This window comes from Bos grunniens, chromosome 3 (assembly GCF_055505025.1).
Source record: "Bos grunniens cultivar Pamir isolate PY7600 chromosome 3, Bosgru_T2T1.0, whole genome shotgun sequence".
Lineage (NCBI taxonomy): Eukaryota > Metazoa > Chordata > Mammalia > Artiodactyla > Bovidae > Bos > Bos grunniens.
In genome coordinates, this window is record NC_141167.1 from 68,385,168 (window position 1) to 68,457,256 (window position 72,089).

The 72,089-nt window shown below is 41.0% G+C and overlaps 2 long non-coding RNA genes and 1 other non-coding gene across 3 annotated transcripts; 1 reads left to right on the top strand and 2 right to left on the bottom strand.

The window, feature by feature from the left end:
• Positions 1–27,059: 27,059 nt before the first annotated feature.
• TRNAW-CCA (transfer RNA tryptophan (anticodon CCA)) lies at positions 27,060–27,131 on the bottom strand. The gene has a single exon. It is a non-coding gene; the product is annotated as a tRNA-Trp (tRNA).
• A 24,633-nt stretch (positions 27,132–51,764) lies between these two features.
• LOC147375780 (uncharacterized) lies at positions 51,765–53,364 on the bottom strand. The gene is made up of 2 exons (XR_015161588.1): positions 53,228–53,364; positions 51,765–51,942 (listed from the first exon to the last, which is right to left on the bottom strand). It is a non-coding gene; the product is annotated as an uncharacterized LOC147375780 (long non-coding RNA).
• Positions 53,365–53,539: 175 nt separating this feature from the next.
• On the top strand, positions 53,540–55,211 carry LOC147375781 (uncharacterized). Its single transcript, XR_015161587.1, has 2 exons — positions 53,540–53,783; positions 54,883–55,211. It is a non-coding gene; the product is annotated as an uncharacterized LOC147375781 (long non-coding RNA).
• The last annotated feature ends 16,878 nt before the right edge of the window (positions 55,212–72,089 follow it).

A 72,089-nucleotide genomic window follows, 5' to 3' on the forward strand; every position in this document is an offset into this window, starting at 1 on the left:
CCCCAGACAGCTTGCTGCTGCTACTGCTAAGTCACTTCGGTCGTGTCCGACTCTGTGTGACCCCATAGACGGCAGCCCACCAGGCTCCCCCGTCCCTGGGATTCTCCAGGCAAGAACACTGGAGTGGGTTGCCATTTCCTTCTCCAATGCATGAAAGTGAAAAGTGAAAGTGAAGTCGGTCAGTCGTGCCCGACCCTCAGCGACCCCATGGACTGCAGCCTACCAGGCTCCTCCATCCATGGGATTTTCCAGGCAAGAGTACTGGAGTGGGGTGCCATTGCCTTCTCCGCCCAGACAGCTTAGGTTCCCACCAATGCAATGAGCAAGTAAGATTACAGACGTGGAGGTGGTGGGTGGTGAGCAAAAGCAAGATAAGAGGCAGAAGGCAGAAAGTTGTTATTCTAGATGGGGGTTGGTGTTCTAGCTGGGGGTTTCCACCTCATACCAACACACTAACCCTGACTGGCTGAGACTTCAGCATCACCTACCTGCTTCTTGAGCATCGCAACTGGGGTGACTGCTAGGCTCTTTGCATAAAAGCTGCTATGCAAAATTACACTCCCAGACTTTGCCTGACTTTCAGAATAAAGTTAAGATCTTTAAAAGTTAAGTCTCTGAAATCTGGGGCAGTCCTGCCATGACCGAGATCTGGAAAGGCAGAAGAGACGATCACATGGGGTCAAGCCCCTCTGTGACTCCACCCTCACCACACACTATGTTGGGCCCTTCTTACTCGCCCTTTGCCTCATCTCTGGCTGCCCCCAACCTAACATGTGCTCCCTCTCACTTGCCCTGAGAGGTGAACCAGTTCCACCATGGCAGGCTGATAAAGCACTGGCTTTATAGGCTTGGGAATCTATGCAATCAAAGCACCCCGAATTTAGAAAAGTTCCACCCTTGATTTAATGCTCTGTTGCTATTTTCTTGAAATTCTTAATAAATTTTGGACACGGAGCCCCACGTTTTCATTTTGCAAAGGGCCCCGGTTATCACAGAGGTCAATCCTGCCAACACCATCAGGTTTCCTGACATCCTGGGTCCCAGAGCTGGGAGGAAGCTTAGAAGCCATTGTCTAGTTCCATCCTTGCAGCTGACAAAGAGAGAGAAGGAGAGCCACCACTGGGGTGACTGGCCTGAGGTCACCCAGGAAGTCAGAGGCAGAGACATAGCTGGGACCATCACTGCTAGCTGAGTGCTCATTCTCTTATACCGTGATCCTAAAGCCACCTCCCAAGCATGGAAGCAGGTCTTTGTCAGGGTTGGGCATGACAGCTGTGGTGTCTCTCTCAGACACCTTTTCCCCTCCTTAGCTTGGGCCACAGAAACAGGGACAGTGACAACAACCTTCTTTCTGCCCTACCAATCAGTACTCCTACATTGCCTACATAAAGCACTTCTTAAAAGCTTGAAGAAAACAACACATAATGGAGAGCTCTGGCCTAAGACAAGAGTTTCAACCACAGCATCAAAACAAAATTTTGTTTCAGTCAAAAAAAAGAGATGCCCCAAGGAGATGATGATTAGTACGAATTAAATTAGCTGTGCTTGTGAATGATTCGTACCCATACTTGGATAGTCATACCTGTCAGTGTAATTGACTTTCAGAGAATCTCATTTCGCTGGGATGATGATGTACTTTCTCGAGTAAGAACTGTGCCTGCTACTGAGTATACCCTTGGGAGGGTATCCCACATGTGATGTCATCTGCTGTGGGAAGAAGAGTGGTTGAGAACCGAGGGAATGCTAGGTATTTACTCCTCTCCATTCTCCAAGATTTATGCTAAACCAGATCAGGAGAAAGGCACCTATTAATGTTTCATCTCTGAAGTTGGATTGCCTACACAAAATTGAAGGCGTACCTCATTTTATTGTGCTTGGGTTTACTGTGTTTTTTACAGATTGAAGGTTTATGGCAACCCTGTATTAAGCAAGTCTACCAATATCATTTTTCCAACAGCATTTGCTCACTTCGTGTCTCTGTGTCATGTTTTGATAATTCTTGCAAAATTTCAAACCCTCTGCCAATAAAAAGATTATGATTCCCTGAAGGCTCAGATGATGGTTAGTGTTTTTTTTAAGCAATAAATTATTTTTAGTCTTTATTGAATTAGTTACAATATTGTTTCTGTTTTATGTTTTGGTTTTTTGGCAGTGAGGCATGTGGAATCTTAGCTGTCCAATCAAGGATCAAACCCACACCCCATCCATTAGAAAGGGAAGATGTTTAACAACTGGACCGCTGGGGAACTCCCCTAAAGTATTTTTAAATTAAGGTATATACAGTTTTTTTTAGACAAGTCCATTGCACACTTAACAGACCTACCAGGGGTCCCACCCACCTGGGCCATGGAAGGTAATCAAAGCTTCATCTGCCACTCCTCATGGTTCCCCATTGCTTGCATTACCACCTGAACCATCCCCTCTTTCCCCTCAGTCCATGGAAAAATTGTCTTCCATGAAACTGGTCCCTGTTGCCAAAAAGACTGGGGACCTCTGGACTACACTATGTAAGGAAAGTGTTAGTCACTCAGTCATGTCCAACTTTGTGACCCCATGGGCTATAGCCCACCAGGCTCCTTTGTCCGTGGAATTCTCCAGACAAGAATACTAGAGTGGGTAGCCATTTCCTCCTCCGGGAAATGATCCCAACCCAGGGGTCGAACCTGGGTCTCCTGCATTGCAGGCAGATTCTTTACCATCTGAGCCACCAGGGAAGCCCACACTATAGTATAACTATAACTTTTAAATGTGCTGGGAAACCAAAAAATTCATGTGACTCACATTATTGCAATATTCGCTTTATTGCAGTGATCTGGAACTGAACATACCTGCAACATGCCTGATGTATACCTGTTTAATTTTACAGTATTCCAGGTTACTTACTGAGAGCTGATTCAACACACCTACAGCACTACTGAGACATCTTTGCACACTGCATGGCATTGCTTTCAAAAACATTAAGTACGTTCAAGGTCCTTCATATTAAGATCCACTCAAACTTGAGACCTATGGTAAAGTTTCTTTCTTCTGGTGAAGTGGCAAACATAGGGGACTGCTTAATCCATTGCATTTCCTTCACTGATTGCTTTGGTTGCTAGGAAGCAAGGATGCTCAGAACTAGATTCTTTTGTTTTCAACTGCTCACTCCTTTATATTTTAATAAATGTTTTCCTTCTTGGCTTTTTGTTTTAATAAATTTAAAAGCTACAGAGACATGCAAAGAAGAATATAATAAGCACTTATATTCCCAATTCTTACAATTAACCGCTGTTAATATTTTCTGGTGGGTTTCCCTGGTGGCTCAGCAGTAAAGAATCTGCCTGCCAATGCAGGAGATGTGGGTTCGATTCCTGGGTTGGGAAGATTCCCTGGAGAAGGAAATGGCAACTCACTTTAGTATTCTTGCCTAGGAAATTCAACGGACAGAGGGAGCCTGGCAGGCAACAGTCCATGGGGTTGCAAAAAGAGTCAGACACGACTTAGTGACTAAACAACAACAACAAACAACAATATTTTCTTGTATTTATTTTCAGTAATTATTTTAAAGGACATTACCACTTAGCTAATGTCCCATTCTGTTATATCATAAAGTATACTATACAAAGCTAATATCCCACCACCTTTGGCCCACTCTCCTTCAGTGGCTCACAGCAAATCACTGAAATAAATCTGTTGTACATTTTGGAGTCCATTTTCTATACTTTTGTGCACAAGTATGTGCATTTGTGGCTTCCCAGGTGGCGCTAGTGGTAAAGAACCTGCCTGCCAACGGAGATAGACATAAACAGATGCGAGTTCAATCCCTGAGTTGGGAAGATCCCCTGGAGGAGGACATGACAATCCACTCCAGTATTCTTGCCTAGAGAATCCCATGGACAGAGAAGCCTGCTGCTGCTGCTAAGTCACTTCAGTTGTGTCCAACTCTGTGTGACCCCATAGACGGCAGCCCACCAGGCTCCCCCGTCCCTGGGATTCTCCAGGCAAGAACACTGGAGTGGGTTGCCATTTCCTTCTCCAATGCATGAAAGTGAAAAGTGAAAGTGAAGTTGCTCAGTCGTGTCCAACCCTCAGCGACCCCATGGACTGCAGCCTACGAGGCTCCTGCATCTATGGGATTTTCCAGGCAAGAGTACTGGAGTGGGGTGCCATTGCCTTCTCCGACAGAGAAGTCTGGAGGGCTGCAAAGGGTTGGACACAACTGAAGCATCTTAGCAGCAGCAGCATGTGCATTTATAAAAAATATTTTTATGTGGTTTAAACATTTACACAAATAGTATGCTATACATGGAGTTATGCTTTTTGCATTTAATATTGTCTGAGATCTGATCATGATGCATATAGATTTAGCTCATTCCTTCAACTGTTGTAATCTATCATATGAATATGCCATATTTTATTTATTCCTTTACTCAATAAGGAACATTTGGGTTATTTCTGACATTTTCCTGTTTCAAACAATGATATTATGAACACCCTTTAATATGTTCTTTGCTACACACATACAAGGATTTCTCCAGGGTGTGGATGTGTACACATATATAAATGTACCTGTATAAGAATTTTTTCCAGAGTATAGAGTGATGAGCAAACCAACAAGCAAAGGGGTTTCTGAGTTACTGTCTCTCTTTAAGATGCCATCATATTGCCAATGCCATCACCATTATCAATGCCATCACCATTATCAATGCCATCAATATTGTCAATGCCACCACCATTATCAATTCCATTACCATTGTCAGTTCTATAACAGCCATGTTTCCTTTGAAACTTAAAAACCACAATAGAAGACTAAGGCCTGTTGTGCTATGTGCTTAGATGCTCAGTCATGCCTGCCTCTTTGAGACCCCGTGGACTGTAGCCTGCCGAGCTCCTCTGTCCATAAGATTCTCCCAGTAAGAATACTGGAGTAGGATGCCATTTCCTCCTCCAGTGGGTCTTCCTGATCCAGGGGTTGAACCTACATCTCTTATGTCTCCTACACTGGCAGGCATATTCTTTACGACTAGTGCCACCTGGGAAGCCATGGATGCCTAGCTAATGTTCCATGGGTACAAGGTAAGATAAGTGGAATGGTGTCCAAAATAAGTGTACATATGCCACACTATAAATTGCTGTCACCAAGTTAGAAAGTCTGAGAGAAGAAGCCAGACAACTCTCCTTTTAGGAATTTTTAGGTGCTTCTTCTTTGAAACACCAAGTATTTCTCAGGACTCTACTGCCATGTGAATGCTATTACCCAAATTTTTTCCTAACCATAGCTCAGTTTTTAAGCTATTTTTGAAAGTGACTGTTGCTATATAAAACCATAGTTATAGGAAAATGCAATCTGTTGATCTCTTCGTGGTAGAGTCTATATATCATTTACACTTCACTTCTCTGTGGGTGGAAAAGCTTTTTTCATGGTTTATTTAGCAGGAAGTCATTTTGATCAGCAAGATGAGTAATACTTTACAGCTGTTTGCAATTACTGCCTCTGCTCTGCCAGGAGTTTTAACTACTATACAAACTGAAACACCAAATGAGTTGAGGCAAGATGGGAAGAAGAGAAATGCATATTTCATAGGTTCATTCATGTCATGAGAAATTACCCATCACTTGTTTTTTCATTGTAGGTTTCCAAATTCAGAGTCACATTTAAAGGTAATTTTTAATCACATTTATAATTCTGAAGGTTTTTTTTTTTTTAATCAATAAAGTACAATCCATAACACTAGGTTTCCTAGACTATTGGGAAGTTGCCATAGCTTAAATTCTCTATATGTTTAGTTTAGCAGGAAAGCTAGTTTAGCAGGAAACAAAACAAAACAGTCTTTCACTTGCATATCTACCTCTTTGAAACACTCATTGGGAAAATACAATGACTGAAACATTTCAATTACCAAGTGAATAAAGTGACAAAGACTCTCCCCTTCTTACCTAAAATAAAACTGATATAACAAATTTACATCATGGGGAAATTAGGAGCTCTTTGTAAATCATTAATTAGATTGATGAGTAGCCAGTTTATGGAGCATGAGAGCTAGGAGCTAGAGTAGCCAATTTGTGCAGCATGAGAGCTGGGAGCTAGAGCAAGGGTACCCAAGCTTTGGGATCTTATACCTGATGATCTGAGGTGGAGCTGATGTCATAATAATAGAAATAAAGTGTACAATAAATGTAATGTGCTTGACTCATCCTGAAACCATCTCCCTCATCCCCCTACTCCTGGTCCATGGAAAAATTCACTTCAAATCCTGACTGTCACTGTCTATTTGTGTGACTTTGGGCAAGTTTCTTAATGTGCAAAGTGTGCATAATAATAATATAATCTATTTCATGGAGTTATTGTGAGAATTAAAAGGAGACTGTCCTGGCTTCCCTAGTGGCTCAGTGGTAAAGAATTCACCTGCCAGTGCAAGAGACATGGGTTTGATCCCTGGTCAGGGAAGACCCCACAAGTTGTGTGGCAACTAAGCCTGTGTGCCACAACTATTGAGTCTGTGCTCTAGAGCTGGGAGTCACAACTACTGAAGCCCATGCCCTAAAGGCTATGCTGTACGACAAGAGAAGCCACCGTAGTGAGAAGCCTGTGCAACACAATTAGAGAGTAGCCCCTGCTCTCCAAAACTAGAGAAAAGCCCACATAGCAACCAAGACCCAGCATAGCCAAAGCAAATAAATAAAATTTTTTTAAAAAGGAGATGATCGATACAGTGTTCGGTGCAGGGAAGTTCTCCATCAGTGGTAACAAAGATCTTTCTAGAAATGATTCTTCATGGTTTTAGAGACCATGTTCCTTATTTGCCTCCCTACTGGTCTAACTTGCTAACCTGGACACATACACAAAAGTTGTCTTAACTAACCACCCTCTTTCCCAAACACAGAAATAGATACATAAATTCAGATGAGGGAAAGAGCCCAGGGGAAATGTCTTGGCATTACTGGGATTGTTCTGATTGTCTTTGATTGGGTCACGTGCCTATCCTGAACCAAAGTGTTCCCACTCTCTGATTGGCAAGATCTGGGTCCCATGCCCACCTCTGGGGACAGAGGAAGAATCAGCTTACTTAACTGGTTCACTTGGGCTGAACTCAGGTGGATCTCTAGCAAACTCTGGGTGCTGTTTCCAGGAAAAAAAGGAATAGAATAGAATGACCAAAAAGATCAAATCACCACTCCAGGCATTTTTCTTCCCTGGGCAATTGACCAGAGGGTACATGGGATAAACTGATCTAGATTATAATGATTTATCGAAAAATGCCATGCCTATTCAAATTGCCTTATTCAAGTTGACAATAATTTATAAAACTTGAGTATATTCAAAAGTCAGCACTGTAGTGAAAGGGTAGTGCAATGTATTATTAATACATATAAATAATTAATAACTAATCTTAGGGATACCCTGCTCTTCGCTTAGCATAAGATCTTAGATGAGAGATGAGCAATTGATCAAAAGTTCAGAGGGTCACAGGCATTCTTGTGATGCAGCAAGCTCTGGAGAACTGCTGTGAATATTCCAGGAATTTTCTGTGGGTATCAATAAAGCAAGATTTTGGTTCCCAAACGCTGACCCGAGTTCTAGTTTGGCGAACTTTGTATTTTCTATTCATATTTAGCTTCCAGTATTTTCAAATGGAGGTTAATGCAAGCGGATGACCCTAAAAATAAGAATGGGAAAGATAATTTTCTTACTACATGCCTTGTGACACATATGTAATACGAACACAGGGATGACAATGCCAATAATGTAAGGTTCTCTTAATTTACAAGATTAGAGGAAGAACATGTAAAGAGATCAGGATCTCATGACATATTTAACTTGCTCTGACATAGGTATCACAGGGAACTCAGAAGAATTCAGACCTGACTGACCTGAGCACCTGCCACCTGCCGAGCCCTGTGCCATTTCTTTCCCAAGCATGGTATCATCTCATCCTTGCTAGCGTTCTGGGAGATGGCGGGGCAATCGTCTCCTTCTTCTAAAAATGAGGACACTGAGGTCAGAAAGATCAAGACCACAGAACTTCTTAGTGTTGGGAAATGGACCCACGTCTTCCAACTCCAACTCTTCCCACTAGATCCCTCTCTTTCCAAGACAAACTGTACTTTAAATCCAGCTTGATTTTTTTCCCAATTATTATAGACAACGAGGTGTTGTTTTTTTTTTTAATTTTTGAAAAATACAAGCATGGCTTTACTTAAGTGGAGTAAAAATGCCAAGCAGACACCTTTCTCCTTCCCAGGAAGGCAGGCCACGAAGGCAGAGCGACTTCAGAATTTGGTAAACGGCAACTTCTCCAAAGTTGGTGCTTGTGACCAATGTTTGCGACTAGAAACTAAGTATTTTGCCTACACGTTTCAGGAGAGTAAATTAGGAGTTAAGCTAGAAAGAACTGGTAAACAGCTTGGGCACAGGACTTGGACAATCACGCCAAGCAGAAGGAAGAGCGGTGAAGACTGGGACGAGGTGTGGAGCACTTGAGAGGAGGTCAGCCGCCCAGGACTCAGGGTGGGAGGAAGGGTGACAAGGGCCAGGCCACATTCATCTGTGTTAATAAACAAACTTCAACTGAATACATTTTAAAAGCATTGTTGGCTTGAACCAGACAGCATCCAATCCAGCAGACAGATAACTCTGAGGAGTTATCTGTAATTCCTCAGATAACTCTGAGGAGCTGTACAAAATGAAAGACAGACAGAAGAGAGCAGGAACCAGAAAGTTATTCTAGGAAAAAAAGTGGATTGACTAATGCAAGGTTCCTTTGGAGGACACCAGGGTTCTAGCAGGCAGATTACCTAACTAGTGCTGATCAGGCAATTCCTGATGGTTTAAGATTTCAATTCTAGGGGAGCCAAAACTATAATTCAGTCTAGGGTGGTGATATGGAGCTCAATTTTGGGCTTGTTGTCTTGCTTCTAACACCTAAGAAATTAGAATTCTTATTGCAATTTTTCTCTTAATTTGATCTCTCTCCGAAAGACCGTGATCAACTGGTTTGCAAAATGAGAACTTTGTGTCACCCAACTGAATTTTCCTGGGGAAGAGATTTTCCAGATTTCTAAAAAAGGGGAGTTTGCTCATAAAATAACTGGTCTCCCCTCTACTGTCAGCATCCCTGACACGGAAACACACAAGGGATAACAACATCTAGAATTTTCTGTGCAGGCTGTTTCTAGAACAAGGCCATGGAGGTTGTAGGTGGCCTGTTATTCACCTGGGAGGACACCCCAATTCATTCATTCACTCATTCCGCAGGGCTGCCTGGCTCTGCTCGAGCTGCCAGGTGGGGCTGTCATAGCCCCTCCCCCCGATGTCGAGCTGCTTTATAATCACCAAGCAGTGGCACCTCACACTGTCCCATTAGAGAGGCGTGTTCAGCCTGCTTGTTGGGCATGTTGATGCAAGCTTGGAAAGGAAAACATAATTCACTTTTGCCAGTGACAGAAATGTTAACACTTACTTGAAATAGCTGATAATCTGACACAGGAGAGTTAAAGGATTACTGTATTTCATTTGGCTAATAAGAAAAGCTGTTTAAAAGCTACATTAAAAAGACTTAATGTATGGTGACTGAGCATTGCTTTAATGTATTCTGTGTTATCAACTATTAGAATGCTTTCCTTTTCTTATGTTATCATAGATTTCTGCCCTGTTTCTCTGGGAAGAGATAAGAAGAAGCAACATCCATTCACAGAGATTGTCCAAAGACACATTCATTCAGTAAACATTTCTTGAGCACCTACTGTGTTCCCAGTACCATGTGATAGTGGGGAATCAAGGACAAAAAAGATGTGGTCCGTGACCTCTACACAGAGGCATGTTTTTGGAAAGGATTGATTGGAGAAGGCTATAGACAAAGGACAAAGGAAAAATGTTCGAGCTTTAGTTGATATCTGAAATATTCTTATTCAACTCTCATTTAATAGATGAGGAAACCAAGGTCTAGAAAGCTACTTGCTGAGAGGATATATGCTAATTAGTGGGAAATCGGACTCCAGGCTCCCAATCTCATGCTTCTCTCACTTTGATGCTAGCGCACAATTTCCTGCAGTCCCATCCTTCCTGTGGTAAGGATGAGTGCTCCACCCTTACAATCTCCCTCATGATGGCATATTTGTTACTCCCCAAGAACTCTACCTTCATCAAGGGGAGCAAACTTGACAGTGATTTCCATGGGCTGCAACCAGTGATCAGACATGCCTGATGGACCATATTGAGGGAGTTATTATACAGGACTGAACTTTGTAACCATACAGTGCAGTTTAGACTCGAGGGTCCTACTGACCAGACCAGCACACACTCTCAGGGGAAAAGAGGAAGAAAAGAGCCGCCCTCCTCAGTGGTTCTGGATAGCTATGATTTCCAGGCTCCTCTGCCTTCCTTCACTCCCCTCCCCCAACATCTTTCAGTCTGTGGCCCACTTTCTTCGGAGGCCAGCTCTTGGTATCTCTGTGAGACACAAAAATGCTGACGTCTGGAAAGTGTACACACCGGGTAGGAAGGCTTCTGAAGAAGTGCGGCCCTTTAACTTCTGTAACATCACAGTGAACTGGAGAGTGGCGAGACCAGCACCTTCTCATTTTTCTGGTGGGACCATCAGAATAGGTGCAAATAAGGCATAGCTTTAGCTAGAGGTAAGAATTATGATGAAACCCAGGCAGCTGGACTCCCAAGCTGTCCTTTCTCACTGGATTCTCATCCCAGATCCCATACTCTGTATGGTTGCTGATTTACCATGAGTGACAAAATCACTCTTGCAGAAGGAGTTCAGACATACTAATAAGACTTCTTCCCTGTCATTGACAGGAAACTCAACTTTGTTAATTTAGACCTAACAGGGAAAATCCCATTGAATTAGAGGACACTAAAACATAAAGCATAGCTATATTTCAAGGAAGAACAATGAAGTCCAATAGAGTAGAGACCATGCCTATTTTGTTCATTACCATACTCCCAGCCACTAGCACATTCCTCATACACAATGAGTGCTGAATATTGTCAAATGCATGGAACAGTGAGTCAATGAAAAGTAGTGACAACTATTTCTACTCTCAGATGTATATAGTCAGGGCTGGATACATAAACTCTGGGACTAGGGCAAAATTAAAACAAGAGGCCACTGTTAAAACAGCAGGAAAAATGCTGTTAGAAATTTAAAATATAAAGTTGTTTTTTCTCTTGTGCAGTCTTTTTCAGTATGTCATAATGCTTAAAAAAATTTTTTTTTTTTAATTTTTGGCCATGCTGGGTCTTTGCTGCCATGCATGATCTTTCTCTAGTTGTGGTGAGTGGGGGATATGCTCTAGTTGTGGTGTGTGAGCTTCTCCTTGTGTTGTCTTCTCTTGTTTTGGAGTACCAATTCTAGCGCCTTTGGGCTCCAGTAATTGTGGCTCACAGCCTCTAGAGTACTGACTCTAGTTGTGGCACATTGGCTTGGTTTCCTGGTGGCATGTGGAATCTTCCCAGACCAGGGATCAGACCCGTGACCTCTGCTTTGGCAGGTGGATTCTTAACCACTGGACCACCAGGAAAGTCCATAATGCTTTTTATTTGGTATTTAATGTCATTCTGAGAAAATAAAAAAATTAAAATTATTAGCACAAATCTGTTAATGATTATATTGTTCAATGCCCACTTTAAATGCAAATATAAGTGCCTTTACTATGTTTGCAGAATCACCTAGATTACTCAAATTGTATTTCATAGTTTGTACATGTTTATGTATTTTTGTTCTTACTGGAAGAGTGGAAACCCTGCACAAGATTAACTTTTTTTTTCACTTCTTGATATGTGTACATTTCACTAATACTTTCTATCTACAGCTTACTGATAAGCAAGAAAGAACTGAAAGCAAAAGGAATTATGGCTTGCCATCTTTTCCTTTCATTCTATGTCATCATTTTCAGCAGAAGTGATTGGGGAGTAAGAAAAGATATAATAGGGTTTCTGGGTCGTTTGTATTTTTCAGAATGCCATTACCTTCTTTCTGAACGTGAAACAAGTTTGGGTTCCACTCAATCAGAGCTAGAACACACTTCTCATGTGCTTGCTTTGAATCTCACTGAACTCCCACACATCATGGGTCCCCCAGAATTCTGTGCTCATGGGGCATCATGTGTGCCACATGCAAATAGAGTGGTGTAGAAAGGAGAACAAACTCTTTCATTCATGCTTATGCTCCATTGTTTCATCAGACTTGACTTCCAAAACACAAGATCAAAGATAAAATTATCCAGAATTTCAATATAGTGACAGTAGAGGATTAAGCCATGCACAGTGTAACTGCATAGGATCACATGCTTCCGAAGCCAGCTCTGCAAGCTGATGGCCAGGGGCACCAGGTAGAGTTCTAATCCACTCATCCTAATATTCAGCAGAGGCCCATTGGACATTAGCAACAGCCTTTGCCAAAGACTCTAAGAATAATATAGCTTAAGCAACAATGTTTGTACAATATACATTTATTTACTGCCAGTGATGGAACAGAATTGGGCCTTCTCCTGGCTTATTTGTATAAAGTTTTTAATATAACTTTATTTTCTTCATTGTTTGGTTAGTACAAAACTAAGTTCCAAACAACTTGCATAGTTATTATAAATTCCAGATGAGTTGAGTCTGGCTAAATGACATTTTTCTACTTAAGCTGAATCATCTCAACTGTGGGCCTTCAGATTTGAAAAGTTAATGTGGTGATAGGATTTGCTTTTGAGGAAAGGAAGGTCTTAATGGAGAATATAAAATTAAGACAAAGGTCAGAAATATTTGTGTAAAAGCTCTTAACTTGGCATTAAAAAAAAAAAAAAAACTGCCATAAACACCATAGTCCATCATTTAACCTCCCCCACCACCCCCAAATTAGTAATGATGTGTGGTACATTTATTTTGCCTTTCGACATTTTGCTTGTCTTTTCATGATCTGTCTTACCCAATATTTCGATAGGATGACTGTCGATTTGCTCTGCTTCCTCAAAGGTAACATGCATGCTAACAAGCATTTTTAAGTGATTCTCATCCTCCAGCCAAACGTTCACACTTTTCTCATTTTGCGGCTGGGAGTTCTCTTTTCTGATGTCAGCTCCAGTCTGTGCAGTCGAGTCAGAGTAACCGCCGGAGATGGAAAAGGTACCCGAGAGCCTCAACTGTGCTCTGGCAGGGAGAGGTAGTCAGCATTCGTCTCTCCCCGCCGGGCTTCGGGGTTAGATTGCTCAGGTCTGCACGTGTTAACTTCGCTCCTGGCTTCTTGCAGCCGGTTGCTCCGCCCACCTCCTCAGAGACAGGTAGAGTTCTGAGGCGGGAGCCATTTATCTTTCCCAAGGCTGCAGTGCAAAATCGTGTCCTTCTTCTTTGCCATCTGTTTTAACTCCCTTTTCCATTCCCGAGTCGGACACGACTGAGCAACTTCATTTCACTGCATTTCCGAACCCCGGTTCTCTCTTTTTAAAATTACTCCCAACAGGACTGGCCTCCATTCATGTGTACTGGAACCAAGCTGCTAAAAAGGTGTAGAGGCGTACATTTGTGTACCACTGAATTTTTCTTAAGGGAAATTTGTGATTACTGGGAATAACTGTATTCTCCTCCTTTGTTTGGAAGGAGCATGTGTTTGGATCAAATAAAGTTTCACATTTTAACTCTGCTCCCTTAGTGGCAAAAAGACTGACCTTGGGTAAATGTACACAACCGCTCTGAGCCTGGATTTCCCAATTCCTCCCAAATGGAAATAACAGTATCTACGTTGCAGGTTCCAGGACATGTTGTTGAATTCAAAAGGCAGATTGTGAAAAGCACAAACAGCATGATGTCACATATGTAAATGTGTGTGTATAAAGGCAAGGGTGTGGAAGGATTTTTCGATAGTTTGTTGATAGTAGCTGCCTTTGGGAGACATTTGCTTTTACCCTTTTGTCTTCCTGTAATGTCTGAATTTTTATTATTAATAATTACTATTTTAGCCAAGGAAATAGGAAAAATGTTTCAACCTTAAATATGATTGTATAACTTTGAAAAACTAAATTATATGTATATATATTTACATACATACACACATGGAGACACATATATATGGATGTGTGTATACACTTCTATATCAATACATGTGTGTGTGTGTGTGTATATATATATATATATATATATATATATATATATATACCACTTCCCTGGTGGCTCAGACGGTATAGAATTTGCCTGCAAAGTGGATGACCCTGGTTTGATCCCGGGGTCAGGAGAAGGAAATGGCAACCCACCCAGTACTCTTGCCTGGAGAATTCCATGGACTGAGGAGCCTATAGTCCATAGAATCATAAAGAGTCAAACACAACTGAGCAACTAATACACACACACACATACACACATATACCCTGATATAAATAGCTGCAATTTATTTAATTTCTGCTAAATGCCAGGCATTGTTCTATGCTCTTTGTGCTTGTTGTTTAATCCTTACAACATTTTAAAAGGTTTTTAAATGCTATTTCTCTTATCCTAGAAAGATGCCTCATTAATACTGGGTGCCTGGGAAATGCTGGCTTTCCTTCTTCTGTATGATTGCTTGGGCTTTTTTTTTTTTATCACCAGATACAGAAGCAATAGTCGCTATGATTTCAGGGCTTTTGGGCACTGAATATTGCATTAAATATTTTGGGGAAGGGTAATGAAATATTCCAGGCAAATATTTCACATATAATTTTAGGGAAAATGGCTTTTCTACTTTAATGTACACTTTAACTTTGATATCTCTCTAAAGATTTAGCTTTCTGTTTTTCTAATGACTGCTCTAGTAGGCTTTGTAACAAGAACAAAATATGAAACTTGCTTAAAACTGACTCACATTATCAATTGTTATCTTTTGCTATATAAATATTAACTAGGTTGTTTTCTTTTTAAAAGAGACAAGGTGGCAAGTACTTAAAACATAACGGAATAGACTGGGGACACAGAAATAATTTACTTTCTTCTAAAATGTGTCTTTTGCACTCTTCTAAGCATTAATTATCTAACTTTCAGACCCTGCAGATCAATAATTATTCATGACTGGGGCCCATCAGCAGCTAGTAAAGTGCTCTGTGCAATTTTCAGGTCACTTTTGTAGTTGGAGGGTTGCCATTCTGTCACATAGAAACCCTTTTCTGCAGAGCGTGAGTGAGTGCTCCTCCACTGTGCTCCACAGGGGAGAGGCAATTCCAAGAAGGGCAGAGAGGGAAATGGAAAAGGGGAGTTTCAACCTTTCTGGATGAGAATGTGCATTTATTCTTTCAAAAAATGGACCTTTGAAAAAAATATTTACAAAGAAAGAAAGTGTGTACAGTGGCTCCCAACTGGGGAAGGCGGCTGAAGGGTCCTGGGTTACGGGGGCAGATGTAATGGGAGGTAAGATTTCCTCTGCCGCTGAAGGGCAGAGCCGACCTAAAATGCCAGTGCAACTTTTACATTTCTCTGACATGCCTATTTCCAACAATCCAAGCACTGAATTGCTCTAAACTTAAAGTGGCTTGCTTTATAAGACAAGGCAAGAGCCCAAAGGGAGATGTCACAATTCTTATGGCTGTTGAATTGTTCTGTATTGATTACATCTAAAAGCTATTTGGCGGCTCTTCCCTTTTGGAGGCCCATATCTGTCCTTCAGTCTCTCACATCCTCAGATGACCCAGTGACCAACAAGACAGAAACTCTCTGGACGTCTTAATTAAACTTCATTGTCATATCATGGCCCTCAGTCAGGGACACCACTGAAAGGATTCTGACAAGGTGGGGAGATGAGCTGAATGATCTCTATTGCCAAGGTCTCTTACACTTCAGTGGTCTCTGATATTTTGATAAAGATGCAAACCCCCTTCTTTCATATGTGTGATTTAATTAATAAATGTTGATGATGTATATATTTAGGAAAAGAAGGAAATGGCAACCCATTCCAGTACTCTTGCCTGGAGAATCCCATGGAGGGAGGAGCCTGGTGTGCTACAGTCCGTGGGGTCGCAAAGAGTAGGACACGACTGGGCGAATTCACTTTCACTTTCACTTTCCTCAGAAATACAAAAGAAGCCCAATTTGTATATCTGAATGCACAGAAAAGAACACAGATACACACGCACATGTTGCACCTGAAGTCTTGAAATTGGGGCTTGACAAAGAATTTTCACTTCTATGTTGCAAATGTGAAATCTAATCTACAAATAAATTCTAAATGTGAGGGCTGGCACTGCTTTAGAAACCAACAGACTGGATAAAAAGGTTGTATGGTGGGACCTACAGTTAATTTTTCATCTCTGTTGAGAATTTTCCATTGGCTTTTCACTGTTGTTTCAGGAAGAGGCCAGCTCCAAGTCAGGAGCACAGAGAAGTGGAGACTAAGAGAGAAGGCCACTCAGTAGAATCAAAAGCACAGAGTATTACTTTAAAAATTGCTTTGAGGCATGACATAAATATAGTGAAGTACCTAATCTTAAATGTCAGCTCAATACAATTTCATATGTGTGTACATGCTCAAGGTCCCACCCAATTCAAGACACAGAATATTCTAAGACCCACAGACTTAGACTCTGGCTTTTTCTGACCCTTTGGACTGTAGCCTATCAGGCTCCTCTGTCCATGGGATTCTCCAGGCAAGATTAATGGAGTGGGTAGCCATTTCCTCTTCCAGGGGATCTTCCCCACCCAGGGATCGCACTCCCATCTCCTGTGCCTCCTGCATTGCAGGCATATTCTTTACTGCTGAGCCATCGGGGAAGTCACTGGGATATGGGAAGAAGTATTTATGTCCCTTTTCTAAAGGCTTTGTCCCACCATCTGTAGAATGAGAAGTAATAATAATGTCCATCTAACAGGGTTTTGCCAGTTTTAAATGCTTTGTGTAAAGTACTAACACAGTAGCTTAGATATCAATAATTATTAACTCAGAAACTCTCTACATTTAATATAAGCAAATGCCTCCTTTTGAGTAGAACATTTAGAACAGAACTTTATCACAGTAATGCAACACCAAGGGAGAGTGTTAAACTGGATTGTTGGGCATGTTTATGAGAGTGAAAAAAGAATTGCATTGGCAGGCCAGTATCGGCCACTCATTTAATCAATTCATTTACTTTTCACAGCCAAAACACAGCCATTAAAAGGGTTTACTTAGATGCTTCCCTCTGTCTATATTGATTCCTTTTCAGTGAAAATATTGATAAGTTTATATAGATCGGGATCTTAAAGTTACTTAATTATTGATTGGAAACAGTTGCTCAGGCTGAGCAGGTGGGTTTTTACTTTGTTTAACAAATAGAAGAAACAAGAGAGTTTCTGTAGGATAAAGCTAGCACCAGAGCCCCTTGTCAGCTCTAAGCCTCAGCCTTGCGAGCTGCGGCATCTGTATCCCAAGGTGATTGTCCACATGCTTGATGTTTATCAGCGACTGAGAGTAAATTACAGAAAGCAGTACCACCTAGAGTGATTAGACGCTGGGCTAGGCTGAAAAATGAATATGGATTTGAAGTCATTTTTTTGAGTGTGCTTTTTGAGCTATTCCTTACCTCTGTCCGTCCAGAAGCAATCCAGCAGTGCCTACCAGCACCTGAGGTGCCCTGGAGGACACAAAAATCCATAAGATACAGCCCCTGACTTCAAGGAGTTGAAAAATTGCTTAAGAGTATGAGGTGAGCTTATAAGTCATCATAATAAAAGGTAGGGAAAGGTTGAAAATACTATTACAATGTAGTGTTACAGATGTTCAAAAAAGGAAAAATTTTATTAAGTCAAGAAGAAAAAAGTCTTCCTGGAAAAGCTTCATTAGTTCATTGGATGTGTGTGTAAAATCAAACTAAATATCATACTTTGTTTGCATATGACCCTTCTCCATGGTCCTTTCCAGGCCCAAATGTTCACACTTTAATGCTACCTGCCTGATTGTTGTAGGTCTCTTGAGTTGCAGATGGCTGCTGGAATTCATTTCCTCAAAGTTCCTGTGGCCTAGTGTGCAGAAGTCTGGTGCCATGGGGAAGATGAAAGGGCGTAACAGTTACACTTTGGTTGTGAGACACAGAAACCCCAAAGTAATGGCTTAAGCAGGACGGAGGTTTATTTCCTCTTAGGTAAACAGTCAGGAGATAATCCATCTAAGCCTGAACTTGTGACTCTTTGTGTCAAGCTACTCCACTGTCTTCAACACATGGCTTTCTTCTCATGGTCTAATACGGCTGCTTAAGCCTCCAGGATCATAACTGCATTCTAGAGGGAGGAGAAAGATGAAGAGAAGAAATGGAACACAGGCCTTCCCTTTAAGGATGTTTCCTAGAGGTTGCCTGTGCAACTCCTAGGCTTCCCAGGTGGCGCTAGTGGTAAAGAATTCGCCCGCCTATACAGGAAACCTAACAGGCGGGGGTTTGATCCCTGGGTCAGGAAAATCCCCTGGAGGAAGGCATGGCAACGCACTCCAGTATTCTTGCCTGGAGAATCCCATGGACTGAGGAGCCTGGTGAGCTACAGTCCATGGGGTCACAAAGAGGACATAACTGAAGCGACTTAGCAGGCACTCATGCATGCAATTTCTGTTTCTCTCACATGGGCAGAACTTAGGCATATGGCCACACGTCTAGCTAAAAGACAGGCTTGGAAATCTTGTCTTTATTCTAGCACTTAAGTACTCAGCTAAAAACCAGGGGTTTTACCACTAAACAGAAAGCAGGGAAGAGATATGGGGAGAGATACCAGCCTCTGTCATGGAGGTTACTGCAAACATGTATGCATCCCTGAGCTGGCAGGATGTACCAGTGCTATGATGGAGGCCTGATCCAATGCTATGGGAGGATGGGGGAGAGGGATCTAGGGGGCTTAGGGAGGAGATCCTAAAGGAGCTGGCATTCTGCTCCTTTGGATACAGGCTCCTTTGGATACAGGGAAATTGGATACAGGCCTTTCTGAGTAGAGGGGATGGCTTTAAATAAAATCAAGGAAACATAGAAGTTCCTTTTTGGTTAAGGAAAGACAGGTGGTCAACTGTTGCTGTTTTCAAAATATCAGGGGTCAGCCAAGGCTGAGGGCCAGGGAAGTAGTAGAAGAAAAGGCTGGACGTGTATATTGGAGCCAAATCTCATAGTCTTGATCATCAGTTAAAAAATTTAAGCTGATTTTGTACTGCATGTAGCAGAAACCTCTAATTGCCTTTCGGTGTACTTACTTCTCATCCTAAAAATGACTGCATTATGGCAGACACTTCATATTCAGCTATTGTTGCCCTTGGCCTCTGCTGACCTCGATCATCTTTCATGGTGTTCTTCAACTTGATCCTGAGCCTCATTATTTGTTTTCATTCAGAGCAATCATAACTGAATATTTGAATTTAAAATGAGAGATAAAACCTGTTTTCCACCTTAATGACATGATCTTCTTGGTTGTTTCCTGCTATAAAATGTCTATAATCATACCTCTCTAAGAGGAATGCTTTCTGACTCAGTTTCAGCTGATGATGCAGGAGTAGAGGCTGAGTACAAAGCAATAAGTACCACATAAAGCTTTTATGCCAAAGCAAGAAGCTAGACCATGTATGCAGCCTTCCAGAAAATAGTTCACGAACCTTAGCTCATTGCTCACCTTGAAGGGCTGACATGCAAAAGACCAGGAAAAAGCCTGTCTGAAGAAAGTGTTGGAATGCTGGAGTGTTGGGCACCACTTGGAAGCCTTCCATATGCCCCTGGTGTTTGTGGGGGCAGTGGACCACTCAGTGGTAAACCAATCCACTAAATATGTTTAAAGAAGCTACAGGGATAAGTGGTTTTCTGCTCTGATCTGAAAGCGTCCGGCCTATTCAATGTAATGCTTCCGGTTCTCTGATATTTTTTCATTCATTTTGTTTATTTTCAGTTTCCTCCCTGTCCCCAATAGCCATGATGGCAGAGATTTTGTATGTTTCACACAACATGTGAAAACACAGTATAGTAAGTATTCAATAAGTATTTGTTGAATGAATGAGAGAAATGCATACACAATCATCATTACAATGTAATTCAGTTTTGAGAATCATATCTGGGCGATGGCAAATATAGATGTTTGGGGTACAACTGAGTCCTATTTAAATTGACTTCAAGTGGAAGGTGTCTTTAAGAAGGCAGAAGGAGCTAAGAAAGCAGAAGGAGCTAAGAGGACAGAAGGAGCTGTGACGAGTGGGAGCCCATATTTAGGGAGACTTCTTGCCCCCAGTAGAGCATTTGCATGAGGTTAGAAGTCAAGAGTAATCCATGGGTGCTGTCAAGTGTAAAACAGAATAGCTTGGTTTTTCATTTTTGCCAATCTGTGAGGCTTTTAATACGACATCACAACTACAGTTATTTTCAGAGCTTGACCAGACTTAAAGGCTCTGAAGATGTTTGAGACTATTTTGTATAGCTTTTCTTGAGCTTCCCAAGTAAAGATAGTTTCACATACTTTCATCAAAGGTACATGGCTAGAACACACCCAGACTGAGTGGTGGGAGGCCTCTAGTTACATATTTCCTTAGCACAACCAAAGTAGAGTCTTTAAAGATTTTTAGTATTACAAATATCAGATATGCAATGTTTGAATAGCAGTGGAATTAAACAGTGAACAAATGCATTTAAGCCCCAGGCTGTTATTACTGTTTTCTAAAAATGTTAAGACTAAAACAGCACCACTTGGCATAAGCAACAGAGTGATTCCCTCCTAAACTTTTGTTTCAGGTCCCAGGGGTTAATAGTAATCATTTAGCCTGATAGATCCCTACTATCTTTTCATCATTTAAGTTATTTTTAACAGCTTTCTTGAGCTTACTGATATACAGTACAGTAGGCATCACACAAAGTGTATAATTTGATAAGCTTTGACATCACCAGCATCAAGATGGTGAGCAAGCTCATCATCCCCAAATGTTTACCTGTTTTCCTCTCTGCTTCCGCCCTCTCGCTCCTCTTTGTGTTACCTGATCCCCCAGGCAACGACTGACCTGCTTTCTGTCTCTGTAGATTAGTTTGTATTTTCTAGAATTTTATATTAATGAAATTATACTGAATGTACTCTTTTGTATCTGGATTCTTCCACTCAGTATAATTATGTAGAGATTTATATATATGTTATGTATGTCAACAGTTCATTCCTCTATACTACTGGGTTAGCATTCCATTATATAGATATATTTCATCATTTTTCCATTCAACTATTGATAGACATCTGGGGTGCAACCAGTTTTTTTGACTACTGCAAAAGAAGTTGCTATATACATTTGCATATGAGCGTGTGGACATATCATTGTGTTTCTCTTAGGTACATATCTAGGAGCATAATGAATGGCTCATATGGTAGATGTATGCTTAAATTTTAAGAAACTGTCAATCTGTTTTCCAAAGTGGTTGTACTATTTCATATTCTCACTACCAAGATATGAAGAAAGTTTCAGTTCCTCCACATTTCTCACCAACTCTTTTTATTTTCAGTCATCCTAATAGAGATGTGTAGTAGTATAAATATCTCACTGTGGTTTTCAGTTTCTCTTCCCTAGTGACTAAAGATATTGAACATCTTTTCATGTGCTCATTTGCAAACCATGTATGTTTGAAGAAGTGAAGTTATTTGTCCAAATCTTTTGCCTATTTATGTTTTTTTATTGAATTACTTATATTCTATAGGTAAGTCTTCTATTAAATATATGATTTACAGACATTTTCTCCCAGCCTTTGACTTGTTTTCTCACTTTTTTAGCAGGATCTTTTGAAGAGCAGAAGTTTGCAGTAAATTTAACTTCCTATTTGTCAATTTGCTGTTTTATGGATCATGCTTTTACTGTATTCTTTTTTTGGGGAATTACAATTTTATATATATTAGGCGACTTGAAGTTGTCCTACAGTTTGCTGATTTTTTTAACCTTTTTTTCTATGAATGTTTCCCTATGGCTAGTAATAATTGGCATATCTTCAAGTTCACTAATCTTAAAAAATTAAGCTTAATTTTAAAATTTCAATTAGTGTGTTTTTTCACTTCAGACATTGTACCTTTCATCTCCTGAAGTTCAATTTTGACTATGTATGTGTATGTAGCAAGGAAGGTTGGGATGGATGGCCTGAAGAAAAAGGATATCTAGAATGGTAAGACACAAACTTGAGATATTTAAGAATCATCTGGAGAATCCATTAAATTGTAAACTTGTAGGGACTGTAGACTTCTATGGACTGCTCACAGAGTTATCTTAATAGAGAGAGCTGGAGGTGGCCCAGGAATCTGCATTTAGTAGGAATCTCAAATAATTCTGTTGCCAGAGAGCCATAGCCCATGTGGGAACACTGATCTTGACCTAACACTAGGTCAGGTGCCATGAAAATACATATGAGAAAAAAGGTTTTGTGATCTAAACTGACAATTTTTGGCACAATTGTCAGTTTGTACTTGGGAGTGTTTCTGATCCATTTCTACTAAATAAACAAGTGAAAAAATGGATGCCTGGATGAAAATGAATGAACTGATGTAAATCTCATTTTCTGTGTTCATAAACTGATGAGACATTTATAATAACCATATTAACTATTGATCTATATATAATTAGTACCATCATCCATTATATTGGCTTTCTAAGAACATATTAACTTAGGACCTAGTAATTTATTTATACTATAAAACAACTTAGCAAATCCTTTGCAAAATAGTATAAGTGCAAATTCTAATCCAATACCAGGAACATACTCATAGATTTGGGGTTAGGAATGTAGGAAATATTGAAGCTTCCTTGGGTCTATGAGTGTCTGAATAATAAAAGAAAACCACCAGTTAAGGAAAATTTTACATCTATGGTCAGATGTAATCATATGATATATCCTTATGATATGTCTTGTTTCCTGAAGCATTTATTTTTGATGTATGACAAATAATATGGGCTTCTCAGATGGCTCAGGGTTAAGAATCTACTTGCCAATGAAAGAGACACAGGAGACACCGATTCTATTCCCTAGGTTGGGAAGATCCCTGGAGGAGGAAACGGCAACCCACTCAGGTATTCTTGCTTGAAAAATCCCATGGACAGAGGAGCCTGGCAGGCTACAGTCCGTGGGGTCCCAGTCAGACACGACTGAGCACGCAAGCACACAACCAATAATACACAACTGACACAGTATAAATATGTTAAGGATGTTCACTTTACATTGACCATTCGATGTATCATGGCAAATAAAATCTGAGCAGAGAAACATTTCTTGGTTACAGATAGATTTTATTTCCTTCCACAGCTTGGAATAGTCAATAAATTAATAATTAATTTAGTCCTACAAAAAATTCTTTCATTATCAAATCTGTTTCACTAAGAGACTATTCTGTCTCTGACAGTTCATTTGAGGCTGTCAGTACATGAGAGCATGGGTTTGAATTTCATAAGTGAATCTCATAAAAGAGCTTTAAATTAACTCAGTACTGTAGAGACAATGGATTTTAAATTAATGAATGTTTAATTTTTTTTTTTTTTTTACCATTGAGATGCCTAAGCAAAACTCTTATTTAGAAATATGATAGCTGCCTCTCTCAGGTGATGAAATTAAGAACTTTTAAATCTATAGCTACCCCTCTCACACATAGACACAGGCACACACATCACTGACAGTGTGTCATTGGCTAAAATACAGTGATTAAACATGGTTCAAGCCAAAGCAATGGGCTTCCAGGCTGGCTCAGGGGTAAAGAGCCAGCCTGCCAATGCAAGAGACCTGGGTTCCATCCCTGGTTTGGGAAGATCTCCAGGAGAAGGAAATGGCAACCACACCAATATTCTTGCCGGGGAAACCCCATGGACAGAGGAGCCTGGCCGGCTACAGTCCATAGTGTTGCAAAAACATCAGACACTACTTAGCAACTAAACAACAACAACAAGCAAAGCAGGCCATCCATCCATCTGGAATACCTGCCAAATTTCTAAGGAAGAGCTTCTCCATTGACCATAAAGAATATTCTGGTCCTTGCTTTCAATCCTGAACCAATGAGTCATTTTCAAGACCCAGAAAAGGGAGACAAAGAAAGCTATGGGGAGGCTTAATTCCTAATGAATGTCCTTATCACTTTTCCCCACCAACATTCTCTCCTTGTGATACATCTGTCAAACTGGGTTAGTGGATAACATCTCCTTAAGTACATGCTTTAGCTAAGGCTTCCTCTATTTTTGATTCCTTCCAAACTCCATTTATATGCTAACCCACTCCAGTGTTCTTGCCTGGCGAATCCTAGGGATGGGGGAGCCTGGTGGGCTGCCATCTATGGGGTCGCACAGAGTCGGACACAACTGAATTGACTTAGCAGCAGCAGCTGCTAGAAGTTTTGTTCAATCTTATTTCTTTAACTTCCTCAGTTCAGTTCAGTTCAGTCGCTCAGTCATGTCCGACTCTTTGCGACCCCATGAATTGCAGCACGCCAGGCCTCCCTGTCCATCACCAATTCTCAGAGTTCACTCAGACTCACGTCCATCGAGTTGGTGATGCCATCCAGCCATCTCATCCTCTGTTGCCCCCTTCTCCTCCTGCCCCCAATCCCTCCCAGCATCAAAGTCTTTTCCAATGAGTCAACTCTTCACATAATGTGGTCAAAGTACTGGAGTTTCAGCTTTAGCATCATTCCTTCCAAAGCAATCCCAGGGCTGATCTCCTTCAGAATGGACTGGTTGGATCTCCTTTCAGTCCAAGGGACTCTCAAGAGTCTTCTCCAACACCACAGTTCAAAAACATCAATTCTTCAGCATTCAGCTTTCTTCACAGTCCAACTCTCACATCCATACATAACCACAGGAAAAACCATAGCCTTGACTAGACGGACCTTTGTTGGCAAAGTAATGTCTCTGCTTTTGAATATGCTATCTAGGTTGGTCATAACTTTCCTTCCAAGGAGTAAGCGTCTTAATTTCATGGCTGCAGTCACCACCTGCAGTGATTTTGGAGCCCAGAAAAATAAAGTCTGACACTGTTTCCACTGTTTCCCCATCTATTTCTCATGAAATGATGGGACCAGATGCCATGATCTTCGTTTTCTGAATGTTGAGCTTTAAGCCAACTTTTTCACTCTCCACTTTCACCTTCATCAAGAGGCTTTTGAGTTCCTCTTCACCTTCTGCCATAAGGGTGGTGTCATCTGCATATCTGAGGTTACTGATATTTCTCCCGGCAATCTTGATTCCAGCTTGTGTTTCTTCCAGCCCAGCGTTTCTCATGATGTACTCTGCATATAAGTTGAATAAGCAGGGTGAAAATATACAGCCTTGACTTACTCCTTTTTCTATTTGGAACCAGTCTGTTGTTCCATGTCCAGTTCTAACTGTTGCTTCCTTACCTGCATATAGGTTTCTCAATAGGCAGGTCAGGTGATCTGGTATTCCTATCTCTTTCAGAATTTTCCAGTTTGTGGTGATCCACACAGTCAAAGACTTTGGCATAGTCAATAAAGCAGAAATAGATGTTTTTCTGGAACTCTCTTGCTTTTTTGATGATCCAGAGGATGTTGGCAATTTGATCTCTGGTTCCTCTGTCTTTTCTAAAACCAGCTTGAGCATCTGTAAGTTCTTGGTTCATGTACTGTTGAAGCCTGGCTTGGAGAATTTTGAGCATTATTTTAATAGCATGTTAGATGAGTGTAATTGTGTGGTAGTTTTGCATTCCAGTCCCCTATGATGAAAAGGGCATCTTTTTTGGGTGTTAGTTCTGAAAGGTCTTAGAGGTCTTCATAGAACTGTTCAACTTCAGCTTCTTCAGCGTTACTGGTCGGGGCATAGACTTGGATCACTGTGGTATTGAATGGTTTGCCTTGGAAATGAACAGAGATCATTCTGTTGTTTTTGAGATTCTGTCCGCGTACTGCTTTTTGGACTCTTTTGTTGGCCACGATGGCTACCCCGTTTCTTCTAATGGATTCTTGCCCATAGTAGTAGATAGGATGGTCATCTGAGTTAAATCCACCCATTCCCATCTATTTTAGGTTGCTGATTCCTAAAATGTCAACGTTCACTCTTGCCATCTCCTGTTCGACCACTTCCAATTTGCCTTGATTCATAGACCTCACATTCCAGGTCCCTATGCAATATTGCTCTTTACAGCATCAGACCTTGCTTCCATTACCAGTCACATCCACAACTGGATGTTGTTTTTGCTTTGGTTCCATGTCTTCATTCTTTCTGGGGTTATTTCTCCACTGATCTCCAATAGCATGTTGGGCACCTACCGACCTGGGGAGTTCATCTTTCAGTGTCCTATCTTTTTGCCTTTTCATATTGTTCATGGGGTTCTCAAGGCAAGAATACTTAAGTGGTTTGCCATTCTCTTCTCCAGTGGACCGCATTCTGTCAGAACTCTCCACCTTGACCTGTCTGTCTTGGGTGGCTCTACCTGGCATGGCTCAGTTTCATTAAGTTAGACAAGGCTGTGGTCTATGTGATTAGGCTGTGTGGTTTCTGTCTGTCTGTCCTCTGATCCCCTCTCTCAGCACCGGCCATCTTACTGGGGCTTCTCTGTCCATGGTTGAGAACAATTCTTTTAGGTCTACATTAGAGAGGCAAGTTCAGGTAACACTCCTTACTGTTTCCTTTCAATTGTGCCCTAAATTGCATTTTCTCATTTGTAATAGAGCCAGCACCATCTGCATGAAATAAGTTAAAAGCAGATTACATATATATATATATATATCACATAATACACATAGTATATATATATATATGTATATATTAATATACACACATACGTGTGTGTGTGTGTAGGGACTTCCCTGGTGGTCCTGTGACTGGGACTTTTGCTGTCAGTGAAGAGGGCCTGGGTTTGATCCCTGGTTGGAGAACTGGATCCCATATGCTGCAACTAAGAGTTTGCCTGCCACAACTAAAGATCCTGCATGCCTCAGATGAAAATCCTTCATGTCACAGCTAAAGATCCTGCATGCTACAACTAAGACCTGGCACAGCCAAATAAATAAATAAATATTAAATATATATATATTTGTATATATGCAGTAAAAATGAAAGTGAAGTCGCTCAGTTGTGTCCGACTCTTTGCGACCCCGTGGACTGTGGCCTACCAGGCTTCTCCATCCATGATATTCTCCAGGCAAGAATATTGGAGTGGGTTGCCATTTCCTTCTCCAGGGGATCTTCCCAACCCAGGGATCGAACCTGGGTCTCCCGCATTGGAGGCAGACGCTTTAACCTCTGAGCTACCAGGGAAGCAGATATATATATATATATATATATATATAGAGAGAGAGAGAGAGAGAGAGAGAGAGAGAAAGAGAGAGAGAGAGAGAGAGAGAGGCATATTTTCAAAGGTTTATCACAGTGAGGAAATGAGAAGCAAGAGGAGCAAGTGCAGCTATGCACACGTATGTAACTCCAGGGAATGCTGAGAACTGTGGTGAACTGAGAGCTGTACACTACTCATGACACCGTCTCCTGCTTTCCTCTTATTGTTGCCATGTGAGAATTTGAGCTCAATGTTGCTGAACATTCTAATTTTTCAGGAGAAACCACAAGATCCTTGTCTGTGTACATGATATATATGAAATGTTTCTACCTTTAAATGTAGATTTGTGATTTATCAGAATAGAGTAAACCTCACATTTGTGGGTTACATGTGGGCTTTAGGCTTCCATACTGCAACCTCTGACTTCCACCTGGCACATAATTATTACTTATTAAATGTTAGTTCTCTAATCATCCCCTATACTTGGAGGCACAAGGTTACCCACTTGGTTTGAGCCCCAGCAGCTTCCCTGGTAATCTCAGAGTTCCTTAAGATGCCTAGGAAAACTTAACTCAATGTTCCTGGATTCTACCTGCATTCCCATGGCCTCTTTGGTGTAGAGAAATAGTTCTTTACTGAAGCTCAGTCAGTGTTTAATTGATCTTTAGATCACTCAATACGCATACCCTTTAGGTACTGCCTAAGGAAAGATTAATTTTCAGCCCCAGGAAAGATTTTAAATGGGAAATTCCAGGCCATGCTAATGTGACTGAGGCTTTACCTTAGAAGTAGCAAATCTGGAGAATTAAAAATGAACCCATTTTGGCAAAACAGCACAGTGGTGCTATTTCTAAATAGCTGATTCTTTTTTTAGCTACAGGGAAGAAATCCAAGTGTATTCTATAAGATTGAACGACACAAATAGAGAGTTCGAGTAGAAAGTTGAGGGCAGCAGTGAAGAGGACTATGCGCAGCACGAAAAGGAATGAAGACGCCAAGCTGCAAAGGAAAGCATATAGTTAAGCAAGACGGACTACAATTAGGGGAAACAAGCAGAAAGGGGACGAAAAGAAACGGTAAGTGAGTCAGTACCTGTTGCTGTGTAACAAGCCTGATGCTGGGCGCTTGACTTCTACTCCTGCTGATGCTCCCGACCAGCTGCAAGGAGGGGCCAAAAGGTGAAGCCACTTGTTTGTGGTCACACAGCTAGCAGGTGGCAGAGCTGAGAGAGTTCAAGTACAAAAGTATTGACGTCAGAGCAAAATGGGGCTCTCCAATTGGGCTTGAGAGTGATTCTTAACCTGGGAACAGCCCCTTAGCTCCTTCCCACTACCCAGAAATTATAGGCAAAATGTTGTATTTATGAGCGCCATCATTGTTCTTGGAGAAGGATCTCCAGTTTCAGATAAAATCAGATTAAAAAAAAAAAGATTGAGATCTTCTGCCTTAAAGATTTGTGGAGTTTAGTCTAGGAGACTCTCTCCATAGTTCTGTAGAAGTACAGAAAAACAGACTCCAGATACCCAGAAATTTAAAGGAACTGTTTCTCACTCACAAGTACTTCCCAAAGTCTAAGTCATGACAAGTTAACAGCAAAGTTTTACACTAAGTTCATGAAGTGTATTTATCTTTTTAGCCCAATACATGAAGTGAGAAGCCACAAAGACGATTGAGTTGGTATGGATAGGAGTGAAGAGATGTAGGCTCTTGTGTAATCCATAAATTCCTGGAATTATGGTTGGATAATACAACTTGCTTCCATTGCCTTATCTTTTAATTGCTTTTGTGAATGCTAACAACTGGTCTACCTAACTCAAGGCAAAATAGAGTGGTAGATTTGAGTGAGAAATGCCTTTCTTAAATATCTGTCCTGACCACTTTATTTATTGAATAAAAGAATTGAGTCACTTCCTCGAGCCACTGAGACCAAAACCTAGGTTAGGAAATATGTACAATGCCATTTCCATTGTACCATGCTCTGTCCCATGTCAACACTAGAAAGATGCTTAAGTGAAATGGATTTCAGCCTCATTCATTCATGCAATCAGTCATCAAGCCCCCTTTATTGAAGGTGCTTGAGCTCCTTTGTCCCAGGAAAACTGAAAGGCATTTAATGCACATCTACCATGTGTCAAAACTCTTTTAATTGAAATTTTGAAACAACTTGGGTTGTTCAAGTGGCCACTATCCTCTACCTCAAAGAGGCTTCTAATGTCATTAACTGAGTACCTACTGAATGCAGAAGCACAAAGGGTGGGAAGAAAGACTTTTTAAAAACATGTAACTCATAGTGACTGCCCATATGTTGTATAAAATTAACAATGGAAAGAATGATATGTAGGAGGATACATCGCATGACCATGTATCTGTGGCCTAACCATAATGGAGTTAGACCAAACAACACACTGCATGCATGCTCAGTCGCTCAGTCATGTCAGGCTCTTTGAGACCCCATGAACTGCAACCCGCCAGGCTCCTCTGTCCATAGAATTTTCCCAGCAAGAATACTGGAGTGAGTTGCCATTTCCTTCTCCAGGGAAACTTCCCAACCCAGGGACTGGACCCACATCTCCTGCAGCTCCTGAATTGGCAGCAGATTCTTTACCACTGAGCCACCTGGGAAGCCCAAACAACACATTAGAACTTCTCTAAAAATCAACCTTAAGAAAAGAACTCCATGAAACTCTGGTCTGTGTTGAAGATCATTCTTGAAGTCAGCTTCTAAATTCTGTAAGCGGTGAACTCTAAGAGCATTTTGCATGCCTCAGGATGGTATTTAAAAAGAATCCTATCTTGTTCTCCATTCCCAAAATATGATAGGCAACTTTTACCCTGTTATTAGCACAAGATTTTAAAATGTCCTACCCTGCATCAGAATGAACCAGAAGTCTGCTTACTTCTAATTTTGTGCATGCTCAGCCTCTGTTGCTTCAGTTCTCTCTATTAAGGTCCAGGTCAGTGTCCTTCCCTAGATTTTTAGCTTCCCTGAGGATAGGAACTCTGTCTTACCCATCTTGGTATCTGCAGCACCTTACACAGTGCCTGGAATATGGGGAGGCTCCATACCTCCTTAGTAAACTGAACTGAATTGTAAATGCTGAAGAAACAGCAGAGTAAGGGAGGAAAAAGTCTAGAAAAGATAAGATTATTTATCAATAGAGATACTGAGATGTACGGAGACAAAATACTATCCAAAATTGCCTGGTATTAGAACAAATAAAATGCTCAAGTCTATAAAACTAAGTCTCTGCACTTAGATGGCAATGTTTCTAATCGACACAGAAAATCACACATCTGATTTTAGGGTAAAAAGTCTGCCTTTTGAGTTTTTAAATAAGAACGAATATAAATACAGAATACACAATGACAAAGAAAATGAGACAAAATAATTGATGAACACAGTATCCTACCATAATAATCAACAATGTGTCAATTTCAACTCTCAATGACAGTCCGATCAATGAATCTGTCTTGGCAGATAATTACTTGCTATATCTTAGTCCATAATGTGATCAATAAAGTCAAATGTCCAGTTTAATATTTTACATTTAATGATTACACAATAACAGTCAGCATAATACATGTTGAGGGAGATTAATGGAAGGATTAGACATGGTGCCAATACTTTTTTTCCTTTTAATTAGTGAAACCCTAATCAGGAGTTCAAAATATGCTGAATTGAAGCCTTTCTTTCTTAACACTCTGCTAAACAGCTGAAATTATGTTCAGAGATTTGGTTATTGAATTTCTAATTATCTAGCAATTCAAATGATTCATGAAATTATTTGAGGCTTGTCCATCCATCTAGTTGGTGAACTGGCTCGGTGAACCCAATTGGCTGTGCCTTTTCATTAGGAGACAGCGTTCATCTCCCCCTAACCCAGGAGGAAAAGGAGCCTTATGCCAGGCCTCTAGCCTGGCTGTACTATTGACCAGGTGGCGATGTTCCCAGGGGAATTGTGGGCTGACCTTTCTTGTGGTCAGGTTCCTCTGAGCCCTGCTTGCCCTTGCTCACTTGTCATGAACTTGGCTTCACTAAAAATTCACCACAAATCAATTTTGTCAGTTTCCATTATTTTATTGTTCACCAGGGAGTAGCCCAGACAGGCACTGAATAATTCATGATGGCGGTGGTGTTGATCCTATTTTCTGGGTAAGAAAAATCTAAAGCTCCAGAAGGCCTCAGTCAGTGAGTCAATCCCAAGGCATTGGTGTGCCTGCTTAGCACATGCTATGGGGTAGGGTAAGTTTAAATGGCCTGTGCTACTAAGAAACCAACCTTTCTCACTGGTAACTATGTGAGCCATTTGCATATCAGTTGGCGTCAAAGAGGAGAGTTGCAAGATTTGAATTTAAGGTAAAAAGTATATGCTGCTGCTAAGTCACTTCAGTCGTGTCCGACTCTGTGCGACCCCATAGACGGCAGCCCACCAGGCTCCCCCGTCCCTGGGATTCTCAAGGCAAGAACACTGGAGTGGGTTGCCATTTCCTTCTCCAGTGCATGAAAGTGAAAAGTGAAAGAGAAGTAGCTCAGTCGTGTCCAACTCTAGCGACTCCATGGACTGCAGCCCACCAGGCTCCTCCATCCATGGGATTTTCCAGGCAAGCGTACTGGAGTGGGGTGCCATTGCCTTCTCAGACTAATCATAGGGAAAATGCAAATCAAAACCACAATGCATATCACCTCACATCTGTTACAATGTCTGCAACAACAAAATAAAAGGTAACAAGTGTTGGCAAGCATGTGGAAGAAGGGGAATCCTTGTACACTGCTGGTGGGAATGTAAAGTGGTGGAGCCACCAGGAAAAACAGTATGGAGGTTCCTCAAAAACTAAAAATAGAACTACCATAATCTCTCTTCTGAGTATACACCCAAAGCAAATGAAATTAGTTATCTCCAAGATACCGAGGGACTCCCTTGTTAATTATAGCATTATTCAGAGTAGCCAAGATCCGGGAACAATTTAAGTATCCATCATGGATGGATGGACAAAGAAATTGTACATACAGTGGAATTTTACTCAGCCTTAGAAAACAAGATCTTGCCATTTGTGACAATGTGAATAAACCTGGAGGACACTATGCTAAGTGGAATAAGCCAGAAACAGAAAGAAAAAGCTGATCTTCTACCTGTGGAATCTAACAAAGTCAAATATATTGAATCAGAGGACAACAGTGGTTACCAGGGATGGGGAGGCAGGGAAAATGGGGAGATGTTAGTTAAGGGTACAAAGTTGAGTTAGGTAGGATAAAAAAGCCCAGACATCTCATATATAGTATGTTGACTATAGCTAATAATACTGTATTGAATCCTGGAAATTTGATAGGGGAATAGATTTCAGGTATTCTTATCAGATGAAAAAATAGTACCTGTGTGAGGAGATCATACGTTAATTAGCTTGACTACTGAAATATTTTCACTACATATATGTAACAAATCATCCTGTGTTACACCTTGCTGTTGTTTAGTCGCTAAGTCATGTCTGACTCTTTTGTGATCCTGTGGACTGTAGCCAACCAAGCTCTTCTGTCTATGGGATTTCCAAGGCAAGAACACTGGAGTGGGTTGCCATTTCCTTTTACAGGTGATCTTCCCAGCTCAGGGATCAAACCCACATCTTCTGCTTGGCAGGCAAATTCTGTACCACTGAGCCACCAGGGAAGTCTGTGTTACACCATAAATACATATCATTTTTATTTTTTAAAAATAGACATAGAGAAAAAGAAAGTAACATAGTAAACAAAGATTGAGAGCAAAGAGAGTGGGATGGTATTGAGGGGCAGATTGCCAACTTTTGGGGAAAGTCTGATAACTTACTCCAGTTTTAATCAGATGCATTAAGTACATTTTTCCCTCCATGTCTGCATAGATATGAATAAACACTAATAAAATTTGTGACTTTATCTTTTATATTTCATTTGTGTGTGTGTTGCAAAATACATATAACAAAATTTTCTATCCTAACCATTTTTATGTGTACAGTTCAGTAATGTTAAGTACATTCATTTTATTGTGGAATGATTACCACCATTCATCTCCAGAACTTTCACCTTGCAAAGCTGAAACTCTGTCATTAAACAATAATTCCCCATTCCCCCTTCACTCCAGACCCTGGAAGTTTACTATATTCTTCTTGTCTCTATGAATTTGATTACTCTAGGTATCTCGTATAAATAGAACCGTGAAATATTTATCTTTTGTGATTGGCTTATTTCACTTACCATAATATCCTCAAGATTTATGCACATTTTTTGTAGCATGTGTTAGAATTTCCTTCCTTTTTACAGATGAATTATATTCCATTGTATGTATATGCAGTTGACCCTTGAACAACATGGATTTGAACTGCATATGTCCACTTATACTTGGATTTTTAAATCTAAATACATACAACAGTATATAATCTGCAGTTCGTTGAATATACAGATGCAAGATTACACATATGGAGGGCCAACTGTAAGATTATACCATGGCTTTTTGGCATTGAGGGCGGTTGGTGGCCCTAAGTCCTGCATTGTGCAAGGGTCAACTATACCATATTTTGCTTATCCATTCATCCATCAACAAACACTTGGGTTGCTTTCTCCTTTAGGATGTTATGGATAATGTTATATGAACAGGGGTGGGCAAATATCTCTTTGAGACCTTGCTTTCAATTCTTTTGGGTACATACCTGAAGTGGAATTGCTAGATCATATGGTAATTCTATTTTTAATTTTTTGAGGAACCACCATAACATCTATGCTATTTTACATTTCTACCAACAATACATGAGTTCCAGTTTCTCTATATCTTTACCAACACCTGTTATTTTCCACTAAAAAAATAGTCATCCTAATGGGTTTGGGGTGGTATCTCATTATAGTTTTGATTTGCATGATTAGTGATAATGAGCATCTTTTCATGTGCTTGTTGGCCGTTTTTATGTCTTCATGGAGAAATGTCTGTTCAAATCCTTTACCCATTCTTGAACTGGGTTTTGTGTGGTTGAGTTTTAGGCATTTCCCATATGTTCTAGATGTTAATCCCTTATCAGATGCATGATTTAAAATATTTTACCCCATTTTGTGGGTTTCCTTATTACTCTCTTGATAGTGTTTTTTATGCACAGATTTATTAAATTTTCATGAAGTTCAATTTGTCTATTTTTTTCTTTTATTGCCTGTAACTTCAGTGTCATATCCAAGAAATCATTTACAAATCCAATGTTGTCCTCCCTTTATTATCTGAACTCTTCATTTGGAGATAATGGAGAGTCACATGCAGTTGTAAGACATAATACAGAAAGATCTAGAGTTTTCCTCCAGTGATAACATCTTGCAAAACTATAATACAATACATAACCAAGATATTGATATTGATACAACAAAGTTACAGAGCGTTTCCACATCTGTAAAGATCTCTCTTGGTGCCTTTTTTATTGTCACACCCATTTTCTTCCCACCCCAACTCCTCCTTAATCCCTGCTGCTGCTGCTGCTAAGTCACTTCAGTCATGTCCGACTCTGTGCGACCCCATAGACGGCAGCTCACCAGGCTCCACCATCCCTGGGATTCACCAGGCAAGAACACTGGAGTGGGTTGCCATTTCCTTCTCCAATGCATGAAAGTGAAAAGTGAAAGTAAAGTTGCTTGGTCGTGTCCAACCCTCAGCGATCCCATGGACTGCAGCCTTCCAGGCTCCTCCGTCCATGGGATTTTCCAGGCAAGAGTACTGGAGTGGGGTGCCATTGCCTTCTCCGTCCTTAATCCCTGGCAACCACTAATTAGTTCTCCATTTCTATAGTAGTTTTGTCCTTTGAAGAAGTTTATATAAATGAAATCATACAATGTATAACTTTTGAGATTGACTTATTTTCACTCAGCATGATTCTCTGAAGATCTCTTCAGGCTGTTGTTTGTATCATTGGTCTGCTCCTTTTTATTGCTGAGTAGTATTCCCTGGTATAGATGTGTTGGAGTTTATTTAATCATTCACCCACTGAAGGACATCGAGTGATTTCCAATTTGAGGCTATGAAGTGTATGACTACTATAAACATTCACATGCAGACTTGTGTGAATACAAGCTTTCATTTCTCTGTGATAAATGACAAGGAACACAATAGCTGAATCATTTGCTTGTTGCATGTTTAACTTTTTTAGAAACTGCTAAATACTTTCCTGGAAGACTGTATCAGTTTACCTTCTAACCAACAATTTGTGAATAATACAGTTTCTCTCCATATTGGGTTTTCGCCAACAACTGGTGAAAATTTTTTCATTATTTTTTCTTGTAGCCATTCAGATAGGTGTGTAGTGATAATGTCTCATTACGATTTGAGCTTCCATTTTCCAAATGACTAATGATGCCCAACATTTTTTATGTGCTTATTTACCGTCTACATATGATCTTCATTGAAATGTCTGTGTGTGTTTTGAGTTTTGAGCATACTTTATTCTAGATATTAGTTTTTGTTGGGAGATGTGGTCTGCTAATGTTTTCTACTCATGTGTGCTTGTCATTCTCTTAACAGGGTATTCCATAGAGCAAACATTTTTAATTTTAATAAAATTGAAATTTATCATTTCCTTTTATAGATTTTGCCTATGGCCTAAGTCTAAGAACTTGTTGCCGAGCCCTAGATACTGAATATTTTCTCCTATCTTTTTTTGAAAAATTTTGTAGTTTCAAATTTTACTTTAAAATCTGTGATTCATTTTGAGTTAATTCTTGTATAAGATTTGAGAACTAAGGTTGAGGATTCTTTTGTCCTATTTATGTCTAGTTGCTGCAGTACCATATTTTGAAGATTACCCTTCCATTGAATTGCTTTTGTACCTTTATCAAATATCAATGGGCATATTTTTGCAGGTAAGTCTATTTTAGGTTCTCTCATCTGTCCCACTGATCTGTGTCTATCTCTCTGCCGAAACCATGAAGTTGGTTACCTTAGCTAAATAATAAGTATTGTAACACACTGATTTCTCATACTTTATTCTTTTTCAAAATTGTTTTAGATATCTCAGCTTCTTTTCCTCTCTAAATACATTTTATAGTAATCATGTCTATCACTCAAAAAAGTCTTGCTGGGGTTGTGATAGAATTGAGTTAAACTGGCATATCATTTGGAGAATTGGCATCTTTACTGTGTTGAGTCTTTCAATTAATGAAAATAGTATACCCCTCCATTTATTTAAAGCTTTACTTTCTTTCATCAGCATTTTATAGTTTATTACAAACTACGTTTTTCAACAATCAAAAATCCAGTTGATTTCACTTTCTGACCAGTATATGGTCATAATCTAACTTAGAAATAAACCTTATTATGGCCAAGCCTAAAATAAATTCCTGTAATGTCTGGTTTACATCTAAGTATTTCATTTTTTTGATTGATTGGAAATGGTGTTGTATTTTTTATTTTGTTGTCCACATGTACACTGCTTATATGTAGATGTTCAATTTATTTATGTGTGCTTATTTTGTATTATGAAAGTAATGAAGTTATTAGTTCTAGTAGGGTGTTTGTTTGTTTTTTTTTGTAGAGTCCTTGGAATTTTCTATGAAGACAATCATATCACTGCAAATAAAGACAGTTTTATTTCTTCCTTTCTGATATGTATGCCTCTTATTTCCTTTTAGGACCTTATTGCACTGGTTAGAACTTCCAGCACTATGTCCAACAAAAGCTGTGAGACAGACATTCTTTCCTTGTTCCTAACCTTAGAGGGAAAGAATATAGTCTTTCAACATTAGGTATGTTAGCTGTATATTTTCGTGGATGCTCTTTGCAATTAAGGAATATCTCCTGTATTCCTATTCTTCTTAGAGTTTTCACCATGAAAGCATATGGAATTTTGTCAAACAACTTTTTTTTTTGGCTTCAGTTGGTATGATTATGTGCTTTTTAAAAAAACACGTGTTACTATGGTAGATTACATTGATTGATTAAGTATTGAACTAGCCCTGTATCCTTGGAATAAGCTCTGTTGGTCATGGGTTTACAGCTTTTTTATATATATTGCTGAATTCTATTTGCTAATATTTTGTTACAAAAATTTAGTCTATATTCATAAGGGATATTGGTCTATAGTTTTCTTATTTTGTACACCTGTTTATCTGGTTCTGATGTGGGGGTAATGCTGTGTGCTGTGTGCTGTGCTTAGTCACTCAGTCGTGTCCGACTCTTTGAGACTCCATGGTTTGTAGCCTGCCGGACTCCTCTGTCCATGGGATTCTCCAGGCAAGAATACTGGAGTGGGTTGCCATGCCTTCTTCCAGGGGATCCTCCCAACCCTTTCTCTTTCATATTGGGTGAGCTGTGTTTGTATTTGTTTTAGGAGGAATTGCATCATTTCATCTAAGTTGTGAAATTTGTATCTATGGAATTACTCACTGTAATTATCCTTTTGAAGTCTGCAGGGTCTGTAGTGATAACACCTGTTTCATTGCTAATATTGGTAGTTTGTGTCTTCTGTCCCTTTTCTTCATCAGTCTTGCTAAAGGTTTCTCAATTTCATTGATCATTTCAAAGCACTAGCTCTTTGCTTCATTAAATTTATTTATTTATTGTTTTCAATTTCATCAATTTCTGCTCTTATGTATATTATTTCCTTCTATTTATTTGCATTTACTTTGTTGTTCTTTCTATAGATACTTGAGGTGAGATCTTAGATTACTGATTTGAGACTTTTCCTCTTTTCTTCTGTATGCTTTTTAATGCTATAAATTTCCCTCTCACTACTGTTTTAGCTGTGTCACCCCTCCTCCCCCCAATATTAATATGTTGTTGTCTTTCATGTAATTCAGTCCAATGTATTTTTATTTAGTATTTGTCTACATTGATTCCCTCAGATCACAACCTGAGGTAAGATGGGGCAGGAAGAAGAGTAGGAGTGAAATGTTGGAATGTAAAATTATTATTTGTTAATTTCCTGTGTATTTCATTCACTTATTCTTCTACCAAATATTAATGGAATGCCTATTGTGCACTAATACTGTTCTAGGGTGTGGGGGAATCTTAAGTTTGGTTCCCTGGGAAACAGAGTTGGAGATGAAGACTTGTGTACAGGAGATTTATTGAAGAGAGCTGTCAGGAACAATATCTTTGAGGAAGCGGGGGAGCCAGGCTTGGCAGAAGAGGCATTGAGCTGCGATGCAGTCAGCAACTAAGGACTTGGATGAAAGCACAGAGATTGGGGGTGAGGAGAAACTTCAGAGTTATCCTGAATGGAGACAATGAAGCCAGACCTTTGTATGCTCGCATTGGTCAGTCGTTGGATGAATGCTTGGGCAGAGTAGCTTTATTTAGCTGTGGGAAATTCCAGAAAAGAGACTTGGCTGTGACCTGCCAGCAGGCAGCAATCATAGCAGCTGGGAGAACGGAAGCCTTGTCCTGAGAAAGGGTCTGGATTATACACCCTGGCACCCATATCATGAAGTTACAAATAAATGGACAGGACAGCATTTCTGCTGTCATGGAGTTGGCAGTTGGAATAGGTGAGAAGATATGTGTAACAAATACATGTAAGCAAATTATGATTACCATGGTATGTTTAAAGAAGAGCAGCATGTTAAAAGTGCCATAGGAACTCATTCAGGGAGCAACCAACTCACCTGGGTGGGTCAGGAAAGACTTCTCTTCAGCAACACAGTTGCTTTGCTCTTTCAAAATTTGAAGAGAAAAATCCATGTCATCACATCTCACAGAGGAGGTAGTGAATTACAAAAGCTTGAATTTGCTTTGAAATATGAGGTCTGTACTTTGCCGAGTAAAGAGAAGTAAATCTTGCATTAATGGAGCCGGTATTTTCAGTGAGTTAGTGCCACAGGCTGATCTGGCAAAGAGATAGTAAAGGTGAGCATGCAGGTTATGTGTAATGTGGAAAATAACCTTTTAAACTTTTATGCCCCTCTCTAGGGCAAGAATGCTATTCTTTAAAAGGTTAGTCTACTACCAAAAAAAAAAAAAAAGACTACTTCATGTTTCATTCTAGAATCAATTTTTCTATTAAAAATAAATTGCACTTTAAGTAACCTGTGATATGTTCAGCTAGAGCTAGTGGCTAGATGAAACTTTTATGTCTGTAGTCCTGGTGATTTGGAAGGACCGTTGAACTACTCAGAACAGAATATAAATGTCTCTGATCTTCTGAAACTTGGTTTGCCCCATCTAACCTTAATCCTAGTGGAATTTCACTGCTGTTTGATGGGTCTTAGGCCCCTAGTGGTTGCTTTGTGCCCAGTGTTTTGTGATCATTAGGAAAATCCAGAGCTCTTCTCCTTTTTATCTCCACTGACAGAGGTTCGCTGCCCTTCAGGAGTTAGAGTTCTGAGGGAGAGTCACAGCAACATGAAACAAGAGCACGATTCATGGGCAACATGTAAGCGAGTCTGGGTGTACTACGTAGAGTCCTTGAGGAGCTTAGAAGAATAAAAGAAACCTGGAAATTCTCTTAGAGAAGGCCAGCATGGAGCCAGAATTTGAAGGAGGTGATGGATTAGAAGAGAGAGGCTACTGGGACATTCAAAAGGTCAGGGGTAGCTGAACACAAGCCCAAAGGTGGAAATGACTAAGATGCTGCGGGGTCAAGAGACGCCAAGTCATTCTTCCTTTTGGAAAGCACTTTTCTTTGAGGAAGAACCAAATGGGATAATAAGAGTAGTCAGATTCAGAGAAGTTTGTTATTCAAAATAACAAAGAAACCTATACCTGTGACCTTACTTTCTTAGAATTTATAAAGAGATCAAATAAATGTTTGGATAAGAAGATTATTGGCCCTATGAAATGGCAAATTGTATTCTCTCTAGTTAAAAGGGACCATAACGATGTCTGGTCCAAACATCCATCTGAAACATGAATTTCCTTAACAATGAATGGTCCAAACAAATCTTCATTTAGCTGATGTTTGAACAACCCTAATGTTACAAAATTCACTGTCTCCCTTGATTCTTGAAGTATGGATAAAATGCTAAAATCTATCACCTTGTACCAGATCTGGTGGTCTGCCTGATCAAGCAACACTGAATCAATGCAACCCCTCATTCTAGGCTCCCAGACCATGTGCCTACATTTTAGGCAAAGTCACATCCGTTTTGGGGGTAGAAATATCACAGTGTTAACTAAATTGAGTTTAGTTTCAAAATAAAAGCTTAAGGTTTTACTTTTTATCCTCATAGAGTGATCTTCATACATCTGAGGTTTGTTTGGACTCAAATGAATGACCTTACACTTGTCCCTTTAATATTCTATTGTTTAAAGCCTATTCGTTTTGAAAACTTTTGGAACTTTTTTGGTTCAAATTCTTTGAATGAGTTTGCCATTTCTCTTGGCTTGGAATAATTTGCCTAATTGAGGAATAGTTTTCATGGGTTAATTGAAACAGTAATCAGGGTATAGTCGAGGAAAGGACCTTTGAGGTAGAAGGAAGAGAGAGAATGTTACATTACTTGCTGACCTAATGCTAAAGCTACAGGTGGTCAAAGGCATATCCAGCAGGTATACTCCAAAGAGGAAGGTGACTGGAAGGGGTGGGAAAATTGTGGAGAGGTGTGCTTTTCTGCCACAACTCAACAAGAATATAAGAAGAATACAATGACTACCTCTTCCTGGGCACTTACTATGTGCCAGGACAGAGCTCAGTGCACGGCATACATTGTGAGGGTACTGTTATCACCACTACCTCAACTTTGGAGGAAATAACAGCTTAGAGTTTGAAACACCTGTCATCCAAGGTGGAAAGGATAGGGATAAGATTCATAGTCAGATTTGTCTGACTCCAAAACATGTACTTATAATTACTGACAGTCATGTGAAACCAGGACCAGAGAACTCTTAGGCGATCTCAGGGAATGTGAGGACCCTCGGTCTACTCATTGTGAGTGTTCTGAGGTAAGTGAATAGAGGATTCCTGTCACTTTGTTTTGGTCTCTGTTTAACTTGTGCTTTTACTAATTACCTTTCATTAGTAGAATCATTCTACCCTTCACTAGAAGTCCTAATTGTATGATTAGAAATAACTCCAAATCAATTAATTGTGATGATACAAAAGATAATTTCATGGGAAGGGTCCTAATGACCAAATTAATCCCAAATATTTTTTAAAATGACAAAGAAACATAAACCACAAAGAAGTTGGATACCTGAACTGCTTTCCATCCAAGTGAAAGGTATGAACATTATCTTGGTTTATTGTCATTTTTGAATATTTGGGACCAATTTGGTCATCACTAGGAACTTTCCCATGAAATTATCCTTTGCATCATCACAGTATGGGTTCCCAGGTGGTGATAGTGGTAAAGAACTCACCTGCCAATGCAGGAGACCCAAGAGACACAGGCTCAATCCCTGGGTTAGGAAGATGCCCTGGAGAAGGAAATGGCTACCCACTCCAGTATTCTTGCCTGGAGAGAGGAGTCTTGAAGTCCATAGGGTCTCAAAGAATCTGACACAACTGAAGCCATTTAGCATGAAGCATATGAAAAGAGTGGAGTGCCCCAGAGGCTCTTTAGAGCCCAGATTTCCTTACTTGGCTGGGTCATGTCTCAGGAGAAGTATTGACCTCAAGAACCCTGTTCTACTGGCTCGATTTGACTTTCCTTTCTGAGTCTTATCAGAGTGTTTTTTGTTTAGGTGACAAATAGCATCTCTTCTGTTTCTAGAGGCTGAGTCCAAGCTATCTTGAGGTTTTAAGTTTGCATTCTTTGATTGACTATGTAGACAAAAAAACAAAACCACCTTATTTGTACATGGGCAACACTTGCAGAACAGTGTGGTGAAGTGTGATCTGCCTAACGTCCTTTTCCTAACATCCCTACCATCTAGACAAGGTGAACTCCCAGCTGCCTTTACCCCTCCTCACTCTTCCGTCTTAGTACTCCACCCTATAAATTCTTACCAGAGACAGACATGTTGAAACAATAAGAAAATTTAGGCTTCAATTTTGCTTCCATTACTTATTGGTGGTGTGATCTTGAACAAATTATCTAATCTCTTTGAGCCTCTTTCCTGATATGTTAAATAAAACAGTAATATCGATCTCTGTGAGCATGTGAAACTAAATGAGATTAATGTAGAGCATCGTGTAAGAGAAAGGGATGCGTGGGATTGTGAAATCAACTAACTGTAACAGCAGGTCAGCCTGGGAGAGAAGCACAAAAGCTGATGCTGCTGGTCATGATGATAGAGACAATGGTGGTGATGATGATGACAGCTATTTTTGAATATATAACCATGTGCCAGGCATTGGGCTAGACGATTTACATAGACTGTTTTACTGAGTCTTCATAATAGTCCTCTCAGATGAATATTAACTTTATAGCCACCTTTTAGATAAGGAAATGGAAGTTTTAAAGACGTTCAGTAACTTTGACCAAGATAAATTAGCTATTAAATTGTTAAGACCAAACTAATTTGATTCCTGGTTCATTCCAAGAGAATATTGGTCTCCATCTTAGCTGAAGTCATCAGGGAGCATCAAAAACTTCATCCTAGGAGCCACTGCTTGTTCTCTGTGTTCCCCAACCCCTCTTACTGATCTCTCAGTCCTCTCACCTCAAGATTTATGTATCACAACTTCTATATTTTATGCCCCTACATCTTGAGAACTTTATTTGAAAAAGTGAAAGCGTAGTCTCTCAGTCGTGTCCGACTCTTTGCGACCCCATGGACTATGCCTACCAAGCTCCTCTGTCCATGGAATTCTCTGGGCAAGAATACTGGAGTGGATTGCCATTTCATTGTTTATTTCCTTGAAAATATATGACACACTGAAAATGTAAAACTTACATGTAGAAGACCCTAAGTCCTGTGCTCAGCAATTTTATAACTAGCTGTGTGACCTTAGGCAGGTCAACCTCTTTAAGCCTCAGTTTTTCATTTGCAAAATGACAACCGTATAGCCTCTAGGATTCCTTTCCAGGATACTTTCACTCTTTGAATCTACTTCTACAGTCAAGAACACTTAGTCTTAGCATGTGAAATGACACAGAAATAAGCATCTGAACCAAAGCTGACTGTCCAAGGAACAGATGTTATTTCCATGTTAATTTTAGATATTAATGAAGGGAAGAGGTCAGTTTTCATTCCAATCCCAAAGAAAGGCACTACCAAAGAATGGTAAAACTACCACACAATTGCACTCATTTCATATGCTAGTAAAGTAATGCTCAGAATTCTCCAAGCAAGGCTTCCACAGTACTTGAACAAAGAACTTCCAGATGTTCAAGCTGGATTTAGAAAAGGCAGAGGAACCAGAGATCAAATGGCCAACATCTATTGGATCATTGAAAAAACAAGAGAGTCTCAGAAAAGCATCTACTTCTGCTTTATTGACTATGCCAAAGCCTTTGACTGTATAGATCACAACAAACTGTGGAAAATTCTTCAAGAGATGGGAATACCAGACCACGTTACCTGCCTCCTGAGAAATCTGTATGCAGGTAAAAAAGCAATAGTTAGAATTGGACATGGAACAACAGACTGGTTTCAAATTGGGAAAAGATTATGTCAAGGTTGTATATTGTCACCCTGTTCATTTAACTTCTATGCAGAGTATTACATCATGCAAAATGCCAGGCTGGATGAAGTACAAGCTGGAGTCAAGATTGCCAGGAGAAATATCAATAACCTCAGATATGCAGATGATGCCACCCTTATGGCAGAAAGCAAAGCAGAATTAAATAGCCTCTTGATGAAAGTGAAAGAGGAGAATGTAAAAGCTGGCTTAAAACTTAACATTCAAAAAATGAAGATCATGGCATCTGTTCCCATCACTTCATGGCAAATAGATGAGGAAAAAAATGGAAATAGTGATAAACTTTATTTTGGGGGGCTCCTAAATCACTGCAGATGGTGACTGCAGCCATGAAATTAAAAGATGCTTGCTCCTTGGAAGAAAAACTATGAACAACCTGGACAGCATATTAAAATGCAGAGACATTACTTTGTCAACAAGGGTCCGTCTAGTCAAAGCTATGCTTTTTCCAGTAATCATGTATGAATGTGAGAGTTGGACCATAAAGAAAGCTGAGCACTGAAGAACTGATGCTTTTCAACTGTGGTGTTGGAGAAGACTCTTGAGAGCCCCTTGGACTGCAAGGAAATCAAACTAGTCAATCCTAAAGGAAATCAGCCCTGAATATTCATTGGAAGGACTGATGCTAAAGCTGAAACTCCAATACTTTGGCCGCCTGATAGGAAGAACTGACTCATTGGAAAATACCCTGATCCTGGGAAAGATTGAAGGCAAGAGGAAAAGGGGACAACAGAGGATGAGATGGTTGGATGGCATCACTGACTCGATGGACATGAGTTTGAGCAAGCTCCAGGAGTTGGTGATGTACAGGAAGCCTGGCGTGCTACAGTCCATGGGGTGGCAAAGAGTCAGACATGACTAAGCAACTGAACTGAACTGATTAATGACTATAACTTTGCCACTAATCATATGAAACATTCTATACCCTATTTGGGTGACCACATAATTAATTATCTAGATCAGGGCATTTTAGGAGTGAAAGCAGATGCTGTTAGTAATTGCACAAGGACAGTGGATACAACCCTTGGGCTTCCCCGGTGGCTCAGATGGTAAAGAATTTGCCTGCAATGTGGGAGACCTGTGTTCGATTACTGGGTTGGGAAGATCACTTAGAGGAGGACATGGCAACCCACCCCAGTATTCTTGCCTGGAGAATCCCTATGGACAGAGGTGCCTGGCAGGCCACAGTCCACGGGGTAGCCAAGAGTGGGACATGACTGAGCGACTAAGCACAGCACAGCAGGCGTAACGAGGACTGTCACCTTCTCTGAACACCTTGCCATTGCTCCCTTTGTGGCTGCTCCTCCCCTTCCTTCTCCTCTTCTCTCCTCCCCTTCTCTTCCTTGGGTTGACAAGAGTGAAAGGCGTCACAGACAGAGGTGTGAGCTCCCTCAGTCCCTTAATGGAGTGTTAAGTTCAAAGCTGGAGGTGTGACCATTTAAATGCTAACACTTTTAAGCAAGTTTGTCTGCAACAGAAACACCCTGATTAAGGCTTCTTTCTGCCTCTAGTTTAAAAAACCATTTTGCAATGTTAATTTTCCACTCCATTCCATCAATAACTCACTTCTTCTTTCTGCCTTTCTTCATTTTAAACAATGTCTTATCTTGTAATTGGCCTGGAGGACATCAAAAGGACCTCAACCTTAAACTCCAACAAAGACCAAGGATTTTAATAACATAGTTCTTTTTCCTGGATCCTCCCTCAGTGTTTCTTGGCAGCTCTGGGAATGCTGGGGGCAGAAGATAGGTTTGACGGAAATCAGTGATTAACTTGAAAAGTGATTCCATCCCTTTCTGAGGCTATCAGAATCCACAGACCTGATTTCTACTTCAAAACTAATTTTAAAAATAGATTTTGGAGCTTAATTCTTAACTTTTAAAAAATGCTACTATTATCAAAGACTGTACCTAAGTGCCTCATTGTAACTATAACACACTTTAGTTGAACTGAATTACTTTTTAAATCAATTCAGTATAGAACTTGGCCATTTTATTTCAGGTGATAAAAGAACAAAATTTCAGTGAAGGAGTAAAAGATGACTTCTTGCTGTTAAGAGCTTAGTGAATACAGTGCTTGGCGACTCATCTAAAAACATCTTTAAAAAATCATTTTGCATTGCTCAGCTAAAATCCGCTCATTTAATGGCATTTCCTGTGGTTAAAATCCTCTGTCCATGGTTACTATTTTTAAAAAGTATGATTTATCTTTAGTGTTTGAATGAACCATAAAATTACCTTTCAGATCACTGATATTTCCACAATTGTAAATATTTTCTCTATTATCATCTGCAGGCTGATGGGCCTTTGTTTTATGTTTCCTTCTGCAGTTGTGGAGAATGTGTACTTTTAACAAGCAGTTTTAGCCAACTGTCAAAGGGCCAGGTGGAACATGAGTTGAAACAGACTAAAATTAATAGCATTAAAAACGCTTAACACTCAGACCTGCTTTCTCTTCTGTAACTAGTGTCTATCCACTGTGCTGCCCAGGAGAGCCTGTGAGTGTGGTGGGCCCGGGGACGTGGAGCCTGATCAGTGGTCTACAGCTCTTAGGCCTGTGTCTGGTGTCCCTTATCACAGTGCCAGCTGCCTGAGTCATGGGCTCACTCTCCTCCCTGGGGCCCTCACCTGTCTGACATGTGGTACTACTTCAATCTTAAAAGGGAGAGATGCTAAAAAAAAAAATAACAGTTTGAAAGCTTTATTTTTTGAAGACACTAAACTTCATATTTTTTTAACTGAAAGTCTGATTTAAGAAGGAATGATGAGCAAAGGCTTCTCCAGAAGAGCAGATATTCACTGACTGCTGGGGAGATGGTGTGGGCAGATTACCAATGAAACCTCATTTGCAGTTCAAGTATAGAAACACTGTCACCTCAGGAGGCTTGGGATCACTGGAGCAGGGCACCTGAGCGGGACTTGGGATGTGATCATGGGGTCCAGTCATCAGCTTTGTGGGTTCAGAAATTCTGAAACATCATTGTCCCTAGAGGTGACAGGTCTCTTGGGACTGCTCCCCACTGATCAGACACTCTAGAAGTTGCTGTCCCCATCAGAGTGCAAAATGAGTAATTTACTTTGAGAATTGTAGCCCTACTGGTGGGTCTACTGCTGCTGCTGCTGCTAAGTCGCTTCAGTCATGTCCAACTCTGTGCGACCCCATAGACGGCAGCCCACCAGGCTCCCCCGTCCCTGAGATTCTCCAGGCAAGAACACTGGAGTGGGTTGCCATTTCCTTCTCCAAGGCATGCAAGTGAAAAGTGAAAGTGAAGTTGCTCAGTTGTGTCCTATTCTTTGAGACCCCATGGACTGCAGCCCACCAGGCTCCTCTGTCCATGGGATCCTCCAGACAAGAGTACTGGAGTGGGTTGCCATGCCAAATTATGACCAGAAGGTTTAGACAGGCAAAAGCAGTGAAAGCTTAATAGCTAAGGTTCACATAGCCATTGAAAGCAAACTTAGGGTTACCCTAAGGGGAAAGTGCGAAAGGGCATAAATTAGGAGTTTGGGATTAACACATACACACTATTGTATGTAAAACAGATAACCAACAAGGACCTACTGTATAGCACAGGAAACTATACTCAGTATTCTATAATAACCTATAAGGGAAAAGATTCTGAAAAAATAATATATGTGTATATATACATATGTATATATACATATAAAACTGAATCACTGTGCTGTACATCCGAAGCTAACAACATTCTAAATCAACTATACTTTGATACAAAAAATTATACTGTAAAAAAGTCAGGGTTCAAATTTCAGCTTCATCTATGGCTAGTTGTGTGAGCTTAATTTTACCTCTTTGGGGCCAAATCTACCCATCTATGAAAGGGGGAAACTAAGGGAGATAGATAGAATTAAACATTAAAAAAAATACCTAGGAAAATGGCTGTAATATGATGCATACCTCAGTCGCTCGGTTGTGCCCAACTCTTTGCAACCCCCTGGACTATATAGCCCACCAGGCTTCTTTGTCCATGGAATTTCCCAGGAGGGAACACTGCAGCAGGTTGCCATTTCCTCCTCCAGGGGATCGTTCCCATCCAAGGCTCAAACCAGCGTTTCCTGCACTGGCAGGTGAATTCTTTACCACTGAGCCACCTAGGGAGCCCTTATAATATGGTAGATACCTAATAAAATACTGTTGGCTAAAAGATTTAATTCAGTAGAAATCATTCTAGAGTTTTATTCAGGACAGTGACTTTAGGAATAAAGGATCAATTCATCTTTCTCACCTGTGTCATTAAATTTGGTCAATACCAGTACACTTCACAACCACCACAGGAGCACAAGGCTCTGAGTATTCATTTACAAAAGTTAAGCCGCCCAAGTTTTCTTTCTCTAGCTGCCTCTGTCAGACGGCATTTTAACAGACTGAGAGCTGATGATGTGGCAAGCAAGTGGGGAATTGCCTGATTCTGAGGTTTCCTTCCAGCCTATCCTAGTTTCTTAGCAGTTATATTCACAAATTAGACCCATGTAAGAAAGTCTTGGTTTCCTTTTCATGCTTGATTTCACACATGTTCACAAATCTGCCCTGAGAGTTAGGCTTTTTATTCAATAGCTACAAGACCTCAGAGCTGGGTTCATTACCACAACATGCAAAGCCTGACATAATCGACTGAGAGCCAGGAGAGCCTGGGTACAAGCACAAGTCAGTGAGGTGGGTGTTCATTGTCTGGGGCCACTAATCAGCCACACTTTCATTTCTCTCCAGCATATGTTTATTGGACACATTACGTATCAGGCTTTGTTCTAGGAAAGGATTGGGCACTTAATAACAGGGGTCTTACATTCTGGTGGGGGAGACAGGCGAAAAACCAAGAGAGAGGGGAGGTAAAAGAAATGAGAGAGAGAAATCACAGCCTACAACAGCTACACAGAGAATTAACATAAGGTGATGGGATGGAACGTAACTACTTTACAGGATGCAGTAAGGACTCTGTGAGGTGATGTCTAAGCTGACATTTGAATCAAAAGAAGGACACAGACAGGCAGAGATGAGTGTGATGACATTCCAGGCAGAGAGTACCACTAACATAGAGGCTCTCAGGTGGATACCAGTTGGTGATGGTGATGACCAGACCAAGGCCAGGGTGGCTGGGGGAAGCCTAGGAGAAGGCGCAGAAGAGGGAGTCAGGGTCAAGTCATCAAGGGCTTAATAGCCAGAGGAAGGAGTTTGGAATGTTTGCTAAATATCACGGGAAGCAGTTGTGGGAGTTGGGGAGTGGGATGGGTTGGTGTTGGTTAGGCAGAGGATTGCCATGATTGAATTTGTATTTAATAAGAAAGTCCCTCTGGGTGCTTTGTACTGTGGATTACAGCAAACAAGACAGGAAGCAGAGAGACTCTTCCAGTATAAAGACACACTGGCCACCTGGGTAGAGACAGTGGTGCCGGAAGGAGGTGGCTGAATTTGGGATTTGTTAGGAGGCAAGGTCTTGGGTGGACTTGCTAATGGGTTGGTTGGATGTGGAGAGTGCAAGAAAGAGATAAAGTAAGTATGACTCCACTGTTCTTGTCTGCACAACTGTACAGAAGGTGGCCTTTCCTGAGATGAGGAAGACAAGAGAAGAAATATGTTTACAGGGAGAAATATCAAGTGGGTGTGCTGGGAGCTCTCTAATAGATCACCGTGGCTCCTGTGGGTCAGTGCCCTCTCTACAGGTGTGCACTCACTCCTGCACACACTCTGTCTTGCTTCACCTTCAAGCCAAAATGAGACTGTGGACACTGCCTTCAGCTGTATTTAGCCTTAAGCTAAAGAAGAAATTGAAATCATAAAAATTAAGTTTTATTTTAAAAAGCCAATTTTCATCCTTAATTTGACTTAGATGTAGTTCAAGGCATCTGAATCAGTCAACTTTGAAGTTATACATATGCATGTATATGTAAGTATATATACTTACAACAGGAAAGAATATATATACACATATATAACATATAAGGCACATATATAACAACCAATATCATGTCATCTACTTCTTTTAACTATTAATTATCATTAACACTATCAACTGCCTTCCTTTACCTTTTGATGAATTTAACCAAGCTGTGAAGGATGGAGGGCAGAATTACAGGGACCAAAGCCTTTGCATCTTTTCTTGATTAATGTTTAAGTGGTGGCACTGTGAGTGATTTTTACTTTGTGTTTTTAGATAAATTTTTCTTAATCACACAAATATAGCTATCAATACCTGCCCAAAAATGTAGACCACTAACCAAAGAACTATAAGATTTAGGACTGAAAGAAACTTAACCAGGGAGGAATTTCTTCTCCTGTATCCCTGCTAAAACTTTCTAATAAAGGGATATCTACAACGTCCTGGTGGCTCAGAGGGTAAAGAATCTGACTGTAATGCAGGAAACCTGGGTTCAATCCCTGGGTCAGGAAGGTCCCTTAGAGAAGGGCATGGCAACCCACTCCAGCATTTTTGCATGGATTCTTGCATGGAAAATCCCATAGAGGAGCCTGGGGGGCTACAGTCCATGGGGTTGCAAAGAGTCAGACATGACTAAGTGACTAACACACACACACACACACACACACACACACAACATCCCTGGGATGTCCTTTCCACAGTTGGCAGGGCCAATTGTTAGCAAGTCCTTTCTTAATCAAGAAGATAAAACTTCCCCTAGACAATTTTAACTATTGGTTCCCATTTTGCCTTTGGCAGAAACAAAAGCAAGTGAACCTCTATTCCTACGTAATAGTTCTTCAAATATTTGAAGACATGTCTCTCTTCATTCTTTTTCTTTCTTTCTTCTGTTTTTTTCAAACCAAAGCAGATCCAAATTTTTCCACATTTCCTTATGGGATCAGATTCCTTGACCTTTCATCACCTTAAAGAATGACCCCTCTCAAGGTTTTGTGTTTTAACAAAGATTTTAGCCTTAAGTTAAAAAGCCATTGGTCCCATGTAGGTGGATTGCAGATATGAGTTGATGGGAGGTGATGGGTGAGGGGTGGGAAGTACTGTTGCAGGAAGACTTTTTTTAAGATTTTTATTTTTTTGATGTGGACTACTTTTAAGGTCTTTATTGAATTTGTTATAATATTGCATCTGTTACATGTTCTGGTTTTTTGGCCACAAGGCCTGTGGAATCTTAGTTCCCCCATCAGGGATCAAACTCACATCCCTTCATTGGAAGGTGAAGTGTTAACCACTGGACCAGCAGGGAAGTCCCAGAAGGGCTTTTTTAAACATCATCTTAATTACATAATGAAACTCCACTTCCTGTGTCCCAGCTTCTGGTTCTGGATCAGTTGCTGTCTTTGGGTTTAGGGGGCTATAAAAAGAGTTACAGCATCATACATTTTCAGCATTAGAAGGAAACACAATTGCTCGCTTTCCACTCACAGCAGAATCTCTCAGTAGAGAGGCAGAGGAGTAAGGCATCCAGCACACAGGATCCAGCGCTGGACTGACTGGATTTGACTTCAAGATTCAACTGGGCCTCAGTTTCCTCACCTATAAAATGACAATGATAGTACAATCTTCTTCATAGTGTTGTACAGCGCCCAGGTGATGACAGACCCTTATAAACGCCAACCGTCATTCTGTTGTTGTTCTTATTACTCATACAACATCCCCTGACAGATCATCATCAGACTTCTAGTGCCGGCAAGCGCCTTACTTCCCAAGGCGATTCCTTCCTAGGGTTCAGCAACTTTCATACTAAAATCCTTGTTTAAATTGACCTGCAATCTGAATTCTAGTATTTACCACTCATGGGGCCTAGCTCTGTCCTCTAAGTATCACTTTAGCCTCTCTCTTGTGAGATAGTTCATTATATATTTGAAGGCAACTATCAAATATCATTGTATCAGCTACTAACATTTACCAGACACCTGTTAGATAAACTAGACTCTGTGTTTCATGGGACAAATGTCCTGTGGGTTTGTTCATCACCGCAAAGGCAGCATCTAGTGCATTATTGGACAGTTACCAGGTGTTCACACTGAATAACAGAAATGAACGGCTCTTTGCCAGTCTGTAGTTAGAACTTCAGTAAGAATTTCCTCAAAGTTAAGACTGTGCTTTGGCTCTGAAGGAGGTTTGTGACAAGCCAGGAATAGAGCTGTAATTCAATTTAATTTAAGCATTTACTAAGTACCTTCTAGATGTTAGATACTGTACTAGGTATTAGAAATGCAAAGAAGAAAGGGCTATGTATGGTTCCTCCATTGGTGATATTAAGGCAGCACACAAACAGGCCATTCCAAGGAGAAGTGCTCCATGGGTGTCTTTGTGAGAAGATGCTCCACCTGAAAGGATAACACGTAGTCACAGTTTAGAAAACAAAACAGATGGCACAAGACATCAGATATTGGTTCACTATGGGGCAACACAGGGGAAAAGTAAGAGAGAAGTGAAGTGAAAGTTGCTCAGTCGTGTCTCTTTGTGACCCCATGGACCATACAGTCCATGGAATTCTCTAGGCCAGAATACTGGAGAGGGTAGCCCATCCCTTCTCCAGCAGATCTTCTCACCCAAGTATAGAACCATGGTCTCCTGCATTGCAGGCAAAGAGAGGTGTAGGGATTAAAAAGGGGAGAGTGAGAGACAAAGTGAGAGGTGGGTACATTGAAAGCTGCCTTAGCAAAGAATTAAGTGAACCCAGGGTATCTGCTAGGTCATTGCTTGGGTGTCTTGGGTGAGACAACAGCCAGGCCATTTAAATTAGCCTGGCCAGAGTTTGTACTACAGATTTATAATTATGCAATGTTACCTTATCAGTCCTGGGTGTTCTTTGGAAGGAATGATGCTAAAGCTGAAGCTCCAATACTTTGGCCACCTCATTAGAAGAACGGACTCATTTGAAAAGACCCTGATGCTGGGAGGGATTGGGGGCAGGAGGAGAAGGGGACAACAGAGGATGAAATGGCTGGATGGCATCACCGACTCGATGGACATGAGTTTGGGTGAACTCCAGGAGTTGGTGATAGACAGGGAGGCCTGGCATGCTGCAATTCATGGGGTAGCAAAGAGTTGGACATGACTAACCGACTGAACTGACAGACTGACCTTACTTGTCTGAAAATTCAAATAAAGATACCATAACACTGTTGATGAACTTCACTGATTAATTAGTGTCCATTTATGCAACAGCAGGATTTTGAACTTCCAGATCTGTTTATTTTCTAAAGAGAGTCCTCTACATGTTGAGGGATATGTCTGTGGGCCTCTATCTCTGTCCTCTTGTAGCCCTCTTGAAGCAGCATCTCTCCACCATGGTGGCCAGGACCCTCTGGGATCCTCGCATCCCTGACTCCCTGCTGGATGAAGCAGGTACTATGGCTACGTGTTGCTGCTCCATGGTCCTACCCAAAATAGGGTGAAAATTTCTCCAACAATGAGTGACCCTTTATCACATGGGCCAAAAGTGACACTTTGTGTCCAAAGTTTCACAAAGTCCAGCTTGAAAAGGGTTTCCCAGCTTTGGCCCACAGACTCTCTATAGAAAGTTAGATATACTTCTTTGGCTTGAGCTGATAATGGACATCACAGTGCTCTTTCTGAACCCAGCAAAACACCCACACATACTCGTACCTTTTTTATCTCCCAGCAACCAGTTCACCAACATTGTTCCTCACAGCTTCTGCAAAATAACCAAAGGCCTTGTGCACATTTAGTAGCAAAAATTGTCACAGCCAGCCTCGAAGATGGCCCCTGGGGTTCCCATCTCCTGGTGTTCATGGCCTTGTGTAGTCATCTCCCACACTATACCAGGGCTGGTCCGTGTGCAAGCAGACACTGCAGAAGCGATTGCAGGCCCGACCCAGATGAGGTTGTAAAAGACTCTACTCTTTCTATCTTGGGCTCTCTTCCACTTACTTTCTCTTGGACCTCTTGCTTTGGAAGGAACCAGCTGCCATGTTCTGAGTCTTGGGAAGGGGTCTAGTGATGAGAAATGAAGGCTTTTGGTCAACAACCAGTGAGGAACTGAGGACTGCTGCCAATAGCCAGGGGAACAAGTCTTTCTGGAAGCAGATGCCCCAGCCCCGAAACCCGGCTGATGCAGCCCTGGCTGACAGCCTGCCTGCAGCATCACAAGAGACCCTGAATTAGAACCACCTCGCTAAGCCACTCTGATTCTCAGAAGACTGTGAGTTAATACATTTTTATTGTTTTAAGCTGCTACCTTTGGGGTAAATTTGTTATGTAGTGATAGATAACTGATACAAAACAAGAGGAGAAACAGTGAGGGGTCGATTGTAAACACCATACATCTATTGTCCCATGAGTTAAGTCAGGCTCAGCCTGTCACGGTGGTATGAAGCATTTGTAGTTGCTTATCTTATGGAAGATTGGTAATGTACAATGATAAGGAGAACGAAATCAAAATAGCGGAAATACATTTCTTCAGTAAGAATGTTCCCACTCCATAAGTATGATCATGGCAGCAACATCATTTATCAGGATCTCAGGGTGCCCTGTTGTATGACAGAGTAACTAGTGCACTTCCCACCATTTCTGAAGGTTGATACGAAAACTCATAGTGTAACGTGGATGCCTGCCTCCAAGAATGCTGTATAAATCCAGTGTGCTATTATTTTCCATTTTTAATGTGAATTGACAAGGGCCACTTTAGCCTGTTAGCACTTCCTTTCTGAAGAAGAACCCTGACATCTTTTAGTGCCCTCAGCAGCAAATGACTTATGCCAGAGCCTATTCTTCTTCTTTAGATGGAAACCCTACTGACACCTGTTATGTTTTCTATTAGATGAAGAAGGATTTCTAGAATGTGGGTGAAAGGGAGCTTTGCCAACCAGAAGGAAATGCAGGCTGTAGTCCTTCCCCTTGGCTGCTGAAGAGAAATTGTTGGTGGTCAGGAATACAGTTCTGAATGCCTGTTTTGTGCTAGAGAAAGGTTTCTGTGCCAGCTGAAATGCCAGGTTACCTTTCCGTTATTTTCAGTCCTGCAGATACAACTTCATTAGCACTGAGGCTCTGTTATGAAGGCTTCTTATACCTGCAGGTTGTCATTCTGACTTAGTTACTAATCCCGGTCACACATTAAGGGCTTTGATTAAGCAATTTGCCTTTTTTCCTTCCTCGCTTCCATCTCATTGAGAGATTACAGAGTTTGAGCATGAGGTTAAAGGATTACATCTGAATCCTGAGAGTCCCGACACTGCTCCAGCTGTCTGTCATTTCCTGGAGTGGTTACTTATCTGTCAATATTTCTTCCCTTTTTTCCCAAGTCCCAGACCTACTTGATCTTGTCCGTTTGGCTCTGCTGGTGGAGGAATAACAAGGGTCTTCCCATCATGCAACATTCTGGGATACATCATGACAGAGAAATCTCAAAGCCCAGGTCAATTATAACAGAAGATGTGCACCACCTCTGCCCCTGAACGTCTTCTGGGGCTGCGGTTGTTTAAAACTAAGTCACCTGAAAAATGCAAGGAAATGTGTGTCTGGTTCCTGCCTGCCTTTCTGCTTGTTTAGCCAGATACAAATAGCAGAAGACTAATACTCTGTGTGTGTGGTTTGTGGTTGCGAAAAGGGAATAAAGTTGGCAGCTACCTCATTGTGCCATAATTACTTTTTAATTAGAATTCATTGAATACAGATGGATTCTTTCTGTTCTTCGCCCACTGATGTTTTTAATATTCCCACATCAGATATTATGAGGCAGTAGCCAGCAGTGAATTACACAAAATAACTCTGTAGCTGGTAGTGACTTACAGAAAGTAACCAACTTAACCATTTGTCTTAGATGAAAAATGATCTTACACCTTTTTGTGGATTCTATTGCTGGTGTGTTGATATAGTGTTTGTTTACCCTCGTTCCTGCAAGAAAAAAAAATCATAGTTCTTGTATCAAATTACTATAACTGACTGGAACATTTTTATTTCAAATAATGTACCATCTTTTTTTTTCATGGTGACACTGATAAATTTGCAGGATTTCTCATTTTTCCCCTCCTACTAATGAATAATTTCAACCTAAGCGTGAACGGAATATACAATTTCATGCTGTTATAAAATATCATTGCTCATCACATTCTAATTGTAACTAAGTTTGAACCTGAATATCTATTTGCAGTATTTTGATAGAAATAAGAAGTAATTTCCATTTTTTTGCTCCAGGGTCTCTCAACATGAACTGACACATGATGCATTTTTGAAGTCACACTTAATAATTCTCTTTTCATTCTAAACAACCGCACCCTTGTTGAATAGCAGACCTAAAATTAGGCTTACATAGGCCTACGTAATATACCTAAGAAACATGATTTATTCTAATGTAATAATGGCATAGATTTATAAAGCTTGACTACTCCAATGCTCCTCGTTATGGTTGTAAAATATTTGTGGCCGCTGTGGGATTTTCTAGATCATTATTTTAAAAAAGGAAAAACCCATTTTGACAGATGAACTGGGGCCATTCTGAGCAAATCACAGATACTTCATATAACAAGGCCTCCAAAGAGGGGAGCATACACTTATTACTATGGCAACCTGGATCAAAACACTATTTTAGCAGAGAGTTTGCAGTTTTACAATGCAATGATGATTGTTTATAGTACCATTGAAACCGGATTCAGCAAAGGTTTAAGAAATGAGCTGACAAGAGGAAAATCATTATAGATAAACTGGGGATGCTGAATGGTGTAGCATGGAATCTGCCATTATTTGATCAAATACTGAAATGTATTGCCCAGGACAATAGACATAATGGAAGGGGATTCAGATGATGAGAAACATTCTAAAGTTTCTTCTGTTACAATCGTTTGGTCTAAGATCACTGCTATCTGAAGTTCAAACTTTGAAAGCAAAAAGGCTTTTTCATTTTTTTTTAAGTACATATCTCTCATTTTTCTTATTTTTCTATCTGCAAAATACCTACTTGTAACTTTAAAGTTGTGGGCTGATGCTTCTTTTCCTAACATATTCCATCTGACAGAGTGTAACACGGCACAACTCAAGAATGATGCCCATCATGCGGGGCTTTGTGCTTCCACATGTCTACATGAAGTGACAGCTGGTTGCAACACTGCTCAGTTATTTTTATATAAGTGGAATTTTTACACAGAAAGAGAAAAATTGTCTGGATCATGAGTTGTCCATTTTGCTGCATCTGTCTCAAAATATCTAAAGACACTACTGGGTGGATAAAGAGCATTGAAGTGAAGGGTTGAATAATCATTTATTTGTTTATTTATTGTGCATCTCCTGTGTGCCAACTGGTGTGTACAATGGGAGTGCATGCTTCCGGGTGTGCAGTGGTGGGATTTATGGTCTAGTGATGATGAAAGCCTTAGAAAAATAATTGAAGGATGCAGAAAAAGAAAATAACTGGATGAGAATGGTGTTTGGATCTCTTCTAGTACTTATTAACCAGAATAGTTTTCCAGTCTTTGAAGGGAGAAAAGAGAACTACATTTACCAAATGTCTGCTTTATTCAAAGTTCTGTGAGCTAGAAGCTCTACAAATAACTGGGTGCCAAGCCAAAAACACACTCCTGGATCCTGTCGCCAGATCCGCTAGCTCAGGTTTTCTATGCCAAGTGGTAAATCTCTGGTCATGTTGCCTCTGGTCTGTTGTATACTATCCTGATGCTGACTGCAGTGGGGCTGTCAGCATGCCAGGAAACATTTAGCAGGGGGAAAGGAAGAGAAAAAAGTACAGTGCATGTGTGTTGCCGGTTATTTAAAATAGGCCAATTACCTTAAACTGTAAACGCATACTCAAGTTTAAATACCTACGAATCACTTTAACAAATTTAGTAACAAATTTCTCACTGCATGCTCTGTTTGTGCTGTATTAAATGCAGCTTGTTTGAGAAATGTGTGGTTGACTAACTGTGGGTTATGTTAGCAGTCCTTTCTCTCTCCTACCCATGGATTCATAAGTTCTGCAAATAGACAAAAGCAGTTAAGTTTGTGCGTAACCCAAAGGCTGCTATTTTGTGAAGATTGAAAAGAAACCAACTAATTTCCCAGTTCCCCTTTTCACCATGTTTTTGGCATGGCATTTTTGTTTGTAGCTTTTGACCCTGAGTGACCTATGGGAGCCCTGTAGGTGCAGCTGGGAAATTGTCACCAAATCCATAGGAACTGTGATGTCATAGGTCAGGAGAGGGATCAGACAGCAGGCCACAATGACCTTCAGGCATCTAGCAGCCAGTTGTGAAGATGAATGGAGGACCATGTGTCAAGGACCATGCAGAGGTCATGGAGAAAGTGGCCAACCTATAGCAGATAGCTCCTTTCTTGTTGTAGCCTGAGTAGAGTTGGTAAGTAAGAAGGATGAGCTTCAAAATAATTATGCTGTGTTCTTTCTAGAGCAATTATTCCATTTGGGGGTTAATTGCTAGAGTGTGAACCCAGGCACTATCTAATTAAAAATAAGCCTGTACTCGGGAACAATTACCCAGCTAATTGTCTAGTGCAGTATAGCTCTGAAGACTGGGTAGTAAGAAACAATGGTGAAAAACAGTGTCTTTCCAAGTCTAGGTCTTTCAAAGAAAGGGCACAGAGTGTCAGGACTGGAATGGACCTTCGGGATCATTTGGGCCTTGGGCTTATTTTGCAAATAAGGCCCATGCTCACAGAAGGTTATTGGTAGAGCAGCACTTGAATGTAGTTCCTTCCTGTCTCTCAGGCCGCTATTCAGCAGCTGATACTCACACTGTGTTTGACTGACAGCATCCAAATAATTGGAAAGAGTGGCACCAACTGGAAACTGGAAGCTAGGCCTTAACCACGAGGAGGGTTCTGGGCAGGGACGGTTACTGGTATGATGCTGTGCCACCCAACGCTGGATTCCAACTTCTCTGGAAGACACCCATCAACCAGGAGGGACCCCCAAGTCTTCCTAGTATTTCCAGTTTCTCATTTATTTCAACAAAACCATCCATGCTCTGAACACTCACTGATCCTCTACTATGTGCCAGGCACTAGGCTAGACCTAGAGAAAAAAACATAAGACAGACATAGTCCCTACTCTTATCTGCAGAGGCAAGAGTTACCCCAGAAGCCTCTAGTACAACTGGCTTCCATGATATGTGGTGAAAAGCAACAGATCACCTGGACTGTTTTCAGGCAAGAACATCTTTCTTCCATCCATATGGTCTCTGCTACTTAGGATCTTTAACAAAATCCTTTGTAGGGAAAAAAGGTGCCCATGTAGCCACCTACAGAAGTTCAGATCAGATCAGATCAGTCACTCAGTCGTGTCCGACTCGTTGCGACCCCATGAATTGCAGCATGCCAGGCCTCCCTGTCCATCACCAACTCCCGGAGTTCACTCAGACTCATGTCCATCGAGTCAGTGATGCCATCCAGCCATCTCATCCTCTGTCGTCCCCTTCTCCTCCTGCCCCCAATCCCTCCCAGCATCAGAGTCTTTTCCAATGAGTCAACTCTTCGCATGAGGTGGCCAAAGTACTGGAGTTTCAGCCTTAGCATCATTCCTTCCAAAGAAATCCCAGGGCTGATCTCCTTCAGAATGGACTGGTTGGATCTCCTTGCAGTCCAAGGGACTCTCAAGAGTCTTCTCCAACACCACAGTTCAAAAGCCTCAATTCTTCGGCACTCAGCCTTCTTCACAGTCCAACTCTCACATCCATACATGACCACTGGAAAAACCATAGCCTTGACTAGACGAACCTTTGTTGGCAAAGTAATGTCTCTGCTTTTCAATATGCTATCTAGGTTGGTCATAACTTTCCTTCCAAGGAATAAGCATCTTTTAATTTCATGGCTGCAGTCACCATCTGCAGTGATTTTGGAGCCCAGAAAAATAAAGTCTGACACTGTTTCCACTGTTTCCCCATCTATTTCCCATGAAGTGGTGGGACCGGATGCCATGATCTTTGTTTTCTGAATGTTGAGCTTTAAGCCAACTTTTTCACTCTCCACTTTCACTTTCATCAAGAGGCTTTTGAGTTCCTCTTCACTTTCTGCCATAAGGGTGGTGTCATCTGCATATCTGAGGTTATTGGTATTTCTCCCAGCAATCTTGATTCCAGCTTGTGTTTCTTCCAGTCCAGCGTTTTTCATGATGTACTCTGCATAGAAGTTAAATAAACAGGGTGACAATATACAGCCTCGACAAACTCCTTTTCCTATTTGGAACCAGTCTGTTGTTTCATGTCCAGTTCTAACTGTTGCTTCCTGACAGAAGTTAGGGATCATTTAAATTCAGGAAAAACAAATCTTCCGCCTCTGCGTACATTTCCTTATATTTTCAAAATACATTCAATAGTATCTTCCTACAGTATATGTATTTTATTTCAGCTTGATTGAATGAAGAGTAAGCAGACTCAAAGCTGTGATACGACCTTTTAAGTCCCTTAACCATTTTGGGACAAACTTCTTTACTGGAAAAAAAAAGATATTTCAGAGAGTTTCTTTGTCTTTTTCTATGGAAACTAAATAGTTATAACTGGACTTTTCTCCTAGGAATTAAACCTTACTAGCAACTGCATGCATATTAAAAAGCAGTGTCAAAATGATGTGTCTGCTTGGAGGTAGAGTAAGGGGAAAGGCGTGGAGGGATTCTAGAGGTGCTGAACAATGGAGTGTGAAGTTAGAATTGGTTAGCTTTGAAAAAAGCTACTTGCTCTGCATGATAAAAAAACAGAGACCAAAAGGTAGCCTTCAGATGCTGGTTCATGCAACAATCTATTATACCTTTATTCATCCAACAAATATTTCTTGAGTCCTGAAATGTACCAGGCCATCTGCTAGATGCTGAGTGAAGAGCATAAGATGAAACAGCTGCAGTCTCTGATTTCATGAAATGGTCAGTTTGGTGGGGAGGAAAATGTCAGGACACACATGGACTGGGTAACCTAAGCTTGGTTATGTTGCAGTAACAAATAACCTCCAAGCCCTTCACTACAGTCAAGGTTTATTTCTTGCTCATGTTAGGTCCATTGCAGCTCTGTATCCCTCCCTCTCCATTTTAGACCAAGGCTAACAAAACAGCTTCTGTCTGAGAAATGCCTCCTTGTCAGAGAGGAGAAGTGTGACGGCCGAGTCACTCAACAGCTCTGGCATTTTTTTCTCAGAGTACATTTCCTGCCCAAAGCAAGTCATGTGGCCAAACTTGATGTCAATGAGGTGGGGAATTTTAATTCCCCCAGCAGAGAGAGGCCTGGGAGAAAGGACAGCAAATATGTTTGAACAAGTAATATAAATATGTACCAAAACTTATAAAAATTTTATGTTGATAAATGATAAGGAAAGCTACGGGGAAAAGAAGGAATAGAGGGCTGTGATGGAGAACAGAGAGTGCCATAGACAGTGGTGATGTTGCAGCCCTGGAAAGGTTTTCCTGAAGTGACATCCCAGCTCAAACCCAAAAGATGAAAAGGAGGCTATTCAGGAGAAGGGTATAACAGAAGAACAGCATGTGCCAAAGTCCTGAGGCAGGGAAAAGCTTGGCATGCTCAGAATGATGGAGAGAGGTGGTACCATTGGTGGTCAAGGGTGAGGGACTTGGGATTGGACATCCTGGACTTAAATCCTAGGTCCACCCCTTACTAACTGTATCTTACTTACTTCTCCGTGCCTCAGTTTCCTCTTGGGAAACACAGGGATAACACTTTTGACCTCACTTGGTTGTTGTGAGGATTATGTGTGCTTGGCTCAGAATACTTGCTGCTAATGGAAAGGAGACCCAGAAGCTGGGATGTGCTGAGGCCAAAAGAGTGAAAGAAATGAGGCTAAGGGTAGTCTCATCTGCTAAGACCTTAAAAGTCATGGTAGGACTCTGGATCTTAACCCTGAATATGATGTGTTTTAACCAGGGAAGTAATTTAGGTCAGCTTATATTTTATAAAAATCTCCTGTCATATTCTGGGGAGTAAGATATTCTCCATCTAGACAACAATGCACATTTAAAACGAAAGCTAGATCCTAGAGAGATCCTGAAAAAGGAAGGATGGAAGGAGGAAGCAGAGGGTGGGGAGGGGAAAAGAAATGAATTTCAGACCAGGACAGATAATTGTGAGGGGACCGTTTTAATAAGCATGGGGCGAATACAGAAGGGAGGCCAGGGCTGTTCTTATCAAGGAGTTAGCAGTCGAGCAATGAACGACAGGCCATCGAATGGGCTGAGCGGCAGCCTGGCTCAGAGTAGGGGTCCCCTGACCTCTGGAGCAGTGAGTGTGGGTGGGGCACCACTGCTGTGATGACACGAGGATGCAAATTGCTTTTTGGAGTAAGGAGAGTCTTATGGAAAGTAGCCCAGTCCTTGGGCTTCCTCTAAATTGGCGCCTCCTCACCTTTTGTCCTCCCTTGCCTCCTCCACCTGGGAGCCCCAGGGGCTATGGGACACGGGGTGAAGGGTTGGCCCAGGCTCCGGGTAGCCTGGTATTGTGCGATGCTTTGGGGGAGATGGCCCGCTTCATCAGCTGGATGACAAAACACTGTTAATGGCACCAATAAAGAAGTGTGAATGTAATTTTCTCCTCCTGGTTATTCCCTCAGTATTTGGCATCTTATTTAACAGATCAACTGGCCATTCACGACATCCTTTCTGAAGCCAAGTCTTTTAGTGGTGGAAATTTCCTCAAAGGCAGTGAAGCTCAGATCACAGGCTCATCAGTCGGAAATAGGCCATATACATCTGGCGCACGTCAGAGAGACCACAGGAGAAAGTGATCAAGTTCACTTCAAGTTCTGAAAGCTTTCGGGGAGGGCAGTTACAGCCTTTGAAGTCCCGGTGCTTTGGAGGAAAGAGAAGCTAGGGAGAAAATGTAGAACCTTACTTCTAATGCCACATTAAAATATATATGTATATTGAGTTGCTGGAGATGTAAAGCTGAGAATATATGTGATCAGCATAAAGGCAAAATTTTGGAGCTCTGGAGCGAGCGGGTCTGGCTATGATTTTAGCTACTATTTATTGAAGGATTACTCTGAACCAGGCACTGTTTGGACACTTTGCTGTATTAGTTCCCTTAATTCTCACAACTAGCATACAAAGTAGGTGTATTGTCACTCCACTGTATAGGTGACATAACTAAAATTCATTCATACACCCAGGATGACACAGTTTATAAACTTGGGCAATCTGGCTTCAACATCTGATCATGTCACCATCACACTCATGGCCCATCTGGATACAAAATGTTGAAGAGATGCAAGTCAGATCCGGGTATTCAATGTGACTCTACCCACTAAATGCTAAGGGGTGGGAAGGATATTTATACATGACCTTATACAGCCGCAGACATTTTCAGAAGGGAAAACCAAAAAGCTCTCACCTTTGCAAAGCAGCACTGAGTAGGGGCTGTGCAGGCAGACTTGCCATCCCTGTCCAGCTGTAATTTTTTATCATGACCATGTTTTTCCACTGTGATTAAACATTTGGGGCTCTTTTTAAAGAAAAATTAATTTTTTCTTATACATTTACTAAGCCATAAATAACTGGAGGTTGTTGATTAATTTTCAATAGGAAAAAAACCCCAAACTTGAAAAGATATGCTGATGCATCATTTCCATGTGTGCTCATTTTTAAACAACCAAGATGGAGATTGCAATTCCCAAAGCAGAGTATTATGGCTTTGAAGTTTCAGGGTTGTCTGTTCATTAATTTCTCAGGGAGCAGGAGAAAGAAGATATTCAAGCATAAGTTCACAAAGCTTTAGGATATTTCCTCCTTTGCTTTTTCTTATATTCTGTATCCAATCCTCTGGCTCCAGCCTGGTGGTACAATGACTTTATTTTTTTAATTTGAGATTATTTGAAGCTAATTTAGGGGCGAATCTAATAAAAAGAATTGTATTTGACAGTTCTATGAGTAATAATAAAATACAAGGATGCACATATAACCAAATATCCTGAAAAACAAATCCATCCAGAATGGCTTTCTAAAAATGCCAGGAAAAGCAATATGAAAATGGACTTTGTAAAAATGTATTGCCATGCATGTTGCCAAATATAATTTCATGCAGGGCACCAATGAGTCTCTTTTGGCCCACGTCTTCCTTTTACCTTGGAGATCAATCCCCTCCTCCCCACTTGTGACGGACTAGATGGAGACCAGAGCAATTAGCCAGCTTAATTTGACAGTTATTTTTAAAACTGGCTGTTAAATTATGAGACAGTTCTGACTAGGCACGTGGTTACTTCACAAGGGAATTTCTCCCAAGTGTTCATTTGTCTATGTGAATTCCTGCTGTGAAACTAGTTGAGTTGGGCCCGGAAGTAAGTCAGATTTGTTTTGTGTGAAGAAGACTGCTGCTAGATTTGGATCATCCTAAACCAAACTGTGAGTTAAATGCACAGATTACCACCTAATTGTTCCAATCTGAATACAACTGACAAATTCAGCCACTTTGTTCCTAATTAGGAAGCCAGATCCATCGACAGTACCAAATATTGCCATGAATTCTTGAAACTAAACAAAGTCTTTTAAAATTTCTATTCCCTAATCTACATACTCATTCATAGCCACAGATATTTATTGATGTATAGTCATAAATATTCCTGTAATGTGTAAGACCCAGTTACAGGGTATTCAAGAATGACTAAGATGTCATAGTCATTCCATGACTGGCCTGTTGCTGGGTTCCATGTAGATTCTGTGAAAAGTAAAGGATATACATGTTTTTTGAAGTATTGTAGAGAGGGCTGAAGCATTGAAGAGGACTGGTTTTGGATGGCCTTTAGAATCTCTTGCAAGCTGAATTTTAAGGCACTTTCCATCTGATGGACAGACTAGTGGGGGCTTCGGAAATGCTGAGATCTGTACATGGCCCCAGGGACCACCTCCTCCCGCCCTGCACAGGCCAAGAAATGCCTCCTGAGGTCTCAGCCAAGGTCGGAACCTTTATAGAAAAGTCCATTCCCTTCCAAGTGTTCATTTACTGAAAGCATGATAAGAATCCCTTCTATTTGCACACTGCTTCGGAGTTTGTCAGGCATTTGTCACACACACTATCTCAAATGATTCTTTTACTCTAACAGGATAGGACAAGTGTCCTTATCCTTCTCTTACAATGAGGAAACTGAAGCTCAGAGACTAAACGAATCCTCTAAGATCTCATAGTGGCAGAGCCAGAATTCCTACAAATAAAGCCTAAGAAACAGGATAGGATTCCAGGAGGCAAAGCACTTCCAGATGTCAGAGTGGTCCTCCTGGACTAGGAAAGCCATCCTCCTACACCAGAATGCCTTTCAGCGGGAGGCAGGTGCTGGCAAGAGTAAGGAGAGAGTAGGGTGAGAGGAAGGTGGCACTTAGCTGCCACCCCCTATGCCAATTACCCCTGGTGGTCGAGGGTGAAGAGAAATCCAGGTATTCTCTATCAGGTCACATACCCTTTGCCCTTCCCCACACTAGGCTGCCCACAGGAGTACATGTCCCAGAGACCATGCTGCCCCGCTCCTTTCTCCCAGCTCATGTTCCTGGGCCCATGTGAGTAGCAGGCACCCAGGCAGTACCTAACCGTGTGTGAGTGCCTGGGTAACAGTGCACACCCATCTACCCAGACATCAGACACTGCTGTTGCCCCAAGGGAAGGGGGATGAGTAGACAAAGCCCCTGCCCTCCTCCATTTGGGGATGCCTCTCTCTCTGAGTTGCAGTGGCAGCGCTCTGAGCTAGAAGAGGAGCCGACTGGCTCCAGCAGCTCGTAGGCGAGTGCCCTTACCTCTCTGACAACCATGGGGATAATTCGAAGAGAAAGAGTAAAAACTAACCCCAAGGTAGGGAAAGTGAGGGCGTTTCATACCATGAGAGGTCTGTGTATTTTCTGCAATGTGACAAACTTCATGTCTCCACCTCACTCACGTGATCCCAGAAGGACCAAGCCCTGCTTCCTGAAGGGGCTTTGCCTGGGAGCTCACACGGGAGCCTCTTCTTTTATCATGTCACAAGATGGCACGCCCCAGTGTGTCCCACTGTATCTTGCAGAAAGCTGATATTCCAATGATGTTATTAAAAAGTGGCACCTTTCGCTGCACTGTGAGAAAATCTTTCCGATGGGGGCAAGGAGACTGCGATACCTTTTCCCCAAGGAGCTTGCTTCAGCCACAGCATTTGATATATGGTGACATCTCCCCACACCCTGATGCACACACGCACACATGCACACACACACACCACAAACACATTTCCTAGCTGAGATGGATAAGGAAGTTGAGGGACTTGTTCAAGGTCACACAGAGGGATAAAGAGGTCAAGTCATTCACGTAGGAGCATAGAGCATTCGGCCCAGTGCTTTTTGGCTCTTGGTCCTTCTCCCTGACCTCTGCTCATCCACCACCTCACCTCCTTTTCAGCTGAATAAATGTGTAATGCACACAAGAAATGCCATTGCAATTCAGTGTATCACTTATGAACAGCGGCTTTTAGCTAACAAGAATGCTGTTAACTTGTAGTCCCTATGGGGATTTCCCATTTCAGGGTAGTGTGTTTTTATTTTTGCTTTCTTGGAACTCAAATCCATGCCCAGCTCAGCTTAATGTCCAGGTCCGTGTGCCAAGGAGAGCCTTGTCTGAAGGAGCAAGAGTTCCTCATTTAGCCCAGTGACTCTCCTGGCCACCACCGACCACCCTCATCCCCCCAATCTCAAGGTGGTTGCTCAGCTGCTCCGAGGGAGGGTCAGTTACTTGGAAAGCAGAATGAAAATGATAAAGCCTTACATGACAACTTCACAAGGATATTTTGAGAAACAAATAAGATTATTAATTTTAAAAGTTTTGAAATGACTATGAGAAAGAGGGACTTTTTCTGTCGTGTCTGTGTGTGTGTGTGTGTGTGTGTGTGTGTGTTACTCACTCAGTCCTGTCTGACTCTTTGTGACCCCATGGACTATAACCCACCAGGCTCCTCTGTCTGTGGAATTTTCCAGGCAAGAATACAGGAGTGAGTTGCCATTCCTTTCTCCAGGGGATCTTCCCAACCCAGGGATTGAACCCAAGTCTCCTGAATTGTGAAGGGATTATGAAATAGCAGAAAGCTGGTGGGCTGGGAGTCAGGCAATGCTGGGTTCAAATTCGGCTCCAATTGTGTGCTCTTGGGAATGCTCTTTTCTTTCTCTGTGTGATATGGGAGTTGTGGAGAGAATTAAATGGGAGTCTGCTGAATGCTTCTAGCAGAGCCACTGGTTTGAGAATGGTGGTGATGGGGTATTGGTTCCTTGCTTCTCTGTACCCTCTGCCCATGCATGCATGACTCACAGACTCTGGGTGCTCTAGTGAGTTTATAGACTTATTAGTGCAATTGTGTGGTAGTTTGAGCATTCTTAGGCATTGTCCTTCTTTGGGATTGGAATGAAAACTGACCTTTTTCAGTCCTGTGGCCACTGCTGAGTTTTCCACATTTGCTGGCATATTGAGTACATCACTTTCACAGCATCATCTGTTAGGATTTGAAACAGCTCAGCTGGAATTCTATCACTTCCACTAGCTTTGTTGGTAGTGATGCTTCCTAAGGCCCACTTGACTTCACATTCTAGGATGTCTGACTCTAGGGGAGTGATCACACCATTGTGGTTATCTGGGTCATTAAGATATTTTTGTATATTTTTTCTTCATATTCTTGGCACCTCTTCTTAACATCTTCTGCTTCTGTTAAGTCTATACCGTTTCTGTCCTTTATTGTGCCCATCTTTGCACTAAATGTTCCCTTGGTATCTCTAACTTCCTTGAAGAGATCTCTGGTCTTTCACAGTCTATTGTTTTCATCTATTTCTCTGCATATGCTACTGGAGAAGAGTGGAGGAATAGCTCTAGGAGGAATGAAGAGGCTGAGCCAAAGCAGAAACAATGTCCAGTTGTGGATATGTCTAGTGGTGAAAGTAAAGTCCAATATTGTAAGAACAGTATTGTATAGGAACCTGGAATTTTAGGTCCATGAACCAAGGCAAATTGGAAGTGGTCATACAGGAGATGACAAGAGTGAATATCAACATTTTAGGAATCAGTGAACTAAAATGGACCAGAATGGGTGAATTTAATTAAGATGACCATTATATCTACTACTGTGTGCAAGAATCCCTTAGAAGAAATGGGGTAGACCTCATAGTCCACAGAAGAGTCCGAAATGCAGTACTTGGGGTGCAATCTCAAAAACGACAGAATGATCTCGATTCATTCCCAAGGCAAACCATTCAACATCACAGTAATCCAAGTCTATGTCCCAGCCACTAATGCAAAAAAAGCTGAAGTTGACCAGTTCTATGAAGACCCACAAGACCTTCTAGGACTAACACCAAACAAAGATGTCCTTTTCATCATAGGGAACATGAATGCAAAAGTAGGAAGTCAAGAGATACCTGGAGTAACAGGAAAGTCTGGCCTTGAAGTACAAAATGATGCAGGGCAAAGGCTAACAGAGTTTTGCCAAGAGAATGCACTGGTCATAGCAAACACCCTCTTCCAACAATGCAAGAGATGACGTCACATGGACATCAACAGATGGTCAATACTGAAATCAGATTGATTATATTAATTGCAGCCAAAGATGGAAAAACTCTATACAGTCAGCAAAAACAAGACTGGGAAATGACTGTGGCACAGATCATGAACTCCTTATTGCAAAATTTAGACTTAAATTGAAGAAAGTGGGGAAAACCACTAGGCCACTCATGTATGACATAAATCAAATCCCTTATGATTATACAGTGGAAGTGACAAATAGATTCATGGAATTAGATCTGATAGAGTGCCTGAAGAACTATGGACAGAGGTTCATAACATTGTACAGGAGGCAGTGATCATAAGTAAGTGAAAGTGAAGTCACTCAGTCATGTCCGACTCTTTGCGACCCCATGGACTGTAGCCTACCAGGCTCCTCTGTCCATGGGATTTTCCAGGCAATAGTACTGGAGTGGATCGCCATTTCCTTCTCCAGCAGATCTTCCCGACCCAGGGATCGAACCCGGGTCTCCTGCATTGTAGACAGACGCTTTACCATCTGAGCCACCAGGGAAGTCCATGATCATAACTATCCCCGAGAAAAAGAAATGCAAAAAGGCAAAATGGTTGTCTGAAGAGGCCTTACAAAGAGCTGAGAAAAGAAGAGAAGCGAAAGCAAAGGAGAAAAGGAAGGATATACCCATCTGAATGCAGAGTTCCAAAGAATAGCAAGCAGAGATAAGAAGGAGTAATACTGGCCAAAAATTCACATACTCAAAGAGTGTTTGGCAATGCAGGAAGATAGCAGTGCCAGTAAATGATAGTGCTACCAACAATGATGATGATGGTCATTTTAAACCCTGAGGGTATATTATGTCCTAGGAATCATGCTAAGAGCTTTACATAAAGATCTCATTTAATTCTTAGCAGATCCCATTGAGGTACTATTATCCTCTGCAGCTGAGGAAACTGACACATAGTGAAGCAAAGTTTGTTTAAAATCACCCAGCTGGTAAGCAGAGAAGCCAAGGTTAAAATCTAAGCCAGCTCCTGTGCTCTCCCTAGGGATCTTCTTTCACTAAAATTTGTGTGCGTGCATGCTAAGTCGCTTTAGTGAGGTCCAACTCTTTGTGACCTCATGGACTATAGCCCGCCAGACTTCTCTGTCCATGGGATTCTCCACGCAAGAAAACTGGAATGGGTTTCCATGCCCTCCTCCAGGGGATCTTCCTGACCCAGGGATTGAATCTGCATCTCTTATGCCACTAAAATTTACTGCCCGTGATATCCCTTCAACACACTAGACTTTCTTTCCTTTTTTGGTTCCTGGTTCATTTGACTAAACTATAGCTTGTGTTTTATTGCTTGCAAAGAAAAATGGAGAGGAGAGGACCTTTTTTAACTTTCAGTTTGATTCACGAGTATTTGGCTGAACTACTCTTTGGTCATGTAGTCAATTACTAATTTGACAGAAATGTCCAAATTGTCACAGTTTTAATTGTGTCGGCAAAGACAGCGTGATGATTCAGAAAAGGGTTGTCATGGTCAGGAAGGAATGGGAATGGGGACTCAAAAAAAAAAAAAAAACAACTCATGTTTTTTAATGTTACCTTTTCAGAAATCTCCCCTGACTTTCTATATAAAATAGTACCTGGTTCCCTCACGCATGGCCCCCTACCCTGTCTTAATTCTCTCCATCACACCTATCACCACCCATGGGGAGTTACACTCTTTGGTTTGTGTCCTGTTGTTCCCCTTGAGAAGATGGGCTCCCTTGGATCAGGAGCTCAGTTCTGTTTCCTGCTCCATCCCTAACGTCTAGAACAGTGTCTGGCATACAGGAGATGCTTAGCAACTGCTTACTGAATTAATATACTGAATTGTTCTGAAGAAACATATAAATACCTAGAGTAATTCATCTCTTTATGGATTGGATTGTGAAATAATTGAGACAAAGTTTCTTCGTGCTCTTTGTATTTCCTGGATGCCTGATGAGTTTGCATAACCTTCAAAACCAACTTCACTTTGAGTTTCCTCACACTCTGGTTTGTCTCAACTTGTGCAGTGCCCCATGATACCCACAATCTGACATTTAGATTATTTCTTGCAAATAATTTGAAGCAGCATCACACATCATGGGGTGACATGATTTCCCCCAGAGTAACTGGAATGTGGGAGATACAGGCAGAAAATGCTCATTTGATCAGCTACACGTTCCCTACTCCTTGAGATGCCCTCTCACGTGCCCTGGAACTAGTCAAAGGTTTACTTCTCACTTGTTGGCAGAGGGCCAGCTGAAGACAGGACTGGTATTCACACATTCCTTCAATGGAAGACACTGCTTTAGGTTAAGTCAAGGGTTATACATGCTTTGCCTGAGGAGCTGAAAATAAGAATTTCCCTGCCCAAAGTGACATCTCCCCATAAATGAATTGGTGACGTTAATCTGAAGGCTCACTAATGAGATACAAATATAAAATAACTGTAGCTTCTCTACTGGTTACTGTAGCTAAACCACTTGGACCTAATTATAGAGAGTCTTATTAAAACAAATTGAAAATCTTAGAAACCTAACTAGTCAGATAGTCAATTAAATAGGAAGATACAATGGAATATGTAATGTGCTTTTATTCCCCAAAGTTGAATGAATCCCACATTCCTATGCTTTGGTCACTATAGACAACAGCTCTTCCAAAACCCAGTTTGTGCCTCTTCAGATCTAATGGTAAATAGAGGATAGTTTTCTCCAAAACACAAGACAAAAAGAAAAAAAAAAATTAAAACATCACTTTTCTATATTTCTCCCATCATTATCTTCTCTTTTCTCTCCCAACATTGGATACTTTTTAATTGAAACTGAAACCAATCGTGAGACTGTAGTATTTCTAGAATGAATAGACCCTTTTGGATTAACAATTTTTCCATCATCCCACCTAAAATTTCTTAACTTGGCAAGCAGGCATACCAGTACAAAAGAGAAAGGCTCATGTCTTGGCCTGGATAAAAACTCTAAGCTATGTTTGGCAAAACCAATACAATATTGTAAAGTTTAAAAATAAAATTAAAAAAAAAATGGGCAATTTTGTCTTAGATCAATCAATCAGTAACTACTTTCACAGAGTCCAATACCAAGCTAAGTGCTGCTGAATTCCAGAGGAGGTATGATCCATGGCCTCTGCTTTCCGTCCATTCTAGTGACTAGTAGTCACCTTTCCTGAGCTAAGCTGGATAGTACTAACAAGACTATTAGCTAAAAGCTCCTGGAACTGAAGAACTGTGACCCAAAAGAGACTTAAAATAACAAGGACACACAAAAAAATGAAAAGAAGTTCCTGCAAATTGTAATTCATGGTTGCCTGGTACTTCCTTAAAAATACCAATAAGCAAAAATCCTTCAAGCCTCAGTGAGGTTGTGTGGTTTTCCACTTCCCCATCAGCTTGGATAGTCAGGGATCCCGCAGAGGGTTGCAGGAGGAGCAGCCACAGAAATAAACAGAAGCCTTTGCTATCACGTGGCAAGTAAGTGTTGCCTCTCTTGAGCATCCCAGGTAACTGGGGCAGCCTCCTGACAATGGATGAAATGATATCGCATCCAGTCAGAGAACAACCCAGCAGAAACAGCGAGATGACACATAAACCCATAATCTCAGCTTCTAATATGAAGCAGCAATAAGTGAGCACACTGTACTTCTGCAGCTACTCCAGAGAAAGAAAGAGAGTAAAATGTGTGAGAAAGCCACAGTTAAATTACTCACTATTAGCCCCTGCAGTGTGCTTCCATCCTACCTGGATGAAGACTGTATATACACATATACTCACACACATAGATATACAGACATGTGTAGGGGTAGAGACTGTCACCGCTAAATTTTTTACTAGTGTAATGAGGAAAGAGACCAACAGAAGGAGCTCCCTGGGCTGATTTCCCAGCCAGCAGCCACTTCAATGTTCCCACTAGGAGAGTGAGAAGGAGAGAGAGCAAAATATGATAAATAATGACTGGCTCTGCTGGTCAGGAGAAATGATCACTATGCTTGAGGGATCTAAGCATATGTTCACCTAGGAAATGCACTAGGGGTGCAGGC